Below are 72089 nucleotides of genomic sequence, written 5' to 3'. Positions count from 1 at the left end.
CGTAAATAGAGACTACGTTCTTGCCTTTTGACAAAGCAGAAAAATAGCGAGAAAAGTAACTTACGCAGAAACCATCCAGCATGAATGCCTAGTCGAGGAAATAGCTGAAGGCCCACATAAAGGCATTTGCTTTGCTAATGGAATTACTCGCTCGAAGGCTTATATTTGTTTCACTAAAGTGTTTAGGCCCCGTTTGTTGTACTATTTTGGAATTACATAAAGAACAGGGCCCGTATTCAGAAAACGTTCTTAAGATGAAAGCGTTCGTGCCAGCCAGCATTGATGTAGAACACAGTATTAGCGAGGGCGATCAGCCAATGAAAAGCAGAACTTCCGAGCGAAAAGTTTTGTGAATTCGGCCCTAGATCCGTTAACTAGCACATGTGAAAGCGTATCCAAAGTGAACAAAGCGGGCCGACAGACGGAGTATCATTATATGGTATAAAAGGTACAACGAGGAATAAGGTGCCTCATTGAAGCTCGCCTGCATTTCGATAGACGGATCTATCCACGTCAACGATGAGAGGTTGACGAAGATAGCAAGCACTTCCTCCCCCTCCCCCCCCCATGCACTACCAAAATGTAGGCCAGCCTTTCTCAGGCGCCTTATTCCCGTTTGTAAAGTTTATGCCATTTCAGTAAGTGTAATACAAGTGCATACGCCTAAGTGCATTTACGTGTAGTTCTAATGTGCGCTGTCTCCAGCGGTGTGAGCTGTCGCATAAAAGGCAGCTGCCATTTTCCTCTCCCGGCTGCGTAGGATTTTTGCCGCCACCATTTCAAGCCAAGATGACGGCGGGAGAAGCGGAGTGCCGTCGTTCAACAACACTCCGCCACACTATGCAAATCTAATGACGCGTCTCCAAAATATATGAGTTTGCATTTGGCTAAGAACGCGTCAGTAATAGCGTTGTGAGAAACCATGTGCCGTTTCGAACTGCACCATTGTAACTGGGCTGATGGTCCAACCACAGCCGGGCACAATAATCGCCGGCGAATGAGCTAACGAAAGTTAATGGCTTGAAAACTCCAGACGAAATAATGCTTCGATAAATGAGCAAGCATGTTCGTGAGACATGTTTCCAGGTGATTTCTTAAGTACTTGGCAGTCAATGTATTGATTTCACACATTCTAGAAGCAGCCTTGAAATGCCTTGATATTTTTCTGTATAAACATAAATTCTTAAAAAAATAATAAAATTCCAGCAGATCTGCCACGCCTTACTGCTACGTATAATTGACTTGTCTATGACATGACTTGACTTGACGAGCCAGTTTTTTCATCACACTTTGCAGAGAAGGTACATATCACGAACATCTTTCTTAAATTGACGCAAAGGTTTGTTCTCTTATGTACGACACTGCGGTATTCCCTGTCATACACGCGCAAGCTGGGAAATCTAACGCAGTCAGAAAATGTCATTATGGAGAGGCAATCTCTAATGTTTCGACTAGCGAGAAAAAGATAAAAATCTTGGTCACAGCACCACAGTGCAAACGTAAACATCTACTAAACTAAAAATACATCATTGCTCACTTTAGGGTGGAGCAAATTAAACGCAATAGAATTGCGCTTTTGCAGCTACGCTATCAGTGTGAAAAAAGTTTGAAGTGTTGGTGTCGTTTGTATCACTGCTGGTAATTACTGTTCTGTCTTACATCAAATTGCCTTCAACTTATTATGCCGTGTACCTACATGTACTGATTATTTCAATTATTTTCATTATTCAATGCATCGTCTATGACATGTCAATAGCTGTAATAAAATAATTTGTGCATGTGACGAACGACTTGGAGAGTCCTCCACATTTGTGCTGCAAGTTCAATCTTTTTCTGTAAAGTATACGCAATTTAAGAAAAAAAATGTAGATTTGGATACCTTAGGACTACTCATTCATAACTTTGTATCACACTCTGCGTCCCTTCATGGGCGCCTCATCAAAAGTATCTTATTGTAACTTTGAAAACTCTGCAAAACAGATGCTGCATTCATTTGACGCCGCTTTAAATGTTATTCAAGCATAAAATCTGTTATGCTAGACATTCCAGACCATACGTTGAGCACTCCTCAGTTTGTTCTTCTCTTATGCCTACTACGCAAATACAGTCATAGCCTAATGCCATACCCTTTGCAACTTGCAAAACCCATACGTGCATCCGAGAATATTCACAATAACCAAAGCATAAACGCCAATTTCGGAGAAATATTGCTTTTATTTCTTCAAAATTGCCACAACCGATCACATCATAAAATTTTTTCCAGATATATTTGTTTATGTTGATGACCAAGTGCTATTACGAGAGCATTTGGGTGCTGATTGCTGCCAGTATGACGTCAGTCCGCTACTAATAGTTACTTCTGCCTTCTTGTTCATGTTTCCTAAGTATTTTATGCTTTTGTTTCTTAGTACTCAATGTTCTGATACCTGAACCTGTATTTCTTCTAAGTAAAAGAAAGTTTGATACTAACTTCACTAGCATACAACAGAACATTTTCTTGATTCCTTCCGGCTTGACTTGCACCAAACATGTTGAGTAGGAAAATCTGAATCTCCGGCGCGTATGTATATCCTAAGCAGCAGCATTTTTTTTTTCAGAAGCTGATGTCACTCAGAATTGCAAAAGCCCTTGTCGGGATCGGGGAATTTCCTTTTTCAAATGCATTATGCTCATTTTGATATTTCGTTTTTTTCTTTCTTTGTTCTTACTCTGGCCAAGAGTTCATACGGCCCAGTTTACCTGTTATTCCAACTGTTCGTGTCACAGCAAGTGTTTGATGGACATTCCCGACTTTAATTTCATTTAATGAAGCTGGCCAAGAAATCTAACCTTTCACGGTGGGCAACACTTTTCTTTTTTTCTGAAGTGGTTTGACAAGGTTCGACGCAAACGTACAGTATACTAGCATAATACCACAAGCGATATGCGAGCATGAAGTGTGGTTTTGTTGTTGGTTTATTTATGTGCGGGTTGGTTGATATAAGTTCATTTTAGTGCACTATGCGTCGAGCGTGAGGCTAGAACTAAGATCAACGGTGCGCCAAAAAAAGAATTCTAGGTTTTTACGTGCAGGACAAAATCCCTAGATACAGGACGTGCAGTAATGGGAGACTCTCTCTTAATTTCGACCACCTAGGGTTCCTTAACGGGCCACGAAGCTGTAGGCACGAGCATTTTTGCATTACGGCTCAACAGAAGGGCAACGGCCACTGTCGGGAAACCAAAATCGCGACCTCGTATTAAGCGGCGCAATTATATTACGCTACCAGTTTTGTTCAAGCTTGGAGGTGCAGCTCTCTATTACGGCTTTTTCTTTCTCTATATATTCATGATTTCATTAAACGGCACGCATATCGCGTCGAAATTATCCTGTCGAAGCCAGTGCGATGAGGCAACTAATGTGATCCCTTACAACCAGATTTATTTATCGAATGTAAAAAAAAGGACAGACGGAAAAGCTTATTTGGACACGTCATTGCGAAAAAAAAGTTGTGTTTGCCGGGGATACAATTATTATCTCTGCTAAGATCGCCGCAGCGGCCAGAGTGGTAAGAACGTGGCTACCTCTAGGCGCATGACTTCTTGCAGGTCACGTAACTAGGCTATCGTATCCCATGATATTGATAAAAATGGCCAGTGCCAGCAGTACATTTGCCGTATTACAACTGTTAACTGGGCGTTATACTTGAAGGCAGCTTTCGACACCGTCCATTGTTAATATTTAGTGCTTTACACAACATTGCGCTGCAATATTTACATACCACGATGAATAAAGCACAAGTGCCACAAAAAAATCTAAAAAAAGGCAGTAACGTTACGATTTGAAGGCAGCATTGGAGCTACCAGTGGTGTCCTTCAGGCTGCCGTGTTTAAGTTTCCACGAAACACGTAAAATGAACATTGCTAAAGTCAAGCCTACACAACCTGTAAAGTCAGTGTTGCTGCACGTGTCACTTTACTCGCACTTAGCTGAATAGGTGAGTGAACAAGCTCAGCCTGATCATGTCCTCGTTACTTTATAAAAAAAAAACTGATTAGATAAGTGAGAAGCTAAAGGCAGGGCGATGTCGATCTCATGCAGTACAGCATTTTATGCAAACAACAAAGCCTCAAAGTTCACTTCAATATAAGGTGCACTGAAATATTCTGTTCACTCTTTGACACCCCTGTTTTTATACACACATAACCTGATGAATGTAACTAGTGTGTGTACTCTGCGCTTTCATCTCGACGTAACCCCGGGTGAATTGTTTGGAAAACAAAATATTTCATTAGCGCTCTGAAGAATGTGCCTGCACCATCGTCCTAACGCTACGTGTCCTAACATACAAGCAATGTACGGAGCGCATGGCTGGGGCAGGAATGCGGGCTGGTTACCACCGGCCTGTCCTAGAGGACGTGCGTGGAGGCGTATGTCGCTGCGTGCCAGCGGCTTCACCACGTCAACCGAGAAAGCTTCGTCGGTGAGTGCTTCGGCCCATTATCCGGAAGCTGGACGCTCGCTCGCTCCGGTTTCTGGCTGTACGTTAGCTGGACCACGTCCCACTGCAAGATTTATGAGCACGCCCTAATGGGCTACATGCTCGCCTTTGCTGACGACAGTGGCTCTTCAGCAGCACCGCTGGCCTCTTACACGCTATGTCGTGGTCTTCGTTAACCTTTGTGCGAACTTGTCTCCGAAAGTGTTGCATCACGCGGCGCTATTTATGTTTGAAAAGTGTGTTATAGACTGAATTGAAACTTGTCGCAACACAGAGAACGCGAACACCAAACGACATAGGCCAATATGAATAATCCATTTATTTTTTTTAGTTAATCGAAATGCCCTAATAAAGGAGCTTGCTTCTGCAGAACCGCTTTAAAAGGTACCCAGCCAGCGCGTTCGCAGAGGTGCACCAATCCGAGAAATGTAGGGCGCGGTAGTGCCGTGAAGTCAGATAAACACAGTCCGCAAAAGAAAATGACACTCATAGTAATATATATATATATATATATATATATATATATATATATATATATAATATGTTTTTTTTTCATGCAATTGGGAGCTGTGCATAATTCACAGAAGTACTTATTATGGTATCACAATTCCATTATTGCCTTAACTAAAAGCGAATTCGATCATTGCATGCATTGGTCTACGTAAGTGGTCTACAACTTCTTAAGCGAAATAAATCCCCTAGTGAAAATGTAACAAACCCATGGAAACGTATTTCGATGTTGCAGATAACGAACGATATTGTGAAGTACCAGGCGGTGCGATAACTGTGAGTCAGGATTGTAACTTTTTTTTCTGTGCACATCTGAACGCCCCCCCGCCCCCCGCCCTTTTCACCTTTAGGAATATAAAAAACAAAAAAAACGAAACGAAAATCTCCTTCTACCCAGAAAACCCCAATAGCAACAATCGTCGTATACAGTCCGTTGTCGCAAATCCCAGCCGCGGCAGCCGCATTTTCATGGAGGCGAAAAGCAAAAACGCCCCTGTCCCCTGCATAGGGGCCAAGTGAAAGATCCTCTGGTGGTCAAAATTAATTCCGAACCCCCCACTACGGCATGCCTCATAATCAAATCGTGGTTTTGGCACGCAAAATTCCAGAAATGGATTCATTCTTCTTCTAGCTGGGCAGTGCGCTAGGTCTCCCTGCGTCTTTCGCTGCCTTTTGTGAAGCCTTCAGGCGGTTTTCTTCTTCTAGCTGGACAGCGTCCATATTGACCAGTGTATACAGTGTGGAGTGATGCGGTGTCGTGCGCTGTGGTAAGGTGGGGTATGCCGTGGCGGACATGCACTACCCCTATTTTAATATTGTGTCTAGTACCACCTGCAACAATTATGATTTGCCTGTTGCCATTTCATGGTTACATTTACTCTGAATTACGGGAGGATCAGCAATTTTGTGTGTGTGTGTGTGTGTGTGTGTGTGTGTGTGTGTGTGTGTGTGTGTGTGTGTGTGTGTGTGTGTGAGTGTGTGTGTGTGTGTGTGTGTGTGTGTGTGTGTGTTTGTGTGTGTGTGTGTGTGTGTGTGTGTGCATTTCAAATTCTCCATCAGAGAGCAACTGGACGGAATAATTGTCAATGAATAAACATTTCCTGCATGTGATATTGTGTCCGTCTATTGTACCTGGTGCATACGCTTTGGGAAATTATCGTCCAACGCATTGATCAGAACAGTCGTGGATCCCTCTTAGGTAACATGAGGTTCCCTTGCTCACGAAAGGGAACAGTCGCGTAAATTGTTTCCTTGAAGAGAAACCGACGGCAACTAATACTGCAGCGATCATCAAATATTCTTTATTGTACAATTCTCAGTAATAATTTAGAGAAAGTATTTTATGGTGGGGGGGGGGGGGTGGAATCGTTTTTTTAAATAAATGGCATATCTACACCCCGTTCCTTCTGCATATAAGCTTTGTTGCAAAGCAAAACTTAGAGAGAAATGAAAATTTTAAAGATTCCTTGACTAAATAGTTATATGTAATAGTTACTTTCTCATTTCTAATTTTATACGCAAGTTGTATATGCGAAACTGAAGCTGAAGAAGGAAATAATGTCTCTTCAGCAGAAATACGGATAAGCAACTTTTGAAATACTCGCTTAAAATTCCGTTAAAAATCCCCGGGTGTTCCAGTTAAGATTGATCCGAATGGTTAGCGGCATGATTTTGGGAAACTGTTACTTAGGACGCCAAATTATTTTATATGACATTTTAAAGTTGCCTATCGATGAAATAGTGCAACGCTTCTTATATCTGCGACCTAGTTAACTTCCTGAGCAAGTGTATTCGCAGTAGCGGCAAAGATGCCACATTTCAAGCAATGGTCACAACAGTCGTGAAGCAAAAGAACATTCATGGTAGATATTATTCTACTACAGACGGGCAAACACTGAAGGGGGACATTTTTCACTGAAAAGATGAACACCTATCTCAATACCGCTGATGAACTATGGACTGAACTAATTCTAGCATAAAAAGCACTGTAGCTTTGCTAAAAATAAACAGTTGCTTTAGATGTACAGACAGTCTTGTAGAGAAAAAGAAATCCAGGCGGCACTCACATGCGTCCGCTTACTTGCGACCTCTTAATTTGCAAGAAAGGCTCAGGAATATGAATGAAAAAAAAAGAAAATGGCTTTATTCGATCTCGGCAGAAGCACGATAGTGGAGGCTGCCACAGATTTCTATCTTCTAAAATGAATTAATTCCGAAATGCACACTTTTATAGAACGCATTTTTTATCAGTCGTCGATGACTTAGCGTCCATTCTAGCTTACGTCCCGAGAAGCCAAATAGTAACAACCACACGACACAAATACAAACTTCTTTTTTTTTCTTGAACGATCCCAGGACTGTTTCGATCGCAGAAAACATTTCAAGCCTGTTTAATAGAAAACAAAACAGTAGGGTTTCAGAGCAACTCACCTCGTAGCGCGTATAGCTATTGAAAAGGCCTGCTAGTGCAGGTGTCGCAAAGTTCGAATAATTCATAAGGGCATACGTGCAGCTCCCGCGTTTTCACGTATATATCTTTTTCATTGTTTCTCAAGGCTATTCAGTAGTAGGAAGAAGAGCTCTTGCTTTGCAAGCATAACGGTTGAACCGTTATAAGAACGAACAAACTCAACGCAGCACCGCAGTTCATGAAAGCGCTCTTGTTTTATGCATGAGAATTCGTCTGGCACGGCAGAAGTGACACGCCTGCTTCACATCGCTAAGAGCTCTGGACGGTGCAGACGCTTTCTTTTTTTATTTTTCTTTCACGAGAAAACGTTCCATTAACGTACGTACATATTTCGGCTTTGTGGTGGGCCTTACTTTCTAGCTCGTCCAAAGGTTTAGAATTTTCTTTGAAACCGTGATCACGTATCTCCATCGTGCATTCCGTGTGCTGCAGTTGGAGGCACTGCGGTCTCCCATACTCGTTACTGCAACCCAGCGCCGGTAACCCGCCGTTTCGATCTCGATTGAAGCGACCACATTCGGGTGGGTGCGCAATGCGAAAACGCTCCTGCACCATTAGGTGCAGGATAAAGAATACAAATGCTGTTAGACTTATGCCATCAGCGCCCCACTACTCTTATCAGGTCCTCATTTCGGCCAGTAAAATTCCAGAATATTGTGAACGTATGTCTTCTACGCCAACACACTGTTCGCGCCAAGGCTATTGTTGTGGAAGTGTGCATAGATTTAAACAACAACGATAATCGCCTAACTATAAACTAATTTAGATGCCGAATATCTGTCGGCCTATTGTGCCGACATTTTCTCTTTCACCTTCATTCTCTGTCTTTGTAATAGGCCTAAACAATCTTAAAGGGTTAATATTGCACACAGACGGCGACAAAGAGTAAAAAAGAAGCTTGCGTATGCTAGAAAACTACAGACCGGCACATTCCCGCACGGCACCCTGCTACACGCCATGTATCTTACGAGCTATACTCACAAATGTGCCTTCTGCTCTACGCCCAATACCCTCTACCACATGGTATGGGAATGTCAACAAAACATATCGACACCGCCCATCACCGGACCAACCGCCGCGCAGTGGGAGGCCCAGCTGACATGCTCGAGCCCTGAAGACCAGCATCACCTGGTGAGCAGGGACAAGCTATCGGCTCAGGCCCACGGCATCCTGGACTAGGGAGGCCACCCACCTCGGACGATTTTACCGTCGGCTCATTTCTACTAATAAAGTTTATTCCTCCTCTTCCTTGCGTATGCTGCACTAATGCGCCCTAACATTGTATATGCTGCGTCGATTTCGGACCCCGATCAGGCCTACATTATTTATAACATCCAATCGTTGGAGAGCCACGCTGTTCGTTTTATTTTTTTAGACTACTCATCCTACACAAGCTTCTCAGAACTAAAAAGCGCGCCAAACTGGAAGGGCTATCGCATCGCCGTAAACTGGCTCGTTTAGCACTTTTCCATAAGTTTTATCTGCATCCGTCTCTTCACGACGATTTCTTTCAGTCACCCCAAGCCACTTTCAACGGCGTCATAATTCTTTCAAAGTTAAACGCGTAAAGTGTCATTCATACTCTCATCCAACTCATTCATTCCTCGCACGATCATTGAGTGGAACCATTTGGCATCGCACGTCGCCATAGAAATTGACACAAAAAAATTCCAAGATATACTTCGCTGTGAAGGAAATGCGCAATATTATTTTCTTCATTGCACTTTTGTTCATCTTGTCCTTTCGTAATATGTTTACGTTATCATTGCTGTTTCTTTATTTTGCTCTATGTATTGTTGTTGCTTTTTCTAATATGTGCAACGTTATTAATGATTGTATCCCCCGCGCCCCCCCCGTGAGGGCCTTCAGGGGTAACGTGAAGAAGCAACAGGTCACAATGCTTAAAGCGTGATGACCAGGGCAGACAAATGATAACAAGTCGAAAGAAATGTTGTTCGTGGTGCCTTACGAGCACCGAATCGCACACAATCGCAAAGGAAATAGGCATGCGCACTGGTGCAGATGTTATATTCTCTGCCCCAAACGAACCTTCAAAAATTTTTTCGGTGGTCAATCCTGATATCTAAAAGAAACGAGACAGAGAAAGACAGAAAAATAAACGCGATAGGAGAGGTATGGAAGAAAAACCAGTATGCTTAATAAATCACAGGGAGAAGTGGGTTCATGGTTTAGTAAAGCAATGAAGAGGACTAGTTGGTGAACGTGTTGGCAAAGTGTGTTAATTGTGAGGAAGGCTCAATTTACTCTCTCCCTTCGGACTGTGGGAAAAGGGATGTCGGCCAGTCGGGTAGGTGTGTGAACGACAGACATAGGGAGCACACGAATCTCGTTAGAAAGACTGTCATGTCGGGCCACCTTTCATTACACTGTAGTAGTAGTACTAATTAAAGCTGTATCCGGTTCTTCTTTTGTCTGTCGCCGTCTGTGGGCGCTATTAACGCTTTACGATACTTTATGAATTAGCCCACCACGCAATCCTCGCGAAGCATACAGAATTTGGTGTCAGACAAGCATCTACAAATGGCCATGTTAGAAGAAAAACGCACGATAAATGTCGCAGAGGGCAGCAAACGCACCGCGAAAGAACAGGACAGCGGCAACATTTTCATGGCACGCAGCGACTGAGTCTCGGAGCTGCACTTACGTTATGCGGCTCGCCGCCAATTGAGGAGTCATAAGGAGCAGCTGATTCTACCAAGTGGACAAACTCTGGGAGAGTATGATACCGTCCCTCAAAATCGCTGGTCACAGCCGGGGCGATTTCAGCCTAAAATAAACCTATCACGTACTTCCCGCCGCTAAGAAAGCTTATCTTGTCCAACTATTCAACATTGCTTTATGCTGATGCGGGGACATTTCTTTTAACACTCATTAGCATGCTCGTTCTTTGCGCTATAGAAAGACCTCTTTCTCAGGAGCTTCTTACGTTCTCGGCTAAGCTGATTCCCTGGCTCCCTTGAACGACAAACGTTCAGACGCCTTGAGGCACACTATGAGGCCCCTTTGGGGCTGAGCTTGGCTCGGGCTGCATGAAACAAGCAGCTGGATTCCCTGGAACGAGCCCAGGAAGCGAGATCTCTGCGTTGAAAGCAGATACACCCACTCCCTGTGGTGTTCGCATACGACAAGAGTAATTGCGCCTGAGAAATGTCGTGTCCACCACCGGCACTCAAAGAACACGAAGTGCTGCAGGTGTCAGGAAGGTGAAACCTAATTAGGGCGGACGTGAAGGACTCTGAAAGCCGAACTTTCGATTGCCACTCTCGCCGTTTCATTAAAGCAGGGCTGACGCAGAGAACGTTTTTCACCAGTCGATAACAAACCTATGAGAAGCCTCTTGAAAATAATTAACGAAAAAGATAAAAAAGGACAAGGCCGACGCGTTCGCTTTCTCTGTGATCTAGTTATTAGACTTCAGAAGAAAAAAGAACCCTTGGTTTCGTGCGCATTCTTTGCATGAAGGTTGAAACAATGTTACACGGAGAAGCGCGAACGGAGCGCACTCTTGAGCTTGGGCTATACGCATACCGATTTGCTCGAATAAACATCATTGCAGTACGGCGAATTCTTGTGCTTACCTAAGAATGAGATCACAAAAAACAGAAGCTAAAAGTAGAGTCAATGTGGCTTTTATGCATTTCACTATGATTGAAAATGCATCTGTTTTTTTAGTATTCTCTCGAATTTAGGCGTTTCTCTGTGTTGTCTAAAACTGCGGTATCGAAAATGCTGTGCCTAATATAATAGAGCTTGTTCCAACACATTCCCTATCTTAAATTTTTTAGTTAGTGTTTTTATTATGAAAGGGCCATACCTGCGTTTACCATTTACCTTTACTGTTGGCTCTTTTTTTAACTTCTTGTTTCATTTAGGGTGAAGGGCCCAGTAAAAGTGCGGTTCGAGCAGATTTTTATTGATCTCACCTAACCACGTATGGGCAAACATTCAAACTGGGCCATATGGGTAAACAAACTCAAACCTGATCTAAAACTTTATAGTGGTGAATACTATATCGACTTCGTTGGGAGTTACGCCTATTTATGGTTATAGTATAACCTAGACTCAGAAAAAAAAAACAAATGTTCAATCTGTAGGGGTGTAATGGAAATTTTACCTCTTATGCAGATTCAAGCACCGCAGATCAATGGTTCCACCTTGCGTCCACATCTGCAATGTATTGAAGTATTAAATCTTTTGGAACGCTTTGACAGCGTTTATTTATTTGGCCGCATTTTATGTTAACTCAAAAAAAAAGATGTAAGGGCGCAAAAATATTTCGAAACGACGCCTCAAACACTAAGATCACAAAAGCCAGGATATCTAAATTAACCTAGGAGAGCCGAAGTTCCTTTGAAAGAGAAATACTGGAACAAAGTGACCTATATTCTTGACCATCCCAGAACATGTCCTACGGAAGGTTTAAGACATAAAGCACACAAAAACGAAATATAACGGCTAAGCGTTGAAGCTAAAGTCAACAGAGATGTTTGCACTGAACCCCTACGTTACCTTGTGTTGTTTACACGACTGCGTAGAATATGCGAAGAATATACCGAACTTTATTGGAATGTTTGTTTCCTGAGTAAACTTAAGGCTCAGGAACTGTATGATACTTTAGTGAACACGTTTGGTTTGATCCTATATATTCCTTAGTTTCACTATATATTAGGTTTTTATATAAATGATGTGGCCGAAAGCCTTCAGTTTACCAACCTGGCTATGTCATAGTGCATGCGTACGTCATGCCTAATTCCCCTCCTCAATGTGTTTGAGATATAGTGCATTATTACTATGCAGTATTTACCTGAATCTTTCCTATGACTATCAGAGATCGGAACCGGCTGCAAGAGACGCTAGTGTTCTGTATAGATAAAGAAGTGTTTTATTTAAATCTGTAAACCCCCTGCTACGCCTTTTGGCAAAGTGGGGCTCTTACTGAACAAAGAAATAAAGTTTGGCCGTCCCACATACAGGGTAAAACTACTGAAATATTAGTTAATTCATGTCAGACGCCTGAGGATGACTCATGCAACGCATCTGGGCGGGTATATACCACACAATTTTTTGAATATCTTCAGAGTAAAGATGGATATTTCAAAGGTGATGCCGCCATACTTTAGAATTATTGCAAAACTCATTGTGGCAAGCAGAACCCAGGCGTGCGTGCTGGTCGATGTTGTGCTTCCTTTAGGCATATCAGGCACATCAGTCTGCGCAGTTGTTCGCAAAAGGTTACTAAACATTTTGCTCACACGCACCGTGAAATGACAAAAAATATTAACACGGATTTTCTTTTACACCCCAAGTACAGGCGTATAATAATTCGTTCATTATATCAACCACTTGTCCAGTACGAAATACAGTTAGGACGTAAAGAATGTACATGCAGTACTACCAATAGCTTAATGTTGATTTAAGCCCGAAAGCAGCTCTTATTCAATTTGTAGCACTTATTGGAACAGTGCCTCTTCAAGAAATAATAATAATTGAACTGCACATATAGGTAGAACCCTTACCGACCGCACCGGGCCCTTTTTGGACGCATTATTTTCCAAATAAATAGGTGGGTTTCTCCGACGAACCCGCACATGTTATGAATGATTTGCTTACTGAAATACGGCCACTGTGATGTTGAAATAAAAAAAAAAACAACAGCCTTCGATTTACTAGAAAAAGCCTCTGGTAAAGCTCGATGATTCAACGCTCTCTATAGTGATTTTGGCAATCGAACTTGAATTGGAGAAATGTGCGCGAGCAACTTTTCTGTGGGATGCGTTGGGCTGTTCGGACTAGCGCGTGTACAGTGAACACACCACCTATTGAACGGTTTGTATGTACGTCCGCATGCTATTCAGACAAAAAAAGATGTGCAAAGGTGGGTATGATATTGTTCAGAAGGAGCTCTCATAGTGAAAACACCGTAAGGAGACCTCCTATAACACGTTACATGAAATGAAAAACAACTAAACGGGAAAAGATAATAATAACAACTGTTACAATAATATAGCAGCAGTGATACAATTATTATTGCAGTAAATAAACACGTACAATCATTGAAGGGATTAAACAATTATTGTCATTAAATTAATAGTCATTATTCACCACAACAAGATAATGGATGTATTATTTCGCTGGTCAAATTGTGTTATTGGTTACGAATAAAATAGCTAAACAAAAAGTAATGGATGACACAGAAACAACGCTTTTATTATTACAAGGTAAGCAACTCCCAAATTTAATTCAAACAAAACCAACAGTTTGGGTACCCTAGTTAGTGTTGACTGTCCTAAGTAAAAAATGTTGTTTAGAGAAGTTTAGCGAATACATCTTTTTTCAACTTAATCACTGTAATCGACCTTGCTCTAATTTGTGCCAACCTTACTCCACCTTAAGCCACCTCGTTCTAATTTGTACCAACCTTAATCAACATCAATCCCCGCGATTCAACCTTAATCTGCTTTAATGCACCTTAATCCCATTCAGTTCTGCTTCATTCACTTTCGTTTACCTTAATTCACTTTACTCCACTGAAAGTAGCCTTACTCTGGCGTGTTCTAACTTTAATTCTGTATTACTGCTGAAGTCATACAAGACGCTGACGCCACTGATGATTGTGATATTTGGTACCACTCGCTGCCCGCACCACTTGATTTTCTCCTCAAGGGACATATAATGCTTTCACTTTGATAAAAACCGATGGGAATAGTCTTATGTTATAGGGCCCATCATGACTGTCGCACAAGAAACTCTGCAGCCACTAATCCCTGGTCTGCCTTCTGTTGTTTCGCCACACTCGAAACTCGAGAAAATCGACAATAGTAAAGGCGATCCAGAATCTCACATTTATCATTATTATTTTTTGTTTTGACCACATATATACAAATAATAGGAAAGGAAAAGTGAGGAGCAGGCTGGCAACTGCCACAGGAAGAGGCACAACGCCTGCTGTACTCTTCAGAAAGGAGGTGACAGCAACACAGAAATGGAAGATAGGAAGGGTGGGGTCCAGAGGAAAGGAAGACCAACAGGACAAATCTAAAGAATACAGTAGAACACAGTACAGATGACACACAGCACGGCCGGTCACTGAAGGTCAGGCTACTACAGAATGTTGAATAGAATAGGTTCGACGCTACAAACGTGAAGCTAAATTAGTTAACTCTAGAAAAGTAAGTAGAGCGCGATGACATTGATCGCGTTTAGATGCAGAACCACTGGGGTACAACCATTCGTCGAGTGTCGTACACCACAGGACAAGGAGATATTCTCTCACTAGGGACATGCGCTGCGCACTGAAAGCGGGACACTCAAATATAAGGTGCTGAAGTGTCTCGCAGAAGCCACAAGACGTACACGATGGAATGGCCACACGTCCTTGTCTGTATAAACGTTCGTGCATGTTCACGCAGCCAACCCTCCGCTTGAGTTGTTGTGCTCTAGCGCGACGAGGCAAGCCTCGACCTCGAACACGTGGCGGGAACATTCCGTTTGCGACGTGCTGGTCTGGATGCTGCTTGACTAGGTGGCGACGAATCAGCAGACGGGCGCCATCAAGCTTGCACTAAATTTCTGGGCAGTCACAGTTGTTATGAGCGCAAGTTGGAGCGAGCCGATCTGCCTCTTCATTTCCGATGATCCCTACGTGTGAGGGTATCCGTTGAGCAACGAGAGATACGTGGTAAAAACCGTCAACTGAGGCATCTTCCTCAGAAGCAGTATTCATCAGAGTCCAAGAGCAGGGGAACAGACTGTTACCGAAGCTTTAGCAGATTGCGGCGCAGCTGAGCGAAGTCCACCAGCTTACAGCCAAGCATATCCGCCAGTTCCAGCGCAGCAAATGCGAGAAGGGCCCAGTTCACTTTAAACAATACGTGCTACAAAAGAAGCATCAAGCCTACTGCGCGATGCCACTGCTTGAGAAGCGACTTAAATCGGATAAACGCCATCTAAAATTTTGCTAACGTGTGATAACTTTCGGGTCGGCAGATGTAAAGAACACATTTGCTAACTAGAAAGCCAGTTGTCATGTATAAGGAGGGCGTGTCAGACATGCGCATCGGTTCCGCTTCCCTTGCCATCAAATCCACGTCTTTCAACTTTACCGAAAGGTGACGCCCTTTGTGTAACGCGTCTTGTATCTTTATATACATTCTGATAAACTCAGTTTCATTTCTCCTTTCGACTCAGCTGGTCCCCTACAAAATTCTTCCTAGCAACAATACAACATGAGAATTTTGACTTTCAGTTGAAGCACTAGCCGTTCTGCGCGGTACTTCAAATAAAGTATATCGAGATTTCGCGATCTTGTATTATAATACGAAAGTGCGTTTCTTGATGAAGGAAATAAAATAAAGGTCACTTATCTTTACCCACCTTTGACATGCCTACATCATTTGTGAGTCCAATCGAGAAGAAAACATTTCCGAGTAAAGACAGAAAAAATAATCCTACATAAAAACACTTCTGCACGAAATAGTTCTGCCGTTTGATTTCTTGCAGCTTTCGAAATGCGGGTACTTCTGAAATATTTAGTAAAGATAAAAAAACGCGAACCATAACGTAACAATAGCGGCTGCTATTGAAGATCTGTCTGTCTGTGTGGATTGCGTCCAACCGTCCTTCGCAAACAGGAGAATGTCAGAAAACATAGGCGCCAGATGGGGCTGAAAAAAGTGGAAAAAAAGCAACTTAAAAGCTTCACAAGACTATTTTGTTCACGTCTTTGCGTGTTTGTGGGCTACGTAAACACAGCCTAATCGAAATACATACGGATTAGCGGTTTTCTGTAGAAAGTTATCAAGGTTAATGAAACCACCCAAGTTACAATATTCTGATATCGGTGTAGACATTGCACAGCAGCCTTCATACACGGAAGCATACATAGGCGCAAAATGTAAGTGAATCAACATGAGGAATATGACTGACAACAATGGGATACTTCTTAAACGTTGCTACTGTGTTAGTGAGAAGAGTTGGTGTTTATTTTACAATTGCAGTTTAGAAATAGTGATTAATTCGTCTCGAATACCGATCAAACGTAAATGCCATGCATTTTTGTAATGTTACAAGACGGCAGAAAATGAGCAAAACGATAATTAGTTTAAAGGATTTCGAAAGATTGGATGCGCTTTGTAGCCAATCACAAGGAAGAAGACAGGACAGGCGCATCTTTGCGCCTGTCCTGTCTTCTTTCTTGTGATCGTCTACAAAGCGCATCCAATCTTTCGAAATACAATGAACCAACTTGCCCAACAACACATTCTGCTAGTTGAAAGGAGGAGCCAACGTTTCCGGAAGTAGTCTTGCCTTTTCCAAGGCGTCAGAAACCTGAAGGCAGAAACTATCATAGGCACCCATTAATGTCGCTATGCTTCAAACTGTCAGTTTTTGGCGAGCTTTACCTTACACACTTTGTCCTCATGATTATGTCAAAGCTAAAATGAGATTATAACGTTTTCAGGTATAGATACAGTGCTTAGTGTTTAACCATTCGCAGAGCGCGCGCAATAATTACTTTGATTCTCCATCGGTGGAAATGCCTTTGAGGAGTTTTCGTGTAATCCGCTTTAGTGCGTGTGAAGTTTCCTGTCTCTAGTATAATTTGCATTTAAGATTAAACTAATCGGTTAAACTTCGCATCGAAGATGACGCCTTTTGTCGGCTTATTAGTGGGTTTACTGATGTATATAATTTGCGAAGTTACATAAAGAGGCTCTCCGTCTTGCTGCGAAAAAATTTGATGAGCCCTAGCATTTCAAACCGAAAAACAATGAGAGTGTCCTGCGGTTATAACTCAAGCCAGCTTCCCACTTAAATCTCCACAACACGCCCTTGGAAGCAATTTCTTATTTTAGATTGCTCTAAACACACATTACACGCGACTAGTTTTTCAATATGCATGTTCAGTTATAATGCCAGTCGCATGCTTCTTTATTGCACCTGAAATTTTGCGTCGCCCATATCTTGTAAAGCCAGTACTTTATCCTTCCCTTTTGAAATCAAAGGTTCAGTGTGCCATTCCTGTATAGGATGCCGCCACTACTGCTTTATCGTCTGCTCTCGAAAGTGTCCAACGCCGTGTAGCCCATTTGACTGTTTATCATCACTCTAGTGAAGATAGTGGGAAATCTTTACAAGTAACGCGTACCCCCGTCTTTAGAAATGCGTCTTAGCCTGAAGCCCATGGTTTACTTGATTTAAATGACGCCTTTAGTGAATGCTTCAAAGGAAACGCAATGAGTGCCTTGGGCAGGTTCACTTGAGGCGTCATTTATATCAAGTCAAGCATGAGCTTCAAGTTAAGATGCGTTTATGAATAAGCGGGTTAGTCTAGATGCTCTTGAAACGTGCCATAGATGTTTTCCCTTGTGTTTTTTTCATAAGACTTATTTTTCTAATACGCTATATAAAACACTGTTACTTCGGCATTCCATTTATTGTTTAACTCGCCACCTTAATGTGGTGTTCCGATATGTCCTAGAATTATATTTTCCTTTTCCAGCTTTATCATGCACAACCAATGAATTCAATCATTTTCTTCATTCTGTTAGTGCAATTACTGATTTTTTCACCTTCAAGCAGACAACGTCTCAAACTTTTCTGACTGAGAAAAAGCACTACTCTATGTAGAGCCTGCGTGAATTTAAATTCTAAAATAAATAACAGAAAAAAAGGTCTTGTTTGCTTTTCCTATACAGTTCACTAGCACCCCTGATACGTTCTTATCGTATTTTTTTTTGGTCAGAACGAAATAAAACCGTTGAAATAATTTAGTTCTTAATAGCCATCCAGTACAGTTCGAGGGAAACGGTAGGAAATACGTTGGTGAGGTATTTTGTATTGTGCATTCTACTGTCCTAATATGCATAGACGTTGAGGTCCGCAAAACGTAGCACAGTGCACATCCCTACCAAAGAGGCCAACTTCACATAGATTGTATAAAAGTGCAAGTTTAATAATTGCTATCGCACATTTTCCTGTGTGTGGTGCAGACGTGGAAGTGAAGCGGTAGAGTGTAAAATAAATGCAATTGCCTTGAATTCAGAGCTGGAGCGCCTGTCTACGTATAACAGAAAACAGAGAACTACATCTAGGTTACTAACATTAATACATATTTATGTACTGCTTCTTCTAGTTTACCAGTTGCAGCTCATATAATGCTTGCGCACACGGCCTTACCTTAAAACACATTAAAAATAAAAAATAAACGACGTGAATGAAGCATGCCATATCCTCACACTTACGAACAATGTTTAAAAAGGCGCAGGGAAAATGGTTGCATTTACCCAGAGTAAAGTGTGCGGTTGATAATTGTAACTTTTTATTACCAGGAAAATACCTATCATGAATAGCACTATAAGTAAAATAAAAGCAGCTGAGTTCCTTATTATGTACCATTTTATATATAGAGTATGAGACTTCTCATTGAAAACGACTTATCTCAAGCTCAAACTAAAACACTAAAACTGTAAAAAGTGGCAGATGAATGCAAACTGCTGTACTTAAATAGAAGCTTAAATAAAGGGAATAATTATGCGAGTCTGAAACACGCAGACGTTTTGCAAACAGCTATATTAGTGTACCCCTATCAACAAAGCAGCAGTATTGTGTAAATAAAAAAAAGTAACTGTTGCGTTTCTCCCCTTTAAAGATCACTGAGATACGGTTCACCGAATTGTTACTTTGTTCCTTAATTTTTGATGGTTTGAAACTTGTTTCAATTTCTTATATACTTCTTCTTGCTATTTCGTACGCAGAATTTCATACCCACGTTTTTCTTTCTGTATGGAGGTAAACTATTCTTTTCTCCAAAAGGCATCAAGTGTTTTTGAAATTTGTCCTGCAGTTTGCTTATTGAGCCCATTCCTGCGTTTCTCACGTAAGAAAATAGATAAATTCGCTTAACTGCAGTCTTTCTGGTGACAATTGCTTTATTATCAGGGATGGCTTTCCAGCGTGCTTACAATAAACAAACAATACTTTTTTTCGGTTGGAGCTGTAGAGTTCGAGGACGACGTTTTTTGTAGTTATTTATTTTTTCATGTCATAAGAACGCAGTTTGCGAAGCACTGCAGAGTTTAGAGCCTCGTTCCTGTCGCGTCGCGAATAGTTTTGGGGCCCTCAGGAGACCCGGACACCAAGCACTTTATTTTCGCTCTTATTTGCTTTGTGAATGTCTATTTCTTTTTTTTTGGGGGGGGGGGGCGCCTTGCAAGCAACCGCTTTTCTTCTTTTACAATGCATCGTCCTATAAAAAAAAAGGACACTTCGTCTCCTGAAAAAGAAAAAAAAAACACGTACAGCCAATTTTCATAACAACCAGGAGATACACAGTGCCAATGACGAATGCGTACATATCACTGACTCATATTGTGGGACCCAATCTGAGCAAGAATTGTAGAATAAGAATTGTTGCAGGTCGATGGCTTTATTGTTACGTGCATTACCGTGTGACGGTTTGCAGAAATATCGAGTGCAGCAGTTTCTCGTGGCAAGAAAAAATAAAGGGTTAGCGCCCAGTGCTTTGTCACATCGCAACTAAATTCAACGGCGAAGGGCTATTTATGCTGGCTGCTCAGAGCTGATCCATCTGTGAACACTTCTACGGCTCTTCCACGGAGGAAAAACTCACCTCCATCTTATTCCATTCAGTTATAGTCGTCCATCATCAACAAAGTACTTCAGGCACCACTAGAATAATGTTAGGCGGGATTAAGTACTGCACTTTTATTTTTGCTCCACCTAGAAATGGGATGTTTTGCATCTGAGCTGCGCTGGTTCAGAAATTTGGTACACTACTAACAATCGCACGCCCAAATGGATGCTGTACTCTTTAGTCGTAGGTTCTGTAGCAAAGATGCAAACTTTGAGCTTGTTTGTAGTGTTTCTAAAGTAAAATTACCTCAGTTGTACTTCGACTTTTCTCACGCGCTTTACTGCTAAAGTACAGATTAACATTTCAAGTGCACACACCCTTTCTCTCTAAGTTGCAGTGGCAGTACTCTTCCTTATTTGGTGGCCATATCATATCCTGCCCTAACGTGTGCCGCAGTAATTCCGCCAAAATAACAAGGGACATAGAACTAGATGAGGCAAGAAAGTCATTTTTTTTTCAACACCATGATACAGTTTGTCGGTTTCTTCAGGTTTTGTTTTGTTTTCTTTTATTCACTTTCGCACATACGGGTTCTCAATGGGGACGGTAGCACGCAGGTAATGAATAGCAAAGTCGTCCGCAAGTGGGAGCTTACACGCCATTTTTTTCTCCACTTCTCGTTCTATGTTCCGCATCCTGAAATTAATTAAAAAGGCATAACACTATTCACAATTTATTTCTCTAGTAGCCGGTTCATGCACAGTTCTATGCAATGAAGAGGACTTCCGGTTGTCTACACCAAGGTTTTAGTCACAAGCCTGATCACAGATGTTTACATTTCTCTTGGGTCGCGTGCGGTATTGTATACCCGTTTTTTTTTCGATTCTGCTGATCAGTGTGTAATTTTTTTAACACAACTCGAACTGTATTGTTGAAAAGACGATGGCAATCAGAAAGTGAATTCTTGGTGAATTGTGGCCCATGTATGAATAAGTTTTGTGCAACGCATCGCTTTCTTTACTGCTTGCAATTTTTCGGCTACTCTAGGTCTTGTAGTTCGGCGGGATAGAGCCGCAGCATTTGCAGGCGTTGCATACGGGACAGCGATAGGGCGACGGCGACTGCGGGGAACTGGACGCGGGGCTCTGATGGATGGACGATGAGGTGTGACCAGTGCTGGCTAAGGAGACGCCGTCAGTGGCTCCACCTGCGGGCGCGTTTCGAGAGCCTGGACGCTTGCACTCGGCAGTCTCTGTAGTGGACAAGCGACTGCTGACGGTCATCGCGTTCAAAACCTGCAAGGAAGAAATATTGCTATAGGAAAGACGCCGTGTTCACGCACTTGTTAGAATCTGCGCTAAGCGAAGCATTATAGAAACGTTTCAAATAAACCTTATAATGCAAACATTATACATACAACTTTATTTCCTACTTCTTGTAAAAATGGTTAGAGTTTTTCTGTATTCGCAGAATATTTATTGCGCAGTGTTGTTTCTCTCCTAGCGACGCCGTTTTCAATATAGATAAAACCATGTTTCACTTCGTTTTGACCGTTTTCGAGCACAAGTAAAAAATTTAAGATCCGATGAGTAATATTACATGTCTTCCGGGAAAAATTACCCTTACCATTGCAAAATACTAGACTGCACATGGAAAGGAAGTCCTGATTATATTAGCTCAGGAAGGCTACGTGACTATTCGGCGCTACCCGGTATTTAAGTGGACGACATTAAAAATTGCAAAGTCGCAGGTTCGCCTTCTTCGGTGAATGCACTTCTTGATGTCGCACCGAGTTCAACAAAACACAAGGGATGAACCGCACGAACATACGTGCACAAATTCACGACGAACAATGCTCGTGCAAACAAGTGAGCAATCAAGTCGGCTTGAAATATTGCACTCGTCTGCACTCTTGACGCCTGTCGGTTAGTCCACTTGAGCACCACACCAAGTCCCACAAATCAGCTTCCTCATAATGTCGAGGTAAAAGTGCGCGTCAGGCCCTAAATTCCCGTCCTACCTCCTTCCTCTCGGAGGAAGCCAGGGGCGACGAGGCGCGCTGGAACTGCACCGCTTTCCCCTTCGATTCGTACAGCCGCTCCACAGAAGTGATCCCAGCTTCGCCTTTCTCGACTCTCCTGCGGCGCACAAACTCCTCCAGGCAGTCCAGGCAGGGTTCGATTTCGTTGCCGTTGGCTTCCAGGTGAATACCGGCGGCCGACGCGGCTGCGGCCACGATGGCGGCTGTCGCCGACGATCCGGCCCGGGACGCCGGAGACGCGGAAGCCACAAAGTCGGTGACCTCCCCACGTCTCTACACGAAAGGCACACATGTATTTAAATCTCTGTCGCGCACTGCTGAACCAGTGATCCGCTTAAAGGACGCAGATTTAGAAAAGTCCACAATAAAATAAGCCGCAGCAGTGGCTTACTGGCTTAGGCATGTGCTGCTGAGCATGGGCTGGTGTGCCTATAGTTATGCGTGGACTAAAAAGAAAAACAATCTCTCGCAATGAACCATACCATCCCTATTCCACTGTGTAACTTTGTTACAGCGTTTTTTTTTTCAAGCCAGGTAGTAAAAATATGCAGGATGTCGGGCCCATATTTTATTATCTCCGAAAATCCTTAGCACGGAAGTAGTCGTAATAATTGCTCGCATTTGCTTCCCGTATTTATTGATTAGACAACTAGCGTTTTATTTGCGAAGTTGGTATCCTATTGTTGCGTTCGATGTAGCCCAATGCCGAAAAAAATTTGCGTACGTATAATTTTATTCGAATGGCAGCATCCTCCCTGGTTTACAATCAAAACGTTGCCGTTAATATCAAGACTGAGTTAGAGAGCTGCCGATATATGAGTTGAAAATGCAAAGCTTGAAAGCGGGCTAGCATGGCATTACTGCTATAATTGAAGCGCGAAGACGAAAATGCGGACCACAGGAGGATTAGGCATAAAAGCTAAATACGGAGCTTGATGCGTCCATGCTGTCACCCCTAGCGTTCTTGCGATGACAATTATATAGACACTACAGTACGATAACATCGCGGTAGCGTACCCTATGCCATGGCTGCGATTGAAAGTGTGCAAGGTTGAGCCCAGGAGCATGATGGTCACTCTCAGACACGCAAGGGAGGGAGGTGTGGAGGAGGTGCGCCGACCTTCACCGCACGCAATGCAGCAGAGAGGGAGGGGGAGGTCCTACTCTGGTGCCTGCTGTGTATTGTGCTGCTGAACGCGGTTGAGCGGGCCCTCTTTTGAACGTGACCTGTGGTGGGTTCAGAGTCTATGTGGGACGAGGAGTGATGGCTTCGGGTCTGCTGTTCTCGCAGCTCACTGCTGCAGCTGCCGCTCTTACTCACGACAGTATTTTGACAGCCAGTGTCCGCGGTCACCGAGTCAGATGCGTTTATGTTTGCCTGCGTGTGCATGATAGCACGCTAATTTAGGTTTCAGTTTATTTAACGACATGATACACAAGCTAGGTGCACTTAAGGTAGAGTATTACGGGAAAAAAGATGCTTAAAAGCAGCTTGACGAATCTCGTCAAGGTTGAAACCAAGCAATTGACGAATGTTGACAAGCTCATACGCCTGATAAAGTTAATATCCTGGCTTCGTATGGATATGTAAATGTTTGCTATCGCATCGATGCTTCGCATTCCGGGCGAACCTGCGACATTTTCGTTTTCATGTTTCAAGGTTGCTATAGCTACCAAAGAAGCATCTGCCGCACTCGAGCTTAAGAAGTAGTCATTTTTTTTTTCAATAACATTTTCTAAGCTCTTTTTTCCCAGCAGGTCGCGTTATACTGCGTCTGACTACCGCGCATTGATTTTTTGTAAGTTTTTTTTTTGCGTCCCAGTAAGTATTTCAGAGACTGTGATGTTTTAAATTTCACCTGTTTCAAGAACTTGTCTGTGTCAACTTATTCGAAACAGGTGCCTTTCTTGCATCATTTCGGCACAGGAAAACTTCTAACAGTAAAAAATATTTCTCGCACAACACCTTTTGCTTTCTCACCACACGTGCCAAGGTTTTCTAGATGAGCCTTTTCAACAGACGCTTCGCTCTCGTATTTAGCTCCTCGCGTTTCACCGAAACTAGTTTCAAATTCTTCCACTGAACATCCATTGGCTTTTTCGGTGAAAGTATACTAAATTTAATGGTTAGAAAGAAACGTTATTTATTAGAAGTCAGAACTCTGAGCTTGTTTTCGGAACAAAAATATAGCGAAGGGCCAATACTTTATTTACTCTTAGTGCGACGAGTAGTATTGCGAGAAGATATTATCCTCACCGAAAAAGCAATGGAACTTCTGAGAATGAGTTTTAAGCCAGTTTCGGTGAAAATCAAGGAAGTAAAAACGAGAGCGAACCGTCTGTTGAAAAGGCTTAATAAAAAAAATTGCCTTAAGCGCTGTGAAAGCGAATGGTGGGGAGCTAGAAATATTTTTTCTGAATTGAAACGCACAAAACTGTAATGTCGTTTAGAACAATTGTGTCGGAAAAGGACACGGGGCAGCTAGCCGTGTCTAATACCTTCAGAAGCACCTTTCTGCCTTAACCATAACCGTATATAGGTACGGAAACCGACTAGCGAAATTTTTGGGAGCCGAATTTTCATAAAACTCACTCTAACATTTTATATAACATATTTACGACAGGTATGCCTATTGCAGGCGGTTAGTGCCTTAAAAATATCAAATTCAATTGTTTTGCGGCTATATATGTCTTTCGTAGCACCATTTTTATGGCGTGTAAGAGCATTTATTGTAAATAAATATACCCTGTGACTACGCGCCCCCCTCTCCCCCTGTAACCACAACAATGCCCTCAATCGAGTCCAGTGTGAAGGTAATTGCCGTGCCTTTAGCGCTCCGCATGGCACAGCGCGTCGCATGTGAGGTGGTTCGTAAGCAGGTGGCGTGCCCCAATGAGGCATGGTGGGAAAATCGCAGGCATACCATAATTTGGCCACGGGAAAGAGAAAACGTTCCTCGAGAAGCGAACAAACAAATTGGGTAGCTTACTGCGCCGGCACAGACGGAGTTTGTGTGCAGGAAAGCTGGAACGAAACTGCCGACCAGTTATATTCAGTACAAGCGCATACGCAACGCAATGGGCAGAGTGGTCGTTGCGCAAGAGACCGAGTGATTGCGTTCCCTCTGAGCAGGTCTGAGAGCCCTGCTGGCGGTGTCCTCAGGCGCGTTTTAATATTTAATATGATATTTAAAATATTGTCACGTACTAGTGATGTTAAAGAACAGAGTAGCAATACCGTGAAAGACAAAACTAACTTTTATTGGGCTAACCTGTGCCCACAAAAACAGGCAACACTTAAAGCACAACGATGGCGGCGAACACAGTCGGCGATCGTCGAAATTCTGATCAGCGGGTCAAGCGCGTCGGCTTTTATACATCAGTCGTCGAATGTTCCAGAGCAATTGCTTGGACCCGCGTGCGTTCCACAAAGTTCTACGCCATTCGCGTCACGCACACATGCAATCAGATTACACAAGGTTCGGCGACAACAGACAGCGGATAGAAGCATTGATAACATTCCAAAAACTTCCGGTACATGCAGGCGCGTCCAGCGCTGTGCGATGACATTTGCTAGGTGGTGAAAGAAGTACACGTGTAAATATATATATTTGTGAGGCTTTCCTTTCAATACGCAAATAAAAGAGACACCTGTATAATAGAGGCAATCCCTGAATTTTCGTGTTTTCGAAGGCGCTATAGCCCCTAGTGGCCAGACCTTTACCATAAATATATAAACTATAATGGTAAGCAAATAATCAGTATATGATATTTAATTAACAAGAATAAATAAAACACGTGACGCTTCGTTAGGGTGATGTTAACAACACACAGCGGCACACGAGATCAACCTGATCCATGAATTTTCGCTAATATCCATTTTGGGACCTCAGTTGAGCGTTCGTTTCATCGGCATAGAAGACATGGTTCTGTTGTTGTTTTTCTGAGCATAGGGCAGGCATTAAGAAATAAAGACGGACGGCTTACCGCTATTCTTGAAAGCATGCATAAAATCATTCCATTTCACTTTCTACTAATATACGGGGCAGAAATTTTAATAACATGCAAGGCGTACGACTAAAAGGTGGGTAGACAGCGGTTGGATTACACAGCAAACAGAGGTAGCGGATATTGACACGTGTACTTGTTTGGCTTTATCGGGCGACACGTTTCACCGCCTAACAAATGTTATCGCGCAGCGCAGGACGCGCCTGCATGTATCGGAAGTTTCCGGAATGTTATCGATGCTTCCATCCGCTGTCTGTGACCGAACCTTGTGTAATCGGATTGCATGTGTGCGCGACGCGAATGATGTAGAACTTCGAGGAAGGCACGCGGGTCCCAGCGATTACTCTGGAACATTCGACGACTGATGTATAAAAGCCGCCGCGCTTGACCCGCTGATAAGATTTGTTACGATCGCCGAGTGTATTCGGCGCTATCGTTCTTTGAGTGTAGCCTGCTTTTGAGGGCACAAGTTCGCCCAATAAACCACTAGTTTCGTTAATCAGTTTTGCTGCCTTCTTCACCGTCACTACCACGTGACAATATGCTAGTTGACTATAGGGAAAAAAAAATTGCTGAACAAGCCTTGCAATGCGTAGTGCTGGTAACCAGTGGTCTCTTAGAGTGACAGAATGAGTGCCAAGGGAAGGAAAGCGCAGGACGGCAGACAGTCAGGCGATGTGATGAAATTTACAAATTTGCAGGCGTATCTTGGAACGAGCTATCGAAAGACTGGTACATTGGAGATCTCAGCGAGACGCCTTCATTCTGCAGTGGACATAAAGCAGGCTGATGTGAAGGACGGCTGAGTCCTGCAAAAAGGTTCTACATTTACTTGGTGGAACTTACGTTAAATAAATATATTCCGGAGGTCGGCTCTTCCTGCCACGGTACTTATCTCTGCTGCTCATATATACATATTCCTCCATTCTCGTTAGCTCCACTAAAATGTTAAAGCATACTTGTCAAAAAATGTTCCGCTTACTTTCTGAAGCTTACAGAACGAGATTAAGACTGCGCCATATGCGAACACTGGCCGCCCATGACGAGTGACATACCTGCAGGTCGTTGGGACTCGCGGCAAGAGCTGCGCGCTGTTCGTCGAGCATCTTGCTCTTCTTGGCACATAGCATGCAGTCCTCGACGATCTTGAGCAGCGCTGTGCCCGATTGGGGCCTTGACGACGACGCCGACCTCGGGAAGGGCCACGAACCCGAACGGCTCCGCTTGTGGCCGGTGTACCGGACGTCCAGCGCAGGCTGCGGGAACCGCGGTGACATCGGACTTCCAACGTTGCTGTAACGAAATGTTGAAATGCGTTTGTTATACCGGCAGTGTTTCCCAAGGATGGGGCCTATCCCCCGTAAAAAACCCGCTGCATTGTTTCGAATTATGGCTCAGCATTAACTTAAGTTCTCATATTCGTAAAATGATGCCTACTTACGCTTATCTACGTTAATTACTGACAATCGACCCCCTTCACAAGAACAAAATTTACGAACGAGAAAAAAATGGGTTGGAGTGCATTCGCCGGCAAACATTACAAACATTACATGCTCTACGAGAAAGCAAGAAACAGACAAGGAAAGAAGAAAACGGAAAGAACAAGAAAGAAATGAGAAAGAAAGACTTCTATATAGGCACGTATAGGTACTTCATAGGCATCAGTGATGCAATTGTTATGTGTAGGTTCCAGCAGAGTGGATTTCTTCGCTTGGTTGTGATTCTTGGTTGGATCCTTGGTCAGCAGTGCGGAAACATTACTTCAAGGAATATACAGCATAAACAGCATTCCGTGTTCCTGATGACTTCTTATTATTACCTGTATTCCGCGCGCCCTCCATTGTCAACATGTGTACTTCTCAAGGTCGACTAAATAAGCGCTACTTCGACACCCATAGTATTTTGTAGCCGCATGACATAAACTTGTTAATGCTATCGAACAGTGTAGGCAATAATATTTACAGCTTTTATTCCCAGCCAAACTCCCCAGGGTTGGGCGCTCTTTGGCCACATCTGGCCCTTGCGCCATTAAACATCAAATATTCATTCCCCAGGGTTGATGTGCCTCTTAGAGTAAACATATCAGTAAATGAAGCGTGGCCGACGCCTATGGCGCTGCCACTACAAGCTAAGGTTAATGCTTCACATCTGTTACGCACTTTTCGTGGGAAAAAAATTGGAAAGAGGTAATCACTGATTTAGTTCAATCAAATGATCACATGACCGTCTAGCCTGTGCAGTAGTACGCTTATCTACGTTTATTACTAACAATGGGCCCCCTTCATAAGAAGGAAACGTACAAACGAGAAAAAAATGGGTTGGAGTGCACACGGTGGCAAACATTACATAATCCCGAGTTTTCAATGAGCGCTGTCCTTGAAAAAAAAAAGTGTAGATATGGGACAGAAAATTAGAGGTTCAAAGGAAGATCAAAGTCAAATTTAGGCAATGCACTCAGAGCGTAGAAACGAAAAATGCTAGGCATAACGTTAAGACAAAGAAACAGACTGGTGTAGGCCAGCAAACAATGAGGACAGCCCACCTTTTAGTTAAGAAAACAGAAAAATGGAGCTGGGTGGGCCAAGTAATCAGAAGGGCAGATGACCGGTGGACCATTACTGTTACAGACTTGCTGCCAAGGGAAGGGTCGCGCAATCGAGGACGCCAGAAAAGAAGTGGGGCCATTAAATTAGTAAATTTGCTGGTGTAAGTTAAAACGAGCTAGCACAACACCGGAGTAATTAATTGGAGATCACTGGAGGGGTCTTTCTCTACAATGCAGGAAAAAATAGGTGGCGTGTGCAGTTGCTGATGCTGCTGATGAGGATGATTGCAAATGCCGTGACGTTTTCCGTTGATATTCAATTTTTAATATTATTTGCATCATGCCGTGTTGCTCTCCTATATTGAATAGATTGTTGAGAAACTTCCTGGCATCGATTTCTAGAATGATTCTGACTGTATATGTGGTAATCTCTTGGAACTTTTAGAGTTTTATCTAACATCCAATTTCATTTCTTTGGAAGAGTGCCCTCATTTTCAGGAAAACAATAATAATTCTTATATTATTAGATCGCTTAGCGATATGTATTTAGCTCGTCCTGGTGGTGCGCTGTCCGAAAAATGACAAGAAACAGTGGTTGTCAACACTTTGACATATCAATGATTTTTTTGTTTATCAGTTGCTCTTAGGCACAGTTAGAGGCTTAGGTCGACACTCTGTTGCCACAAATTCGAGTGTGTCCTTCAAAGCGAAAAGTGACCTCTCAGATTTCGCAGCACGGTGCCATGTGTTTTATTTGGGGGGGGGCGGCAGAGTGGGGGCTTCACTAGTTGCTTTAGCATGATAACGTTTCTTCTTGTTACGAAATACGCGCAAACAAACCTCTGCTGTTAAAACCGCTCACCACGTTCTAAATTTTCAGAAAAGGCTGTTGTATATGTGTGTTTAAACAATGCTTTGAAGAAGGCATGCCGACATGCACTTGACACCACATTGTATCCAAGAGAAAGGAGCTGGTTGACGCAGGCTATCCCAACGGGTTCCTGGTCTACGCAACTGAATATATCTATTGAGACGCCATGACGTCATTCTGTGAGTGGAGCCAGGGAGTGGAGTGTAGTGGCTCCACTCAGTGAGTGGAGCCAGGGCACATTGAAGTCCCATAAGTGTGCTGCTATGCATACACTCTGTCCACCATACTTTGAACAAAATTTATCATTGTGAATTGACGCACATTGTGTTTTCAGCTCCAAAGAAGCTGATTAAGCAATGCAAGATTACAAATTAAAACGCTCTAAATTTCTCTGCCGCGAGAATACCAGCCAGGACAAGTTTATATACTGTGCTAAGGGCAGGGTTTATTGCACAACCCCATCATTTGACCGCAGTTGTGTTTGTCCAATTTGCCGATGCGTAAATGATCGGTTGACTGCGCAGTTTTCCAACGCGAAAAAAACCTTGCTGTTGGCTTTCGTACAATGCTGTGCAAAATGTGTGGCTGTCAACCATTGTTTGAGAGCTGGGGAGAACTGGACGACACAAGAAACAGCTTAAAAGAGTCATTATTGGAAAGGAAGTGGCAGGGAAACTTGGTGCCACATCTGTAAGCATGCCTCCTATTGACTTGGAAACAAAATATGCTGCTTTTATTGCAGTGCACCCATGCGGTACGTAGGTCTGACTGGTTGCCGCTTCTTCCTGGTGTTCTTGTATCTGCGGCACTGATACTCTCAGATTGCGCTGTCTGTGGGGTACAATATAGTAACAACGTCGCAAGAATAAGTTGCTGAAAGTATTTTTGTCTTTGTCCAGATTACACCTTGTTAGTCATCCTTATGGAATGCCAAACTTCCGACCTTGTGAACTTCTCAAGGTGCATACGTAGTAGCGAATTTTAATCATCACTGTGGGATTTGCATGTAAGCTAGTAGTTCGTAAGCTGACTGATTATTGTGGTATTTCTTACAGTATAGACAAAGAAACCAAGAGTAGTTGTAATACTGTAGAAGATGTACTTTAGCTCACGCCGTACAGAGGTTGTATTTGTAGAACATGAGTTCCGGCGGGCTTCCAGATTACCCACCGTATATACTATTTAGAACTTAGCCGACGGGTTTTAAGGAGCTCATGAATAAAACAGTCCTTTCATGAAATACGATCTTTTCCAGATTGCGCGAATGCCTTCGCCAGTTCTCTGGAAAATGAACTTTGAGTGCAACCTTAAAAGAACAGATCCGTGGCGAATCTGCACTCCTACGCCTATATCTTGTAGTTTTTTTTTCGTACGCAAAGTATAGCGACATTTAGGTAGGCTTCGTTTTCCTTCAAAGGTATTCCGCCATCGTAAGACGCTGTAAGACTGCTATAATTGAGGCTTGACTATTCAACCTACTGAGACAAACAATTGCACTGAGTCGATGTTGTGACCTGGAAAACGAGTACAGTACTGAAACACGCTCCGGCGTCTCTTCTTTTTCAAGCTCTTTTGCGCATCCCTGACAAGCGCCTGTGCTCAATGTAGTGCTTATACATATTTCGAGTCTACAACTTCTGGTAATGTATAGCGCTTTCCTAAAGCCTTCATCGCTCTTTTGTAGCGCTCTGTAGTTCTTGAACCGCTCTGATTGGCACTCGTGAATTTTAGCATATTATAGATAATAATGAAGTGGAAGTGCGTTCTGAGGTGTCTCTTCTCACCTAGAATCTCTCGAAGTAACGCAAGAGTCACGTAGGCGTCATTAAGTTTTTAGCGAAGCAGTGGCCCAGCCCTTCATTAGCGGGTTTCTTGGTTGAGTAATTGAGCAGTCTAAAATTAGGGAGCGTGTATTGGTAGATATTTTCCTGTTTATTAAACAGACAGACGTTGCAGTCTCACTGATAAATTTCAGAAAGGTTGTGAAGGACTTCATGCAGCAAAAAAAAAAAAAGACAATAAACAAACGAAAAGAAGGGGAAACTTCGGAAGCAAGTCTATTCGCGCAAGGAAATGTAGCTGACATTTGTGTAAGTGTGACGCCGGGATTGGGTCCATAGATTGTAGAGGTATCGAACGCAGCTATTTCTTTCAAAGCAGTAATAGTGTGATTAATTTATGATTTAACCAGTTCTCCAAGAGAAAACGTTTACGTGTCCGTATTGCAATGTCTGCTGATTAGCTGGCAATATATTTAGTCGAGATATAGCGTTTCTGTAATTAATTGGAAGTAGTAGCTTTTTCTTAACGCCAGAATAACTGACATTCGGCCATATATATTGTACAATGCGCCTCAGTTGTAGGGCTCCCTTGTCCATTCCGATTAAGAGGCCCATAGTATCACCGTGAACCTCTGTTACTATTCTTTTCCATATTCATTTAGATTTTGGCACGCGGTAGTTTTATATTATGATGCGAGTTGTGGATGATGCCTACTGCTATCTTCGCTATCTTCCGTGCTTAATTTAAGAAAGTTATTTTTCGTATAGTGGCTGGCGTCTCCTAACATGAGAAAAATTAGAGTGTCATACGCAGAGGCTCGTGCATGACATGTAGTTAACTTCAACAACCGGCTTACACAGCAAACTAAATATCGAATCCCGTCACCGTAACACCAACTTTTTTTATATTGTTACGTGGAAAGACGCAGATGCGTCGCCATATTCAAGTATATTAGCAGATCAATAGACTGCAAGTGGCGAAAAAGCAACATCCCGCACTAGCCGCTACACGTCAGCGTCGGCTTCGCACCCCTGCCTTCTTCGTCATTGTACCTTCGGAATACTGGTCCCTAACGATATGACAAAATTAGTGCTTCATCCATGTAAGAGAAACTTAAAAAGAGTGCCTTCTTACCCGGCAGCAGCCGCCCTGTACGAGGACAGCCTGGCCACCTGCATTGGTGACATGGCTCTGAATTTCGGAGACGAAGGGCGAGCAATGGGCGTCGGGGGACGACTGAACGGAGAAGACGTCCGGCTTAGTGGTGACGGCGAACGGCTCACCACCATAGGCGTCGGCGGCGACGTCGAGTGCCTGTTGGAATGGGCCTCGCGGTCGATCATTTCCACGTACGCCCTCGGCCCATGGTGAACAAGGCGAACGATCGGCATCCGGCTTTCTTCCTCGAAGGAAACGTCGGCGTTACACGCGAAGTCCTGCCCGTTGGTCTCTTCAGTCACCACAGCGTTCTTTGAGAGGGGAATGAACAACACGTACGAATCAGGTTATTGATTTTGACACGCGTCACGTATTTAATAGGACGCGTCGGATAAGAATTGAATCACAAATCTCTACCTTGTGCCAATGCTTTTAAACGTGCGCATGTGTTTTTATAAAGCCTTTCACAAACGCCGGTTTTGCGAAGCAACGTGGAAGCGTTGCCGGAACAAAACAAACCGTGTAGGAAAGCTGAGCCGTGTTTACTGATCACTACGAAAATGTCGTATGTCAACCGAGTTCACACGACAGCTGTAGTTGCTAGCATCATCAAATTGACAATAAGAGCTGCTCTTACAGTTTAATATATCAATAAAACGGGAACACCCCTAATTTCAGTAGGCATGTCGAAACGTGCTTTCTGGAATATTTGATTTGTTATGCTGCCGTATTTCCGTCATATCCTTTGTAGAACGAAGGGCGGAAAACCGGTACGAAAAAGACGAAAAATCGGCGAGCGGGATCTGGCCAAAGCAAGCGGTGCCGGGCGCCCGTCATCCATTCCAGCGCATTCTGTATCAAAGAATACAAAACCATTGAAGGAAAGCACCGGAACCCACCGCAACGATGCGAGAACAAGCCTCATCGGCTGGAAGCAACCATGCAGGTGGGCGTACCGGTTATCACTAAAGCGCGCGACGAACGCCCAAGCCTCTGCTTGAGGCCGGCATGCAAGGCGAGGCGATCACGAGCGATCGCATCCGGTGATGAATGACGCGTGTCGGCAAAGCCACCATGATAGCACAAGGCCTGTGCACTCTGCTTTCTGACGCCCTGCTACAAGTGCTAACGGCCACATAATGGGAATGATGCCGAGTAAACCGTGGTGATTTGGGGTCACTGCTTTCGTCGCGTCGGCCTTGGAAGTGGAAATTTTGGCCCTAGTAGCATGACGTCATAAAGCAGATTGCAGAGGCCTCGAAATATCTAGGTCGCGTTCATGTAGGGGGCGCTTCGCTCTCCATTATTTCTCTCCCCTGGTGCCGCGGGACAACTACCGCACCGGCGCGCAATGCTTCTTAGCACTCCCTCCCCCCCGCTTTATCCAGCTGCACCTGGCGCACGCTCCTACCTCCTTTTCACTCTCTCGGGAGGCGCGGAAAGGTTTTCAGCGACAGAATAACGTTACTGCGCTTCATTCCCACTCTGGAAAAAGTTGGTGCCCTGAAATTATTTACTGAGGTTCGTGAAGAGCTTCGTCATGTTCACTGAAGGTACGACCACACTATAGGAGTTACTGACGCATGGAAATCCGCTCGTGACAGCAGGCGCTATTGTGGACTGGTTGGAGTCTCTGTCGCTGCAGTAATCGAGGATGGAAGGAATAGGTTGCATCAGGCAATAAAATTCATCGAAAATGGCGGGTCAACACGTGGTCCTGTCACGGTATGCTTTAGTTTATTCAACCAACGCGCTCTTACGCAAAGCCATATTGTGCAGCAGAAAGAGACAGCTGCCGCGTTTGCAGATTGCAAAGAAGACAATAAATATATACGTTGTAATAAAAGACTGAAGTTGAACACGCAAGCCGGGATAGAATATCCAAAAAGTGGTCTCTGCAAAGGGCCGGGAAAACTACGCGTCGATTAAAGCTAATCCGGAACTGAGTGCATTGTACCCACTTCGCCGAGTGCAAAGTCTCCGGTTGGGCTGACTTTCCGAGCAGAGAAAGTGATGATGATGGCTTCACGGACAGTTGGTGTGCAAATGCTGGCTCTTAGTGCCTTATGATAATGCCTCCAACTTGGTGTAAAGATAACGTTTTTTTGTGAATTCCTTCGCGCCCTCCTCGGGCGCCGCAACCAACGCAGCAGTCACGTGATGCATGCGATAGAAGCACTACGACTGCGATGAGCGACGATTCCTGGAGCAACCAAGAGAGGGCCACTTTAACCGCTATGCCTGTCCACGTGGACTAATCTACCGCTTGTCAATGAGTTCCGCGACTGGTGGCACACCGCGCACCATAAGAGATAGGTTTGGAATCCAGTTTATCAAAGACGCCAAGATTTTCTTATCCGTCTATTTAGTGGTGCGCGTTATTCCGCTATTGTGGACATACCGTTACGTTTTCATGGACTTTCACAATCTGTGAAGTCATTTGCGTGAATGCCCTAACTCAGAGAATACAATATCGTAAGCACATAATCACATCACAGCTTTCAGCAGCAGATAGTATTGTAAAATTTTGTAAAGACGGAAATTGAGCAAGTTGGTACGGGCGCTTATATCGAATACTCATGCAGCAGCGCATAGTCAGAGTACAACGAAGAAGAATACGACATAACCGTTGCACTCGCAGCTAATAACTTCGAAAAGCATAGTTCTTAATCGGTACAACAGCGCAGAACCATTTGAGAACACAGCACTTTAGATCACTGTGAAAAAAAAAGCTAACCGACAAAATCATACTCGTGTCTTTTTTTTCTTTTCACGCGTCGACGTTTACTGTCTTCCAGAGAGCATTCGTGTATATTTTTCTATCACATTCCGGTTATTTCAAGACTAAATGGACGTCACGCGAGCATATCACGGAGGTTGGAGCGACAAAAGCACTTGCGGTCAAATAAAGCACTCACCAGAGAACATTTTGTTGGGCTAGTTGGTGCATATTACTGAAGTACTATAGCACCAAACAGACGACACAACGTGTCGTCTGTTTGGCGCTAGACGTCCGTGTCTCTTCTTCTTGTGTCGTCTGTTTGGCGCTATAGCACTTCAGTAAAGCACTCACCTGCGGTTGCTGTGCCATGACGTACGACGGCCTCCGACGTGACGAAGATGCCGCTTCGATGGCTGCCGCGCTCGCTCGTCGCTCGTGTTCAACGGCAGCCGCCGGGCCGCACATCCTAGTGTGGGACGCGCTTACCAGTACCACCACGTCGGATCCACGTCGCGGTGCCGGGCCGGGCCTGACTTGGCTCATGGTTGCTGGCGCTGCGGACTCCTACGTCTTCTAGGGGGGTCCACGAAGACAGCGTCGGGCTTGGGCCCTCGCAATTGGGGACCGGAGCCGCCGCGGAGCCGAGCAAGCAAATTTTGTGTCGGATGTCTAATGGGCCGCCTCTCTGCCTACGGATGATGATGATCCAGCTCTGTCATGGCTCGTACCCACTAAGTCCGGGCAGTCCTTCGCCACCTGGGCCCGGTTTAAGTTCCGTTCCTGAGTTTCGAGATCTCTCCCGTTGGAGCAGATGCGGCGATATCGGTGGACTTGTGAATAATGGATGGCTTGATGACTTCTAAATTTTAATTGAGAAGACAATGTAAAGAATAGAAAAAGTTAATTACGCTCCAGAAGATCGTTTGTAGTTATCCTAAGTTCTTTCTCTTTTTTTCTGGTGCACGATAGCACTGAGTTCCATTGTTGAGGGCGATAATCGCGATAATTCACGCAGACGAGAGGTAGTAAATTGTCAACGATAATATGGAGGCCTAGATACGACTCCAAGTAGGCCACACTGCGTTCGAGAAGCAGACGCAGAGATGCTGTGATGCACTGTGCATAGACATTATAAGGCGCAACCGATGGTCATGCTTAGGCGGCTATATTTGCATTTGTTTCTATAGAGATAATTCATACCATTTTTACATTGACAGATATTTAACGCGCACGCACATTGTATGGGCTTAAAGTATATAATATGCAAGCAACGAACTAAATGCAGTAGGCGTGACATATGAATAGTTATGAGCAGGAAAAAAATCAATTGAAGGAATGGTCTACAGTTCATAAAGAAGACACGACCAAGTTTGTGTCATGCACAGCCATCTCATATCGTCAGTACAATTACGTCTGACCTCCATGTAAGCAACCATAAGTGAGGCTTCACACACCACGTCTTTTTTTTTTCAGCGCGGCTTCTTTCTCTGTATGAAGCTATGATTTCCGAAAACCTCGTGGTGGGCATCTGAAAGTGGCTTTCAAAAGCTTTAATGCGTCTTGGTACGAGTCTGTAGACTGCGCGTTGCTGTGCTTTCGATTTTCGCCGCATTCTTGCAGCGTCGAGTTTATGGCCAAGCCGTCAATCCCCAAAGTGAGTGTGAAGAGAAAGAGGCGCTCTTTTCTACAACCCTTTAGGCTGGTTTCTTGGCCAATGGGTACGCGCCATGACATAGAAAAGAGCAAGCAAGCAAGGGTGCACGACTTCAGTAGCACGTCCTTTTTCAGTGTGTTATGGAATGTCTTTATTTTAAGGCTTTATCGATTGTCTATCGGTAAATGCGAGAGAAGTGTGACAGCATGACATCGCAGCTCTTTGAGGTCCCTGATACATGATTTAAACCGCTTTGGCCACATTACAAAGTGGTGTTCAGGAGCTGCCTCGACACGCGTGCTGGCTCTTCGAGGAGCGAAGTTCAACGTATGGTGGCCCGGAACAGACCACCGTTAGTTGCACGGAATATATATATATATATATATATATATATATATATATATATATACATATATATATATATATATATATATATATATATATATATATATATATATATATATATATAATAGTGGGAAATATGGGGGAATAATGGGACGCCCGCCCACACCCTGAGTTTCTTTTGCAGGCGTGGTGTTGCGAAACTCCAACGTTGTCGCAGTTACAGCAGCAACGCGCTCAAGCGTCCATCTAAGACCACAATGTTCGAGGCTTAAGTGCAAACGAGCGCCCGGATTGCGTCTCAGTTCCAGATAGCGTACGCAGAAGGAACGCGAGGTGGCGCTCAGCGAGGTCATGGCAGTAGTTAAAGGGTGTGACGTAGCGTCTGTAGTTGTTCTAGCCGAGGCGCCATAGATGTAGTTTGCAGTGCATGCGAACGGCCTTATGACAAAGTGCCGGGTGCCTTCGAGATCATTCGTTATAAAGGCCATCCCGTTGTAAATGTTGCCCACCGCACACCTTCCAGTTGAACCAGCACAGTAATATTCCTTCGCTCTACGCGCCATTTCGTCGTACGTGATTTTGGTGTGTAGGCGCTCTACTGTAGTAGCAGAGGTAGGCTACTTTGAAGTCGCAGTCGTGATAGAGTAGTGTTCAGGTAGGGTCGCTCGAGCAGTGTCCAATATCCGAAGATAAAGTAGCCGAATTAGAGACGTGAGGTCGTCGCACTCATTCGCAGCTGAGTGGCAGTAATGCATAGCAGCAGTAGCAACAGCAGTTTGTGATCCTTTGCAGTTGTACTCCTGTCACCTCGTGTTCAAAATGCAATGTCGTCGTCCTTGGTCTGGGAGGCTGACACGCCGCAATAAAACATGGGGAGGGTGCCTCCTGCTTTAGCGGTCGACGACTTGGAAGGAATAGCAACACCAGGGAAAAACTCTATCAGAACTCACCTTTAATTATCTTTGTACGAATAAACGCTGAAAGGGCACCCGGTGGTGCCACTTCCCTCTTACATTGCCACTCAGGGGATTCGAAGTAGCCTTCTAAAAAAAAAATATTTTTCAAAATTCTTTAGTTCTATTTTTGTTGCTAGATTTCTAACCTTACCCCGCTTGTCTTTGCATTTGTATTTCAGTACCTTGGTCCTTTTACCAGTCGGCTTAGACGGCTTTTTGGACAATCCCCTGCAGTGGGCAAGCGCCATGGAAGAAGGAGCAGGCACAAGGACGTGGCCACCGCCGAGGGCCACGCTGTGCCCTCCAAACGCCGGCGCCGAGCCTGCGGTCGAGGCTCGGGACGGGCAGGGTTGGGGCCACCGATTTATGAAGACGCGTCTCGGACGACACCCGTCATGAGCCTCGCCGCCGCCTTGTGCACCATCGTCGCAGTGACGACGCCCGGTGCCCTGGCTTTCGCCGACGTCCGGATGAAGGCCCTGCTGGTGCCATGTGACAACAAGGCGTACCAACCAACCGAAGTTCGCAATGGCCTCACCAAATGCAAGAACAAGATAGAAGTGACGCTGCTCGTGAACAACACGCCTGGGGTAAGCACTCGGTGTTGTCGTGCCGTTTCGAAAGCGCGTCTTCCCACTGCCGAAAGCATCAACCTTTCAGTATGCAACGCATTGTCGTATGTATGGTTATGGTGAACCACGCACTGCTTAATGTAAGCGTTAGGAAAATATTGTTAACGCTTTATCTAACAAACTGTTCTCTAGAAAGGCTTCCGATCTCAAAGTTACAACGATAGCGGCAAGCAAAGGCAAACACTGTGAAATCGTACCTTTCGGGTAGTCTGGTATTTATACATATGCGGCCGGTAATTCGAAATCATTCGCTGGTACTTTTACCATTCTTTAGAACGCGCACCCCTATTTTCAGCAAACGCACCATGCGATGACGCGTCCTGCGCTACATTATGGAATTGGCGACTTCAAATAAATCGAAGATGCTGTTGACTCATTTTTCTTTTTTGCGAAAGTAATCCAGCGCTACTTTTTTAAGGCGAGGACACAGAAAGACTTGACAGGACGGCTGCTGTGTCTTGTTAAGTCTTTCTGTGTCCTCGTCTTAAGGAGTAGCGCTGGATTACTTTCACAAGAAAGAAAATATTGTATCACCAACTAGCCACGCAACGTCTTTTGTTATGCTGTCGACTTGCCTAGCACCGCGAGAGAACTTGATAAATTCGATAACAACGCAACAAAAAAGAAACATTGGCTGAAAGTAAGCCAACGACGCGGGCAATTTTGTCCGACTAGCATTCTCAGGATACCTCAAGCTTTTTCCGATATCTTTATGCCTATCAATTTCTTTAAGAGTTTTCCCGTCACTGAAAGCCCTGGGTGGTCGTTCAGTTAAGGGGTGGTGCATCAGGCCGATGTGTCGAGGGAACTGTGCTCAAAACCAATCATTTCACCAATTTTGGTCACTAAGCATGTTCCACTGTGTATGATCACCTATTCAAATGAAGCTGTGTCACACCAACATATATAAGTGAGTGTGTGTCTCTGAATACGTGCCGCTATCCAATCAACTTGAGGATGACTTCTTGGGCGAGTTGGTGCTTACTACATTGGGCTACAGTGGGCAGACTGGGCGCTGCGTCAACGATCGAATGAGAGAGCACGCGAATATTTTAAAGAAGGACGCAACTGCGTACTTGTCTGAGCATTGCAGTTCTTGTCCCGACTGTGAACCACTGCTCTTTAATGTCGGGATCCTAGGCAGAAGCAAGAACAAAACCACACGTGAACTGTTAGAGGCTTACCATATCCAAACCACTGGTTCAGCCAGCATGAGTCAAACAACTGTTACGCTTTATGATTCGGAACAGGGACTGTTAAGCATTTTAAATAAATAAAAAAGTGATAACAATGCCTTGGGCTGACTGGCGTTCTTTGCGTGTTTTATGCGTTTGCGCATGTGTATGTTTGTGTATATAAAGGATTCTCTTTTCGGAATAAACAGTTGTAAGTGTAGCGCTCGTCTACCCTTTCCTTTTGCCTCTCTCCGTTTTCTTTTTTCCAAGTTTTTGCGCTACAAAGGTTTAGTCAAGTTCTTCTGTGGCAGCTCGGGTTGCACGTTATGTGTGACAGGGAATTTGGCACTGGGGATGTACCTATATTCAATAAATTCTATTCACGTCAACTTGGGTCACTGGATAGAGGTCACTAAGTATTTGCTGCGCTTTGATGAGAAAAAGCTTCTTTATAATTTTTCTGATGCTGGGCGAAATCGAACGTGCGTCAGGTTATTCATACGACCTACTCTGAATTTATATTCGCACCCGTTTCAAACGCGCACTTCGAAGAAATGGTGCAGCTAGGCGGTGCAACGTGTCGTCTGGAATGCGCGAGATAGGAGCCCGTCTGCATACTTGTCTCATACATGTCTCACACAGGACAAGCTTGGGCGGTGGCAACACAGTGTGTCGCTACATTCTTTCAAAGCTAATCACCATAACGTTGACATCCATCGTGCGATGGGTTCAGCCGAGATTTTAAGTATTTGCTTAGATATAATTCAAGCAGAAAGTGCTCCCCAAGCAGAAGAGGGTATATAGATGTGTATGCTGCTTTTGATATTACCTTATTAGAAACGACCAGCCTATTATTCCACAATGATTATTTAGGGCGGCTTGTACCGATACAGTTTGTGCGCAGCCAGGCATCCGACAATTTAACAGGAGGAGGAGAGATGGTAAATACATGCTTGCGACAAGGATTATACCGGCAGCTGGAGTACGAGCTGAGACGAGACCATAGGTAGAATTCGTAATACTTCAGCTTCGACACTGCCAATGCCACACACAACACGCACAACAATCCCACATGAACATGGTGATAACCTTTTTTATCAGCACTGAATTGAGAGGCACGTATTTATTCAACTATATTGTGCAATAAGGTGGTTTTAGTGCCAATGCGCTTCTCGCCTTGGCACTTCCTTTGGACATAAGCACTTTTGTTCTGCTTTTGCAGTCGCGTCTGTGAGCTCGATCACTAGCCTGAGAAACAGTAAAGTGCGCCCTGAAGCTATTGCGTTCATACCCTGGGATTGATTAAAAAACGGAATGGAAGGCCACCATGAAGGAGTTGCCACTATGACGAGCTAAAAGCCAAATCGCATGAACTGATGTACACTGTGCTATAATCGTTTACCCTGTGTTCGGCTTACCGCATTACCCTTGTGGAATGCCATGTCGCAAGAAACAAGGTAAACTAGGTTTGTAAAATTAATTATGGTTCTTTGGAATGATACTTAAATATAAAAATATAATTGTAACGACATTGTTTAAGGCAATGAGCTATTCACTTTCAAGCAGTACCCAACATTCCAACACGTGTCAAAATTTGTTCTGGGTCTTGCTTGGTTCTTAAGCTAACTGCCTTTAGTGCGCCTCCCCCGCCCTCGTTTTCCCTAGCTGTACTTGGACTGGCTAAATTTATTCCTTTCAGGACATCACAAAAAATTCTCTATATCCCCATCCACTTGTCCCTATGCCGTTATTAATTTTAACTTCCTTATGGAATTTACCACAGGCAATTAAGTTTTATCATATCTATACGCACAGTTCTCCTTAACATAATAAATAAATTGTGCTTTTTGTGTGTTATCTTTTCCCGAAGGGCAACAAAGGCAAAAGCTACATTCACCTAACGGAAGTGTACGAACCAGAACTGGAGAGGACATCGCGGCTTTTCAACACCATTGTGATTCAGCACCGACAAGAGGAACTGCTGCTTGCGTATCCAATGAGATACGTCGCGGTGAGTTGTGAGCTTGCAACGATTGCCTGTCATTCGATTTTGGTGACCGTGGATGTGGTTTATTGCGTGCTTCTAAAAGAATGTTTCAAAATAGAAATTACATAGGCGCCTTGTTACAGTGGCCACCATAAAGCACTTCACGCAAACCTTGTGAAGCTCATGGTTGTTCAGTGTTCTACATATGGCAGATAATATTACCTGTGTTGATGGCGCCCCAATACTCTAGGATTCGCCATATACTTAAGAGGTCGTCTACCATCTACGGTCGCGAATGATGTCACAGCCATCGTCACCATCTCTCTACGAACAGGCCATTATCTGAATGCAACAATAACAAAATATGTGGCAGGTATTGGTGCGCGATCACAAAAGTCGCAGTTTCACACGAAATGCTTGCCCTTCATAGTGATAGCAAAGTTTTAGACAAGAAATTAAGTGAGATTCGCTTTATTTGCTGTATTAGATCATTAGGTGTTTTCATAATTATTTCATCAACAAGCATGGTGTGACGTGCAACGGGCAAGCACAACAGATCTCACTCAATGACTACGGGCACTTGCTGTCACAGCGGTGCCGTTAGAGGAGATACGCAAATTATGACGTGTTGAGACCAGAGGACCAACGCACCGTGTGTTTCATTAGGCTTTCAGGATTCCCGCATATACTACACACCCAAACATTGAAGACAAGCGCAGAACCACAAGACAGCAGAAAAATATAGAAAGAAAACACATGAAGTCAAACACATTTTCCAGGATGTACTTGGAAACTAAAAAAAATAAACGTCTTCGTGATGCCAGTAACTTCTTTGTAAAAGCCACACAGCGTGCCTCTCACGATATGGCAGGCTAAGCGCATTCAGCGAACGAAAGCTGTATTTAACATGAATTCATGAAAGACATAGTGAAATACGCTGGTAATATTTGTGTGCGCACTTCGCCTGTTAGAATGCCCGAGTGCGGCCAACCATATTGAACAAAAGTTCACAACATGCTCTGTGGAAAAAAGAAGGTGCCACGCAAGATAAAGCTGCAGATCACCGAATGCTACGATCGCCTTGTTTACCATCGAAATTATTGATTTCTTAGGAGGATCTTCATGGCGATTTTCATTTTTCTTTAAATTCGCGTCATTTTCACCCTAGATGGTTTTGAAGGTTTCATCGATCGTCAGTTACCACAACACTATCAGGTGGTAATCAAGCGCAACTTTTTCGTCAGACGTCGCGCCTGTCGATGTGTTGCAACAAGCGGTCTGCCAGTTGAGCCATTTTTGGAGCAGTCCTGCAGTACTACCCCTGGCATCGGCGCACACGTCGCGTAAGCCACTGGGGCTGCCATTAGAGTTAGCGCGGAACCAACCTCGGTGGCGTATGTGAAGGGCAGTGATGAGGCGAGTACCTGGCGCTTGTTATCAGTCGTCGATATCAGGCTGTCAAGTATGCACTAATCCCTTCGTTGTACGCGCAAGTACATTGTAGTAGTCTTCATTGCAGAGGCGTCTACTACACAAACGAAACATCAGAATTCCGCCGGTACCTAATCAATCCCTCGTTATGCAGGTCAGTTCTTTGTAGATACGTTCGTTGTAAGCGTTGTTGAATGGTAATAGTTTCCTGGTTTCATCTAACATGTTCCAGCAAGGCCCTTTCGGAATGATACGAGCTACATACGCGTCATCAAAACCTCTATCTTCATTTACCTTTAAAACTTCTAAATGTTCCCTTGAAACCTTCTGCAAATATAGTAGGCAGGTTAATTTTGAAGACTAAACATATCAGTGGATAGTGGTGAGCATCCTGTCTATTTTGTGTATGCCTTAACGTTGGCCACTCGTCGAATAGCTATGTGTCACCAACCACCTTGACAAGAAGTACTTCTACCAGTCGTAACGAAAGCGTTATGAAGAGGTCTTATGGCAGCAAGCAATCATCGCTTCGTGCAGCCTGTTCCCTCACTGCGTCTCCGAAACTTCGAAGTGTGACCAACGATAGACACGCGGGAACACAGCGCGGCATGAAGCCACCACTCATCTCAACTTTCCTCTCGCATTTTCACCCGCCGCAATTTACCTCCATGATAGGGCGTGCGCGATGGGTGCGCACTAAGCTGCGCGGACAGCCGTGTGCAGCCACGGCCGGGCTGGAGCAGGAGCCTCACGCTCTCCTCCCTTAGCACCCGCTTGATCACAGCCTCCAACATCGGTTGCGCTGGAGAGAATAAACATTTATTTCGTAAAGCAAGTAGAAAATTTCCTCCATGAGTGGGGCCCTCAGCCTAGGGCTCCATTGCCATGCGCGACTTCGCGAGCCCGCTGGATCAGCCGTTGCTGTTCCTGCTGGCTTGTGCTGAGCAGCGCAGACTCCCAAGAGGAAAAGGTAGGGTTGGGTATAGGGGGAACACCTGGAGGGTTAGGGCATTCCCATATGGAGTGATACGCCGTGGGTTTGGCCCCACAGTGGGGACAATAGGAAGGATACAGGGTGGGATGAAAGATATGTAGCATGTGGATACAAGGAAATGAATTGGTCTGCAGTTGCCGCCAGACAGCGGCATTTGCCCTATTAAGCGAAGGATGAGGAGGGGGATAGTAATGGCGACTTTGTCGGTAGTACTCGAGCGTCTCGGTGTACTGTAGGTGCTCTGGCGGTGCGTCGTCTGGGTTGGACAGCTCTTCCGATGGTGCCCGGCCAGTCAGACCTCGGGCTGCCGCATTAACGCGTTCATTACTACGGAGAGAGGCGTGTCCAGAAGTCCAGACGATACGCACCCTGTGTAACGTGGGAGGGGGGACAGAGGAGAGAATTCGATGTGTGTGTGCAGTCATGAGTCCTTGCGCGAAGGCCTGGCAGGTAGCCTGCGAGTCTGTCACAGGAGAGGGTACGAATCAAGCCACCGTTCTTCTCGACGCACCATCGTGCACGCTCCCTCGCACCTAAAGCATAAGGCGCGCTGGGCCAACGCCCCCTAGGTTGGAGGCCGGTGCACTGTACCTTATGACGTGATGTTACTTGGACCAAAATTCCCAATGCCAAGCTCGGTTTGACAAAAGCATCCCCATTAGATGCTATAGCACTCGGGCAAGGTAGCATGGCGTCAAGGATTAAAGCTGCACTGGCCTTCTGCTATCTAGGGCGCGTAAGCTGGGCGCGACCGTATCGCAGGTGCACTTTATGCCGAACAATACAGCGATGATGATGGCGAAAAATATCTTAGATTGTCTAGATAACTGATATTGCAATAATATTATAATTGAACGTAATGTTTAAGGAAAACTAGTCGAGGGAAGTAGTGGCTGAAAAAATAAACATCAGTAATTTGACTTACGAACAGCCGTTACAGACAAGTACCCGGCGTGGTTGCTCAGTGGCTATGGTGTTGGGCTGCTGAGCACGAGGTTGCGGGATCGAATCCCGGCCACGGCGGCCGCATTTCGGTGGGGGCGAAAACACCCGTGTACTTAGATTTAGGTGCACGTTAAAGAATCCCAGGTGGTCCAAATTTCCGGAGTCCCCTACTACGGCATGCCTCATAATCAGAAAGTGGTTTTGGCACGTAAAACCCCATAATTTTTTTAAAGTCTATAGACATGTATAATCAGTTTAAAAGTCTTTTCTGGTTAAGTCTTTCCTATTTGTGCCAAGCTGTGGTGTCTACACATCAGTGTGCCACGCTCTGTACTTATTCTTTACATTTTGTTAATGTTAATTATTTAGAGTTTCTGTTGCTACTATAATAGGAGCATTTCCTAGCTTTCCCCCTCCACTGCTATACGTCGTGCCTGTGGGTTTGACGATAAGCGCAGAATATCACCAAACGGGGTGATATGACCAATCTAAAAGTCCTGTGGAACATTCCAAAATAAAAACGGGTGAATCATGCTAGAAGAGATACTGACTGCTTTAGTAATGGCACAGAAGTATGACTTTATACACTATATCGTTCAAAGCGAACCTTCCTTTCAATATACATATAGGTTCAATGCGCAAATAACACTATATTCAGTAAAGAGACACGCCCGTTTCTGACTCACTCATTTTATACCTTTATTCTTTCGCAGACCGTGAACGGAAAGGTTACGGAGAAAGTCGTGGCCCAAGATGTATGTGACTTGACCGTATGCGCGGGCTACACGCAAAAAAAGAAGGTTCTCAAGGCAAGTGAAGTTGAGAATATGCTCACGATCCAGCGTACAATTTATTTTCGATAGTGAACTTTTCTGTTTCAGGGTTACTGCTGTAACTGCGAGCACGGCAAAAATTGTACTGTACACTGCTTGAAGGATAGCCCTCTTTGGTAAGTGTGGGTTTTTATGAACGGTGATCGAAAACAGCGCTCACTATGACTGTCACGAATCTTTGATTGTTAAAAACAACTTTACCTAGTGGGCTCATTTTAGATTAAATAGAGAAACGCGCATCTTCGGATTAACCGAAGACATGATGAACAATGTCTTAGTTTAAGCTACTTAGCGGGTGAGAAAATTTTACAAAGTGCGGCATGCAAGATTGCAAATATTGAGAATTACGCATGTTTGTTTGAGCTTTGCACCTTACCAAAAAAAAAGAAACGATGCCGCTGCGATTCAACCTCGTTGTTGGCATTTGGAACTATCGCAACCAAGATGCCCTAAAATAGATTTTGTTATTTTTCTCTCTTGCTGCATTTGCTGCCGCTGCCATCATTCTGTCTTTACTAAATCATCTTGAAAATTGTTTGCTCTCTTCTACATTTCCTAAATACGGAAGTGTTTTCTCTATACCGACGACAGACAACGGGACAAAGACAACTGTAATAGACTTCAGCCCCCTGCATGTCCATTGCCGGAGGTGTAAGAAACTAAGCCAGCAGGACTGTGCTATTCGAATATTTCAAGCTTGCGTTAAATGAGTTCTCAAACCCAGCAGTGCATTCCAAAGTTAATTGAACGCTAAGTAAGGACAAGTTTGAAGATTAAGCCTTTTAACATAAGATGCATGCTTTGAGATAAGTACAGTCCCATGTAGGTATTCGAAACGTGTACCTGCTTTCCACTAATTGCCTGGCAAAAGTGATCATCTTGGTATGTCATAGTCGTATGACATGAATGCGTACTGAGGCGCTTCCGAACCCATCACATTACGCAGGTGTTTACTGTGATATGGAAATGGGAGCCTTCTAATCATTATTTTCTTTAATTTTGCATGCAGCGTTTATTTCAAAAACATCGTGCAAAGCCAAGTCAGGGCAGCAACTTAATTGGTTTACGCAAAAACTATAATGCTGTGGCGTTCTTGCTTTCATAAGTTATATAACCTTGCTACAGCGGCATTTATGCTTCTATTGGCTCACCTTAGTGACACACTCTTTGCATAAACAATTTTAATGTACCTTTATCTTGTGATATTGACACGTGTACTTTTTGATCTTTTTCTGGTGACCACTTTTCACCGTCTAACAAATGTTATCGCTCAGTGCGGGACGCACCCGCATGTATCGGAAGTTTCTTGAATTTTATCCATGGTTCTATCCGCTGTTTGTTGTCACCGAACCTTGTGTAGTCCGATTGCATGCGCGACGCAAATTCTGTAGAATTTTATGTAAAATATGCGGGCGCGAGCAATTGCTCTGGAACCTTCGTTGACCCATGTATAAAAGCCAGCGAGCTTTGACCCGCAGATCAGACATAGAGTAACATAGTAAACGACAAGAGCGGACACTCGTGCTGTTTCGCGGCTGAGCTATGGAGCTTCGCCGATTCCGCTAGATGACAGAGCACATAAAAAAAATTCGGCTGTGGCTGCGGCTAGCAGCTTGACAGGCGGCACGACCACTGGGCACGACGAAACATGTGCGAAGCTTAGTCAGCCTCTTTCTGTAAAATGCACCTAAGCATCGCAGTTTGGTTCTTCTGCCAGCGCCTGCTTCGTCGCCGTTTCATGGTAAGGCCACAACAAGTTCTTTTGCGCGTTGTTAAGAGCTTATTCTTTTCGCATTTCGTTATGTCAATGTTAGCCGCATAAACGATAATAATAATATATGGGGTTTTACGTGCCAAAACCATTTTCTGATTATGAGGCACGCCGTAGTGGAGGACTCCGGGAATTTAGACCACCTGGGGTTCTTTAACGTGCACCTAAATCTAAGTACACGGGTGTTTTCGCATTTCGCCCCCATCGAAATGTGGCCGCCGTGGCCGGGATTCGATCCCGCGACCTCGTGCTCAGCAGCCTAACACCATAGCCACTGAGCAACCACGGCGGGTAGCCGCATAAACGAGTGACGGAGGCCTTGCAGGCATGAACAGCTGCTGCCTATTTGCTACGCTGACTTTCATTTCGTATTCACTTTTTTTAATGTGCAGCAATGAGCGGTTATGCTAGCGATAACAGCGATGCTGCAGCGTCCGAGCTGCGAGGCACGTTCGATACAATGACGAAGTTAGAAAATAAATTAAAAGGATTCGTTAAGAAATGTGGCCTATGAACACATGCCTTTCGGGGCAGAGAGCTTTATGTTACGCGCAACGACTGCTGAAAAAGTATTGTGCTCTACTTTTGCAAAAGGAATTCAGCTATTTCTAAAGCGGTACATGTGCAATATTTGCAATAATGCAATAATGCGCTCCCTCTCAACCTCTGTAGCAGGCTATGCGCGCTCGAGCGTTGTTAGCTGTTCTGCTTTGGGCTGAAGATACGTGTTTTCATGTTTTAATTGTGTATGGAGTCGTTACAGTAGAAAGTTCCTTATTTCTTACCATTTATAACAGTGTTTCCTTAAACAAACAAATACGCAGAACATGAAGGAACGCAGCATCTCCATTATAAAGCTTGGCCGGCAACAGTGTTGCTTATACGACGGAACGTAGCGTCTACATACAATAGCTTTGAAGCCGCCAGTATTGCTTACCTTCTGTCTGTCATTCTACGTCTTGCGCGCATCTCCACCACTTCCTTAAAATACACTGTACAGCCAAAGGACATCATGAATACTCAAGGGCGAAATTCCAAGTATCAGGAGACGATTGCAAGGCTTCGAAGACAGCAGGTGACGATCCCCAACACAAAGTGCTTAATTGCAGCTGTTTAATGACGGACACACCGGCTTAAACATTCGAGATGAGGATGTTGGTGCGTGCTCAATTATTTTTGCAGCCATATTATTTCGGCGCGCCACCATTCAAAACTTTGCTGCCCTAATTCACCCTCCTTCGCAGAAGTACAACTAAAAACGTCATATTTTTTTCCTTCTAAAACAATGCCATTTTGAGAAAATTGATTGCTGTCGTGTATGTGAAGATTTTTTTAATTATCTCGATAGTTGCAACACGTTTTCTATGTGTTTTGCTTGTGCAAATTTATTGCCGTCACGCCAATAATTTCCGACTATTCTCCATTATACCGGTGTCACACGACCGTTTTCGATCGTGATCAATTCCGATCTGGATTGAAATTCTTGACTGCTATTGGCTTCATCACGCAGCCGGCACAAAACAGCCAATCGCGACCGAGAAACTCAAATTGGATTGGGCTTGATCGCTTTTAAAATTGCGCCGTGTGACACCCGTATTACTTGCATTTCGCTGTTCCTTCCAGTTTTCATGTATCTGCCTCTTTGAATCTTGTTGCATTAAATTGTTGTCTGCTAGTTTCGTGTTCTTGACTGCGCAGCAAGCTGATTTATATTTAAGGAACACGGCACGTTTATTACGATACACCTTTTGTCGTGAGTTACCAGACGTACGATATCATAAGCGATAAAGTTCTACTTCCTCAACAGTAGACATGATTGTTGCGCTAAGTGACAGCTCAACACAGCAAATATGAATTTAAATGAAACTAACATGAGTGAAACACCTTTGCGCGCTCGTCGTCGCATCAAATCATTCGATGTAGTCAACGGTATGGGTCACAAAAAAAAAAATACAGGAAACGAAACTGAAATTAAGGCCTCCGAGATTCGGCAGCGTGCGCGACCATCTTGGAGGCTGGTGCGTCTCGCCGATTCCGCTAGGTGCGCATAGGCAAAGTCGGCTGCAGGCGCCTATGGGAATGTCCACCCTTTGTGTTTACTATGTTACTCTATGGATCAGATTTCGAAGATCGCCGACTCTGCTCGCCGCTATCGTTGTGCGTTGAGTGTAATTTCGTTGCGAGGGCACAGGCCCGCCCAATAAAAAGTTACTGTCTTCATTCGCAGTTTGCCGACTATTTTGTTCGTCGGCACTACAACGCGACAATATGATATGTTCCATAGTACTGTAAGGTGCAATCTATCTGCTATTGGAAGCGTATATAGGTGTTTCCTATATTTCAACAACTATTTTCACACTAAAACGCAAGGTCGCCTGGAGATTTCCTACTTTGGGACCACACCTTTTACTGCCGAAAATTCATACTGGTGTTCTTGTACGTTATACAGGTATACGACAAACTTCCAACATTGAGTTGGATGAAAGACTTAATTCAGCTGGTGGGGAGGAGGACTTGGAAAAATGAGAGCCATAATATGAATGGTAGCAATCTGATAAACCTAGATATAATTGAGATAACACTGTTGGCCATTTTAAAGTTAATCAAGTACAATCCATTAGTAAAAGAGTATGACTGAAGCTATAAGACGATGGTAAATATTTTTTTTCTCACGGTTGGGCACACAGAGACGCGAGTTGGCAATATCACCCTACAAGCCAATTTTGTTAGCAGCGCTGACTTTCTATTGCAGTCATACTCATTTTCTGAAGAATTGCATAGGATGTTATTTGTTTCCTGCTTTGAACATGCGCTCATTTTAGTGCGTCATGTGCTTCAAATCCTAATAAGGTACACCATGTCACTACTCGGGGCCCCTGTTATCAAACAAGAGACGTATGTGCAACTCTTTGTTCAAAAGGATGGCGCCACTCTACCCTATCGCTGGCACACTTTCCCTGAATACCCCGAGGATCTAGTGTTGAGCGCCGATCATCCAGAAGATGCAAACAGGGAGAACACGGTAAGCAGTCAGCCTAGACTGGCAGATATGCACGCCCCCATTGGAAACCTATTGCATTACTCAAAACATATTAATTCATGGTGCACACTGCTCTTTAAAAATAATAAGGAAAGAAAAAGTTTAGGTGCATCTGAAGATGTCCAGTTAAACAGTCAGCAAAACTAGAGCTTGCAGAGTAGACAGTCACTTCATTGATATCCTGGCTTGCGTGATGTAATATATTATGTCAATAGGTCACATCACCATTATCTTTAGTTATGGAAGGCACTATTCTAGAATGAGCTTAGCATTCATAGCTAACCAGTGAAGCTATGAAGGATGGGTGCGTAAATTATATTTCTAATATAATCCTATTCTAAAATCGTAAATCCTTTAAACTTGTATATTAAATGAGCACGTGTAGGACCCATTCCACATGATACCGCAGACCTCCATGTTATGGTTCCTCGGTGATCTCGGGAAGACCTACGTGGTGCTTATTCATGTTGGTGACATGATCATTACACTATAGCTAATGGTTTTGAAGTACGTTAGCGTTTTTAATTTATCGAGTCCCACAATTCCTATGAGTGCCTTGCGAATTGCCAAAAATTGGGTACAGTGCAGGAAACACGTTCCAAACCAAGCTAGTGAAGCTTCTTAAGCTTCTCGTATCGTGAATCTATTGTCAGGTGTAAACTTTTGCTCATAAGTATTAGCGTATAGCATTCTACAATCATGGGTGAAAAAAGAACGAACTCTTCTCTTTCTCGTAGAGAGTCAATATTGTTTCTTATGCCCTGAAACAACTAAGTAGTTTATGTATCTTGAAGGCAGCCACCCACCTTTCAAAGAAATCTTATTAACAAGACACTCCTCCCAAGTCTCTGTTGTTATTAGCCCTGTAATTGCAATTACAGGTCTCTCGTAACAACAGACAATCGTGTACCACGCAGGTCACCGCCAGCTTCCTTTCTGAGAAGGCTGCTGAAACGGCGTTGGTGCTCAAGAATTACAAGAAATTACGCGTTCTCGTTCCTTTCCCGTCACAGAGGATCCGTGTTGCGAATTTGCCGCCTGTTTACGCTGTGAGCATTTATGTTCCTTAGAGCATGTGTTTACAATATTACACATTGAACTCGCTCTTTCTCAAAGTGACGTATCTAAAGATTACGCAATAAGTTCACCGCGGGTACGATGTTCGATACATGTGAAACTGCATGAAGTTGGTTATATAATGTTCCTTCCAGCAGGTTCTGGGAACGTTCGCTGTTATTGGATATGATCCCTTGAATCACCAGGGAGAAAGAACGATAACGAACGTTATTCAAAACTTGTAAAACGTATAAAAATCAAGGATGCAGCGTCCACTTTACAACCCACCAGACGACTTTGCATGTTCTGCTCTCTGCAGAAAAAGAAAGAAAGCTAGTTCTCGCAATATTCTTTATGAGGGGGGGGGGGGCACACTTTGTCCCTGAGCATGTACACGCTGCTTCTGGCGTGTTACAGTGAACTGCCAACAAAAAAAATGTTTTTATGTTAGTAGCACAGAACTCAGTGATAATAACTAATTTAATTAGCCAACATGTCTTTCCTCTTTAGTCTGGTCTCGCAAGGCTACGTGCTCTCGTTTTACGGAACTAACGTCTCGTTGCGAGCATATTCTTGGGCACTTGTTCTAAAGAAACACCTACAGGGGTGTGCGAATAATAATAAATACTTTAGAATAACAAATTAAACAGTGTCCTATTCCGGCTTCGAATGAAATAGTCATTATTCTTATACATATTGCTAAAGAAATATATTTCGATTATTTCCGATAGTCAGGTGCACGCACTTGAAGATAATATTGGAGCGACAGCACGGCAAATTTTCCTCACCACGGGCATAGTATGGAATAAGGCTTGAGTACTTGCATAATGGAGCAAGCTATGTCGCCTAGGTAGCCATACTTTACAGACGGTAGGCAGATCATTCTTACTCCCTGAAGAGTCCTGTGCATACGAAGGAACCACCTGTTTACTTCTAAGGTTCTGTTATTCTAAAAAACAAACAATTGTTTACAACGTGCTTTGCATTGACAGAAACTTGCTAACTTTGGGAATACTGGAAAGTGAACATCGTTTTATTATTATTGAAATAACGGCTATTCTTTAGACCGAAGCTATTCAAAAAGTATTCGATATTCGATTGGATTCGAGTTGTTTTTGCCACTACTCGATTCGGTCTAAGAAGTTATTCCTCGAACACCATTAAATATCCGTGTACGCGAAAAACCACGGAGTATCATAAGCTCGCTTCAAAGGTGAGTCATGTATGATTTTCAGGCGGCAACGACAGGCTATGAGAGGCGTTGATGAGGTTTTGATAATCAGGTATCATTTTAAGAATGTGTACATCTCGGCATAATGTTGCTTTGTTTTGATGTTTGTTACGCCTATCAATATTCTGCTACTATTTGAAATGCAAACATTTTATAATTAGTCCGTTTAGGTTTTAGGATGGAAATGAGCTTGCATAATGAAATTTCTGTTTCACCTTGTGGCCGCTATATGGGTGGGTGTGGGTAAGTAAATAAACCAAGTTTATTTTTACGTACGCGGGGTAAAACTAAACGTGCATGCAAATGTACCTTCGGGCGTATTCTGAAACGATCCACTCAGGTTATGCTATCGCCTCGGCCACGCATTCGCCATCTTTGCGCACTGATTGGCCGTTTTAGCGAAATCGTATGAGTTACGTCCTCCTATTTTGCCCAACCAGCCAATCAGCGCTTTCCTGATGGCGAAACTGTCACCGCGGCGATAGTATCGCCGAAGTGGATCCTTTCAGAACACGGCCCCTGGAGACTTTCATATAGTTGCATTGCTGTAGCTTTAAGCAAAGCCTTCCTGGTCGTCCATGCAATGTATTGATGTTTGTACCGTGCAAGTTTTGATTTAAAGTTTACATGCGAAGGCCATCTAACGAGAGCTGTGCGCCGCAACGTTCCGAATTTCAACCGAAACAAAGGATTTGCCCATAGTTATCGATGAAGTGATCTATAGTAGGCCCTCAAGGAAAGACAAGTGAGTGCCAGCACTAGTCAATGTCAACAGTAGTGGACACGTGTAATCATCAGATCCCTGATGCAGGGAGAGAGTTAACCATATTCAAGACGTTGCCTTCAGACTGAAGCGCCCTTTTATTGCCCACTTTTTACCACTGCCAAATTTTTATTTCTCGGTCTAAGAGAGGCGACGACATTTTTAGAATATGGAGATATTGACCTAAGAATGCGCAATTGCCTCTCGGCGGGATTATTTTTGAAGGCTGTTAGACCGCACCACCGCACGCCAGGGTAACGTGATCGTACAATTTGCAGAAAGGGTCTGACAGTATTTTGCTGCTTCCAAGCAACTTGACGAAGCCTGCTGATGTCATGGAATGCATAAACAAGTCGTTGGCGGCTACTTCAGAACACTGCCATCCGACCCACAAGCGGTAAGACTGAAGCACGAAAAGAGCTGCTAAGATTCTTTAAAGAAAGTGGATAATGCGTTTAGCCGCGGGACATACTGCAATTTTGAGAGTTTAACGAGCATCAAGACCAAGGAATTCGGAGCATAGAAGTACTTTTTAGGCCCTTCCCACTTGGATGCAAGCATTTTTCTTGCCGCTTGTAATCTGCATTGGACGCTTTATTTTTTGCCTCATTCTGGATATTGCGAGAGTTTCGATTACAAAGGGGGAAATTTATTTTACGGGTAGCGAAGTGAGCGTAGCTAGATCGCAGTTTTCTAACAACTAGATGGTCTGCTTTGTTGGCACGTTAGAACATAAACATTGCCCAACAATACCATTTTTTCAAAAAAAAAAAGAAACTAATGGCTGAAATTTTCGAGGCTTGAAGCTTGTAAAATGTTCTTTGTTTCGTATTTCTCCTTTCACAGAACATCCGTTGGTCTTGATAGCCCTCAGGCGGCACATAACTCTCACACTTTGTGCAAATCGTTATGGCCAGAAGTGAAGCGATAATATCTGATAAATACACATGGCAATCTTAATGACTCTCATTAAAATTTCCTGTTTTTCAAATTTCACAGCGTATACATATTCTCAGCGTATTTCTCTCCTACCATATACCATCCTAAGTGTACAGTGCTCACATGGTAACGCGGCTACGTTGAACAGATCGTCCTTAGCTACGAGTATACAGAAGTGAACGAGCTGTGAAATTATTACGTAATAAGTGCCATGCAAAAATATTTGGCAGTTGCTGACGGCCTTTTTCCAGAACTAATTGTTTTACTCAGACATCTACCTTGCTTTTAAGTTCGCTGTGCCTTTATTGCTCATACTGCTCGCGCCCTTAGGTATTTATATGTCACTTCTTTTTTTCTGCCTTGTTTTAATCTCTGTTGTGATTACTCATGTACATTAATCCCCTTCATGTAATGCGTCACAAGAGGCCTTTAAATGACATTAACTCTTGATTATATTGATTATGATAATGATGATGATGTATGCGAGCCGCTGATGTGCTTCCATATTGGCTAAACTGCGCAAGACATATGTATGCTTAGTTTTCTATACAAGTGTGCATACTAATTCGGGAGAAGCTGATAGAGGGAGATTGCGGTGAAGTCTCACATAAAGGGCAATTTCGGAGCGTGGTTGGAGAATATATGCTAATATGCTACGCAGTTAATGCCTGCACCCATGTAGAGGTGTAGAAGGTAGCCATGTCCATCTTCTAGCAAATTCACACGTACTTTCATTTACTTTGTGTGCATTCGTAAATTTCTGCCTTTTAAGTATATAGAGGCGAATACGTTACTCAATCCTGATGTTAAACGGCGGCAGTTTCCTGGATGCTGAAGTACTTAACAGAAAGCACTCTCTTATGTATGCATACTATACTTGCTTTGTTTTTCAGGTGCCTCGAGGGCGAGCCATACGATATTTTCCTCGATGAAGAGGTGAGGCAGGCGAGTTCTCTTTCCAAATTAGGGGACACAGACTTCTGTATGAAATAATTGTTACGTGCACTTGAACTAATGAACGAGAAGAAAGGAAACCGAGGGCCTTTTTTTTATTAGTTATGTCATTTGAAGCCAACAAACAAAGACACCAAAGACAGCATAGGGGAGATTACTTGAACTTAATACTTGAATGAAATAAATTATAAATTTATGAAAATGAAAGCGGATGAAAAGCCGACTGGCTGCAGGTGGGACACGAGCCCACGTATTCGCATTATGGGCGTGATGCTCTTGCCTAGTGATCTACCATGGCGCTGTCTTTTTTATTCAATTTCTGGCGTATTTATGTTTATCTATCGAAACTAAACCTGCGAGTGTTAGCCAGCACCGCCACTCATGGCATTCAGATTCAAATTGAAATTGTTTATTAATCCTTGAAAACACAATAGGAATGTGTCAAATACTGTTTGGACCCGTAGCCATAGGCTAGTCATGAATCTAAATGACTAGCGGCCGGTATCCCTATTGCAAAAACCAGCGTCTTCCAGTGTGAAACCGGCGCGTTTTTTGGCACTGTGTCGCACTGGGTACGCTGACGGAGCAGTATTATCCTGTTTGGAGCAGCTTTATTGTTACATTTTATTCCTTTTTTTATTGGATTAAAACGCTGTTTGTTGCTGTTTGTATTCAAAAATATATATACGGTGTCCCGACACCGCATATTTAACGCGCCAGAGCTGTTTTTCGCACGAGTAGCCAGCGCCTCACAGTACGCTGCGTGTGCCCAGCGCCCAAGTATCCAGCACGCTGCGCTGGGCCCATAATCCGGCGCACTGAGTCCCAGTGGCACTGGGTTTTGCAATAGGGATGGCGGCAGATATGGCGGATTAACGGCGGATATGGAACACCCCTTTGGCCGCAGGCGTCACGTGTACGTTATCTTTTTGGATGAAGGCAACTAGTTAATAAGCCCACACATAGAACCGTAATGTATAATTGCTACCGGATTTGAGGCCTCGCTATGTAATGAACACGAAGGGAGGAATCAAGGCCCAATTTTTAGTGGTCATATCATGCGGAGATGAGGAAGGAGACCGTGAAGACGGTCGATCACATATGCCACCGCTAATTTCTAACCAATTAGGGCAAATAAAGTTTTTCCTCCTCCTCCTCTTCCTTGAAGACAACAAAGACACTAAGTGCAGCATGGGGGAACTTACCTGTGCATAATACTTGAGTTCAGGAAATGTTAAATTAATGGAAATAAAATTTGATGAAGATACGACAGGCCGCAGATGGGGCACAAACCCACGTCGTCGAATTACGCGTGCGATACTCCTAACGACGCGTACAATATATTTTCTTTGCAAGGAGAGACAAGCCTCTGGGGAGATGCCTTCTCCAATCTTGTTGAGCTATTTCAAGGATAAGCTGCCGGAATCTCCGATTCTGTTTGACGAGACAAGTGGAGAGCGGTTCCTCACGTTCGTGTACGAGCACCCGCACCTTAGCGTCATCCACCTCGAGCTTAATGCCGATGACATTGTTCTCCTCAGGCAAGGGTAGTCATTCTTATGTCTCTCCACGCTGTTCTTATTTTGCTTTGACATCTATTATTGCCACGACCGCATACATACAGCAACTGTGGCTATTTGTACATGCGTCCCAGCGTTTTCTGAAGGAATTGCTTGGTTTCATGACAGCTGTATCGGTAATATTCAGTAGTTATCATTTCATTTGTCTTCCAGTTTTTTTATTTTAATCTGGAAGCGAATGATAAGGTCTTGGCAGAAACTGCTACGTTCTCCATAATGTCACAGTAAAGCAGCACATAAGTTTACCGCCATTTTCGCCGTCTAGAACGCTATCGTAATTGTTGAAAGGTATAGTTGAAGATCAATGCGATATGTCTTTATCGTCCAATAGACGTAAGATAGGTAGATATAAACATGATAAAGGCGCAACCTGTGCATGACTACTGCTATGCAGTACCACTATCCGTAGTTCTTCGAACCGTGCCGCTTTAACGCGAAAGCAGTATGTCCCATTACGCGAAAATCCAGCAGCGTTGCCGCCGGCGCCGTGACGGAGGGATGTTAACAAAGCTGGCCGACAGCGTAAAGAGTAAAAAAAAAAAACATCAGAAATGCTCGGATAGACGTCAAATTTAGCAGGGAGCCAGTTGTGGAGCAAGCGGATCCACATCCTAAGTCCAAAAAAGCAGTGCGCCTCATTCCGCACGTCGCTTGCTCTTTGGATCTCATCGGTGCTTTGTCTACTTTGACGGACTCTCAACGGCACGCCATGAGTGCATCAGATGAGCCGGTCTGTGGCCAAGGTATATGGAAACACGAACACCGCATCAACAGAGAGAAATTTAATGCACGTCGAAAACATCAATCGAAAACATTTCACCAAAGGGATAGGGATTATATTGCTTTCTCAATTCCACAGGTCTTAAGTGTGTCTGCCGACTTTTCTTTCCTTTCAATATTGTTATATCTGGTCTATTTTGGTTCCTGTCTTAGTATTCATATAGTAATGCATTATCTAACCGCGCAAACTACAACGGACGAAGAAGGAAACGCACAAGACCGCGCTTGTCCTGTGTGTTTCCTTCTTCGTCCGTTGTCATTTGCGTGGCTACATAATGCATTCCAATATCGACCACCAACTAGCCCGCCGTTCCCTGTTAAATATTTATATAGCAGAAAGCGCTGAGGATCCCACCAACGAAGGGGAAGCAGAACTGTTATAAACTGTCTTGCGTGCTTTTTTTTCTCTTTTTGTATGCTCTGTTTGCATTAGGACCAAAGGTCGAATCAACGTGGTTTCAGCTCAAAGTAGTGACTCCGGTTCCTTGGTGCGCATCGAGGTTACCAATCTGGGTGAACTGGCAACCATCTTCACCGCGCAGGTTACGCAGTGTAGTCACGGTGTTGCCAACAGCGACACTGACTCGGCCCTGGTAACACCACGGCGGTCTCTGCTACTGCTGACGTCAGTGCACTTCGGTGCCCTTGATATACGTGATGACCTCAAGTGCACCGGTACTTATGCTTTCGCCGCTCCTTAGGAACATTTAAAAAGAAATTCGCGCCATCGCTCGTGCTTTAGAAAGCGAAAATTAGGCATCGTTATAAGTTATGAGGTGTTATTTTATTTCTGAAAGAATGCACAAGAGGGCCGACAAATCAAAACAGAACCTTTATTAGGAATGTGGAACACGCAAAAGATAGCGCAAAATAAATTTATTTTACCCTACAGTAGAAATAAAACGCCCTCCACAAATACAGATTCATGTATCGGACACAATAAATTCCCCCAATGTTTCGTTAAATACTAACATATCACGTTTGATGGCACAATTAGGTATTTTTCCCGCATATTCCCATGTGCCCCCCACATTCCTATCTAGTTCCGTATATTTCTGAATTTGTGCTACACAGTTTGTTTTGGGTCAACTGGCACTGTGCTGAAGTTCAGCCGTCCCGATAAAACCAGTTATGGGACCGATGATTTACTAATTTTCGCGAAGTAGGCAAACTCTCCTGCTCAAATCTATTCTATTTATTCTACCTCCGCATGGCATTTTACCAGCTGAAAATTTCGTCTTCCGCAATGAGTGGAATGCACGAACATATAAAATTACGGCTGTTTTATTCTCGTAATATATATATATATATATATATATATATATATATATATATATATATATATATATATATATATTTATTCACCTATTATCTTATTTCTCCATTACCAGATCAGTCGCTCCAATGTTTGGTGCACGAAAGTCGGTGCAAGCAAATGCAAATGTGATACGACGACTAACACTTGCAGTTATTAATGGAAACGCTGAGGTTGACGTCATGCATAATTTATACCGCCGTACACCGTGACGTAATTTACACCTTTGCACAGCTTTCCTAACGATGTCTTTAAGTGTCAGCGGTTCGATGACTCTCTCCAGAAAAGAAAAACGTCAAGAAATGTTACTGCAGGAAGTCTCACCCACACCGGATTATTCATTTCCGCTCCCTATATGAGTCAACAGGAAAGAGACCAACGCTGGCTCATTTTTATTGTTTATCATATTTTAGGCTTTATGAAAATATTGCATTGTACTAATTGCTAGTGAACTATCAGGAGCTTTCCTCCCTGGTATTTCCGAGACAAGTATTTGAGTTAAAACACATTTTTGTGCAAATACGGCCTGTTCTCCCAGCGACGTCTGCAGGAGTGACAGAGGCAACAAACTGTACATTGAAAACCCTTCTTCTGTGCCGCTGCGCTAATACATGTAATTAGAAGTCTCATTCCCTAAGTCCTTCGTGTCTCTTATTGCAGTACTATTTGTACAACCTTCTTTAGAGGCTGGTGATAAATAAGGAGGTGCTCCCTTAGGATTCCTACGAAGCAAGATAAACACTATATGCTGGAACAGAGCCAGTCAGTCGTGCTGCTTCAACCTTTAATCCGAGGTCTGGAATTTTACCTTTTCTCTTATATTCTGTATAGTGGCAGTGCCGGTCTCTGGGTGACTTGATGCCCGAGATGCAAATATGTGCAGAGTGTCGGTGGAATTTCCCAAATTTTTCTTGCTATGGCTGCAGATGTCAGTTTGAAACAAGAGTATCAAAACATTCCACGCCGCATGCACATAAAGTCCCATCAGGGAGGCAGCCACAGGAGCGCTGAAGCCTTAGAAATGAGAACAAACATGGTGCGCTCCGCGTATTTTCCTCAACAGCCACGAAAGAGTAAAACTTTAACAGCTACGTTATAGAGATGAAAATGTTATTTGGTTTCAAAAATCAATGAAAAGTTAGTCGGAATTTTTATTGAGCCCTAGTTAGATGATAGGCGGCTAGGGTATTTGCCTCACCAGGCACAGAACAAAGCGTCCGCAATTAGCGAAACGGCTAACGATCTGAAAGGTCACTGGAGGGGATGGTGCAATTGCATAAACAATGCCATAGGCATACGTTAACCAAGAAAAACGATCTGTTTGCTTTCTATGCACTATGCGCAAATGCGTTCAGTAAAAGATTTGCTCTAAATAATTGATATGCAATTATCTTTTTCACAGTGGAACTCCACGATTCTGAATACGGCATGATTGCTTCGCGGTCTGTGACACTGAGGCCCGGCAAGCAGTGCATCTGCTACCTCTCGTGCCATTGCAGCGTGAGTGCTGGTCATTTCTTGTTTTATGAACTTCTGCTCAAACATAACTGACTGTACTCTTTGTAGCTTTGGGACTTTCTTGAGCAAGTGTAATTTAATTTTTTCTACTTTATTTCTTCTGTTATACCCTTTTGAGTTATAGCTCGCCACGCATCGTTAGCTAAACTTAATATAACTGGCATTGTTGCTGCGTTATACATGAATTGTCCTTACTTTTAAAGTGCCGAAGCCCATGTTGCCAAAGCATTAAATGAGGATACGGAAATACTTTTTACCATTCGTAACCTGTCACAGCGTATCACCGCTCTACAAAGCAACGTCTGTGTTTTCGTTATCCTCATAACGAAGCCTTCGTGGTTGAAGATCAAACTGGCTATAAATTGATCATTTGCCGTAGCTACTTGAGGCGCCGAGCCGCCTTTTCTCTGCTATACTGACAAGATTGAATTATAAACTAGATTGCTTTGCATAGCAGTGCACAATTCCTCTTTCGTGTTCCTATTCCTTCGTATTTTGTTATTTATCATTTCTGTAATTGGTGCCGATTCAGCTGCTGTTTCTTACGAATGTAACTTTTATGTTAACATGAACGGGAGGTCGCAATTAGGTTTTTACTATGGCACCTCCTTCTGTACACCTCTATCTGTGAAGTATTTTCATGTAGTGATAAATATTAGTGATTAATTAAATAATTAAATAATAATTATTATTTATTTATTTATTGGTTGAGTGATTTGTTACGATATCTAGCAACTTGTACGTGTTTTGAGATTAAAAAGTGAAAAGTTAAAAAGTGAGAAGTTTGCGTTTGCAATGTTCTGTTCGCTTGCCTGCTGTCCAAAACAATATTGCGTTGTGACGTGCTAGTTGTTGTGCATCCTAATGGTTCAAATAATTTGTACAAGTAGCTTGGCGATTATCTTCTTAATAAGGATAATTTTTCTTAGTTCCTGGCTACATGTCTTTATATCAGTTCATGCGAATATATTCAGTTACGTAAATATTTCACACCAATCGCCAAACTACGTCGGCTTAGTTTTGGTCGCAAGCCGTTCCCTAGCTTCTTTTTCCTAAGTTCTATATAACTGATCCGAACAATCACTGTATGCTTTACCTGTCTATTAAGTGTGGAAATGAGAGCCTCTCTTGCCACCTCATCACCGAACTGGACGCCCTCAAGGCGGGCATCTACAAGAGCCGCGCCGCGAGATCCAGCACCGAGAGGCGCCCTTACAACGGCGTCAAACAATTCCTCATTTGTTGCCTCGGGGTGAAACTTGCTGCCGGTAAGCATGGCGCTCGTGTTTGCTTCCATGCTGCCGCCAGCACTAATTGCCTCCATCGTAGTGTCCAAGCGCCGCTCACACTGAAGCCTTAAAAGCGACACTAAAAAGGTGCATCTGTTGCAATTACTTAGAATAAGGAATTACCCTTTTCCTTTACTATATATAAATATATCTGAACTTTAGCGGAGCAGATGGAGACGAAATCGTCCTGCGTACGTTTCATGTCCCACCACAACGCTGAAGATGTCATGGCCAAGTAAACAATCTCGCTTTTTTTAGACTACCTGGTGGGCAGAAGATGTTGAACAGCTTTCCAGGTTGCGTTCATTATTGTCTGTAACCTAATCTTATGCGTAACGTTGGGCACTCGTAGTTTCTGATGTATACGAGGGTTGATGCACAAGGTTTTCAATGACGTCAATACTTCAGCTTTTTGTTCTCTATGTTGCTAGGTGACTCCGATCCCGTCAAAGGTAATCGAACATCATATGCGCAGTTTACAAGTTCATGTCTAAATCATACGGCGTGATTGTCTTTCTAAAGCAATGAAACTACGGTTAAAATGCCGCGCCTTCATAAACTTAGTATATCTACGATATACAAGTAGCGTGTTGTGCGTCCTCAAATAGAGCTGCGCTATGCCCTTCGTAGAACAGTAACCAAAATGTTCACAATACATCTCACGTTACATTCCGTATTGACTATTTGCAAAGAAAGAAAAATGAGCTCGTTTGCAAAAGGCGGTCTGAGTATCACTGAATGATGTGAACCATGCCAAAGTGCTTCTTTCATTCTGATGTTCCTTTTTTAACCGTAGGGTTTCTAAAGGCCTGTCTCGGGTGCCTTGGCTGTGAACGCGTTGGCCAGTGTGGCTTACACTCCTTGATATACGGCAAAGGCCACCTCAAGCACTACTACGAACCCGAAATTAGGAAGTACACTGTGCAGCACGACAGAGAAGGCCACCCCATTCACCCAAAAACGTGAGTGTAACGTCGTTCGGTTTGCTGCGGTAACTGAAAGGAACTTAGCATGAACGTAAAATGCAGATTGGTGAAAACAGTAGAACCAGTAAAATAAAGTTTTGCAGAATCTAAAAGCGTCTGCGAAAGTCCAGTTTTAGCAACGCAAATGTAGTCGGTTCATTGGACTAGCAATATTTAGGTCGCAATAATGGCGTCAATTTAGCGGAGACTCATTTTATAACCATCAATCAAGCAAATAAATTTGGGGTGAAGTTGAAAATAAATTGTGGGATTTTGTTGGCTCGACTGTACTAAGGATACGAAAAACGGAACAGAGGACATAGTGACAGAAATAAATTAAAAGGAGACCCAAAGAAAACATAATATCTATGTTAACTGACAAAGTATTCTTTGACTGCTGTAAGTTTGTTGGTTTTGCTGACATATATTGGCTGCTAAAAGAGAAATGGAAAGTCAATATTTAGTGTCGGGCCGAAGCTACAGTGCTGATATTTGGTATGACTTGACAAATTACAATCTACTTTTTGTACAGGGGCAATTGAGGCTCAGTAAAAGTTATTGAAACTTCTGAAATCTTATTTGATGTAAAAAATTGCGAGTAATCTTTACCTGCAATATATAGCTCAAGCAAAAGCAGATGCCTTTAAACATGAAGAACTCAATTGGTGAGCAGGTGCGCGAATTTTAAGGCGGTGCCATAACAATTTGCCGTTCAAAGCGCCTTTTCTGGGTATACCAAGCGCCCTAATTTTTTCCCCACTAGTAGCTTTTCTGGTATGGTATCAAGCTAACTTACCAGTACAGCTCGAAAATACTTTCTTCTATGTGTTCCTTGAAGTATTTCAATGTATCCAGCATACTTCTGCGATGGAAATTTGGTCTCTTTCGGATCACCTTCAGTGCTTCAACCTTTAACACCAAAACAACAATGAAGTAATATGTCTGCGTATTTTCCCAATCATCTACGCTGGTATTTTTTCTACAAAGTGAAGATCTGAAGATTGGAGATCAATCGAACATTTTCCGTAGCATTACGGCGAAGAAATAACACTGTTAACGTCACAAAGTCCTAGGAGTTATTGTTCACTGGGTTATCAGTTTGTCACGTTTTCCTCGAAACACATCGTCAAAATGTAGCATTGCCTTCCCCAAAGTTCGTCATTTGGAGCCTCGTTGTCTCACATTAGTTTATCTGGCGACGTTGTTCGGTAGTGATACCTTGCTTTCGGGATTTTGGCATGCTAACTTTCACCGCGGTATTTTGCGGGGCTTTAATCACAAACTGTTGCTACCGCAGGAAGCTACGTATGAGAGTGATCAGCTACAAGACCGAGTTCCTGCTCAACGTGTTCTTCTTCATAATCTGGCCTGTGCTGATGTGCAGGAAAAGCGTCGATAGGGGGTCGCCTTCCACGTACCAGTACCATGTTCTAGACAGCAGCAGCACTAGCCTTGATGTGAGTGCATGATTCGGAGCAATCAGGGTCTCTATCAAAACTGCTACGAAACAAGGCTGCCAGAAGACAGGGACATAGGCAGAGACATCAAACTTATGCTTTTATTAACAAATGGAGACGGACATTATCATTTATGCAAGTCATTCCTAATGAAACTACGTATTTTAAAGTCGCAAAACAAAACATAACCAAAAACATAATAATAATTTCTTTAAAATAACAATGATTTAATAAGGAAAGCGCATCAGTTCTTGTGCATCAAATGAATGCCAATTTCTTCTGAGATGATGTAAACGTAACCTTGCAAAGCTTGCATGAAACCTTTATCAACCTTACGACCACTCTTTTTGTTCTATTCATTCATTCATTCAACTGCAGCAACCCAGTACCCACAACAACAGAAGAGAAAAAAGATACATTACGTTGGATGAGAAACAGAACAGCCTGAAAAATATAGGGAAATAAAGATTCAAATGCCAGTGCGATAAATGTGATACATATACGGCATTTAGATCGATCAAGACGCTGCTAAATTTCGTCGAAGCACAAGCATTGCACGGTAGTTTATTCGCCGTAATAATTGCATGAAGGATTGAGTAGTCTTGTTTCATGTTGCTGCGGTTTTGCAACTTGGCTGTGCGGCGCCTGTTCAATTGCAAGTGCGCATATACTATATATATATATATATATATATATATATATATATATATATATATATATATATATATATTGTAAATGGGTGCACTTACCAGTTCAGAAGGTTACGTGAAGTGTCATTGAGCAATGAAGCCACGCAAAGCGGCTCCCACTCGCGCCAAGCTATGGCGGCCACACTACATGCATCGAATATATATATATATATATATATATATATATATATATATATATATATATTGAGCAATAGAGTCTTAATTGCAAGTAAAACTGTTGCTTGGGCTAGTTGGTTCATGCTTGAATTAGTAAAGGTAAGGCGCAGAAGACCAGGGCTCAAGAAGAACAGAAACGCCGGTAATGTCGTTTGTGTTCTTATTGAGTCCTGGTCATCTGCGCCTTGCCTTTACTAATCCTTAATTAGCAAGTAGGTATTTTAACCTTATTTGATCCCTGATGCGCTGTATTTAGAATGAATTAAGGGTTACCCAGGCGACGTAGAATGCTTTGAGATTCTATCATATATTGAGTAACTCAGACAGTACCACTGCGTTCACAGTGTGTGAAAGGCACATCGATTGGCTAGAACTGAAAAGGCATTGATGCTGAGGTAGCCCTAAACAGGAGCTTGCAAATTTAAATTCTTCGAAAGGCTAAATATTTACCAAACACGTACTTCTTCTAAAAATAAGACCTGTACGTGCGTATTGACATTTCCAGATCTTCTACTGTAAGACCACAAAGACAGAAGGCCAGAGACATACAGGACAGTGTTGTCATGTGTGTTTCCGGCCTTCTGTCTGTCTTGCACTGCCCCTTCATAATGTTCAACCAGTACCAACTTGCCCAAATGTAGAAACTTTAACTGCCTTATGCGTGCGCCAGCGATAAGCCTTAGGCTGGAATTCAGCTCCGGATATCTTATTGATACTGATGCGCATGTTTATTATGATGTGTCATGTAAAAAACATTTGATCTCGTAGATGGCTACGCAATCGCAAAAGAACAACAACTGCTCGCCTACAGTGTAAAAGTTGGTAAAAGTTGGTAAAACTCTAAACTTCGGGGAATCAGAAATTTTTTCCAGAGCAATTTGCCAGATGGTAGCGGATGTTCTAGCTGAAATTAAGTAAGTAGTAACAAATTCCTGCTGTTTGACTGCAGAACGAGCGGACACTGATATTTGTTGTTGCAAAACCTCAGTGACTGGCCTACGTGTTGGCTTTAACCCTTCGTGAACGAGCATTGCGTACGGCCAAGAAACAAAGAAATATGTTTTTTTGCAAAGGTTCAATGTTCAGGTGGAAGCTTTAGGCACAAATTATTTGGGCAGCGTTGAAATATATGCAGCACGCGGCTGGTTTTTTCTATAGGAGCACAAATGCACGAAGTGCGACCAGAAATTTGAGGCGAAAAAGCAATGCAAATTCCACGGCTGCAGTGGTATTACTCTGGAAGTGTCGAGGAAATGCAATGCACACTTTTGCTTCATATTACACCAGAACTCTCTCTACATGTTATTCCCGATGTCAGAGGTGACATGTGGCGAAGCTCGGTTTTGGTGTCCTGCGAGATGTACCCCACAAAACTATTGTTGAAAAGGCTTCCACAAATTGATTTTTATATACGTGTTGTAAATGTGTTTTCGATATCTAAATAGAAAAAAAAATCATACAGTTCGCAAATTTTTTGTTTGGTCTTTAAAGCGTCACTGATTCTGTTTGTGATATCTGAAGTTGTCCCCACTCAGAACTGGTGTCATTTACCTTGGGTACTTTTCTTCCTTGATGTCATGCAGAAGAAGAAGTCGTTACAGGAGTTTGTAGCTGGTCTGAAGCGATATTCATTTAGAATATTAAAACACTGTAATCGGTTTATTTGTGGCTGTGTTTAAACATTTTTATATGTCAGTTTTCTTTTGTCCATTTCAGGATCAGTCGGATCGCATCACGCGACCCACAAGCGAATTCATCGAGCCCACAAAATTAATCTGCGAGAGAAGAACGCGTTCGCATACTTAGGAAAAGAAACCGCAGCATTCCCGTTAGTTTTTTTTTGTCGTGCACTAACCTTCTTAACATCATCTTCAAGATCAGGGCCCTTGCGCTTCAATACAAAGAATTGTAAATAGTATTCGTTTCTTCAGTTATAGGTGGCGCCCGTATTGAAATGAGCAAACATTTGCATTAATTAAGGTATTCCAGAAGCTTGGAGCACATCATTCGATGTCGATGATTCAACATTCATATAAATTTCCGTGTGACAAGACTGTATCTTTGGTTGTCGGTGAACAAAGACTATGCCTTTTCAGAACAAAGATCAAACAGCAGCTGGGCATGTGGCTACAAGGCAGCCGGAAGTGCAGCCACACCATTAGCCTGCTGAGCAAGGCGGTGGAACAGGTGGGCCGCATGATCGATAGGTTTTCCCAAAAGAGATACGGAATGAAAGAAGACACTCTCAAGCTAGTCCACAGCCTAATTGTCAGCCGAGTCACGTACTCCCTGCCGTACCACGTGACGACCAAGGCAGAAAGTGAGAAAGCAGACACCATCCTCAGGAAGGCGTACAAGACGGCTCTGCATCTACCCAGAAACACGTCGAATGAGAAGTTGCTCCAGCTGGGCATCAGCAACACCTTCAGCGAGCTCGCCGAGGCTCTGCTGGGTACGCAAACCACGAAACCCCGAGGCACCCCTACGGGACGAGCGCCCCTGATGTGGTTGGGTCGGGATACGAGCGGACTGACAGACAGATACGCGGATGTACCAGACCACCTCAGGAAAACCAATTATGTAGGACCACTGCCAAAAAATATGGATCCCAACCTACACGAAAACAGGCGAAAAGCTAGGGCCGAATACGTTGAGAGAACGCTAGCCCAGCTAGACAATACAGTATACACGGACGCCGCCGTATAACCACACGGAAGAGAACGCGTGGCCGCGACGGTAGTGGTTAACAAGGAAGGAAACCCGATCACGTATGCCACGGCAAAGGTCGCTGGCACAACGGAGGCCGAAGAGATTGCCGCAGCGCTGGCGGCAGCGGAAGGTTATAGAACAGGCTGATCTCTCAACATACTGACGGACTCAAAAGTGGTGTGCAGGAACTACACGAGGGGCAGAATCAGCAAAACTGCCCTCAGAATACTCAGCGGAGCCACCTCCGCCTCGGTGGAAAAGCCCAGGCACAACCTAATCTGGATCCCGGGTCACGTAGGCATAGTGGGGGGGGACGAAAGGGCAGACAGCCTAGCTCGAGGCGAAGCGTTCCAAGCAGGGTGGTCGAATGCCCCGGTGACCCACCTACAGGCTTGCTAGGGGGGATACGCTGAGACCCTGAACTTACATAGAGGAACTAGATTTAGAGATCCGCCACCACACAAAGCCCTCACAAAGGAGGAAGCGACCAGCTGGCGCAGACTACAAACAAACTCCTTCCCCAACTTACACGTGCTCAATAAGATGTTTCCGACACAATACAGGGCCACCTGCCCTTGGTGCAGTGCCACACCAACACTACCACATCACCTGGGAGTGCGAACGCAACAAAGCATTCCACAAACACGAACACCCGAGTGCGGAGCAATGGGAGAGTCGGCTCACCAGCAGCGAGCTCACGGCCCAAAGGGCTCTAGTGCAGCACGCGAGCGATGCAGCACGACTCAGCGGAGCCTTGGAATAGGGGCCCACCCTTGCTGAATAGAAGTCTCAAGTCGCCAGCGCCAAGAAGATGAAGACGACGGAGATCTCGTAACCGCGAAACTATTGAAAGACTCAATAAAAATTTTCACTCACTCACTCTCCGATTCACGGGGGCTGTGTGCACATCGCTATTCGAGGATTATTTTGATAAAACACTGGAAGCCAAGCTTCCAAAAAGTACATGCTTTGTGTATGATCTTCGGAGAAAATCACGACACGAATCTGTTCACAAATATCTAATGACAGTCGTTCACTTTGCACAATGGTATTTCTGCTACAGTCAGCAGAGGACTGCGGTTTGAAGCTCGAAAATTACAAGCAAGGAGCTGCAAGGTGATTTAAACAGATAATATCTTTACATTTACGGAATTGACACCCTCAAAAAAGAAGTAGGAGTAACGGAATGAGTCATTAGGCAAACTGAATCCTTTAGACACAAATGCTTGGTTTGTGTTTTTTGTCAGGCGGTTTAGGAAAGTGACCAAACAAGGAATTTTTTTTTCTGTATCATCAGCCCATTTACAAACACTGCAGTGTAATTATTGTACTATGGTATTTCACGAGTAATTTTTTGGCAGCTATTCGTGGAAGGCTAACAGGATCTTCAAACAAAGACTTCTTTAATCTTTCGCGAGTCTCCAGACGTTAGCAGAATTCCAAAAAAAATATTTCTGAGGCTGTGCTTATGCACACGTTACAATCACATTTTGAATATCTTTGCCTGATTTGCATTTGAAAAGAAACAACTCAAACTGTGTTTTGTGTCCATACGCCAGTGAAATCGACCATAATTTTTGGTCATATCGACTGTTTGCAATGTTTGTGCATGAATGGCGAGAAGCAGCTCCTAACTAACACCAAACTGGAGCTACTCTTTTTGTTGAATTTTTCAATATTATAACCGTTATGCAATTCTATTTGCGTTCACCTTCGTCTCAATTCATACCCTATATCTTTGTGTTTATATAACAATTTTTGTTGGAGACTCACTACGGTTAGGGGCTTGTCATAATAGTATATATGCGCACTATTATGACGCGCCCCCTGAACGCATAGTTGCTGAATTGAGAGGCCCTCTTGTTATTGCATCGTATTTTATGTGCACAGATTTCACCACTCAATCGTTAACCTGTCACTAGGGCGCACGCTAACAACGTAACAACGCGTCACTATTCATTCGACGGAGGCCGTAAGGCTATCCCCCTGCTCCTGGGCTTCAAAACGGATCGCTTAGCTTCCTTCGGCAGGATCCCTCCGTGTGAGGCGTTCTTGTAGAGCATAAAACAAAAAGAAAGTGTGGTTGAAGTAAAAAAAATAGCAATGTATATAAGCGGTACCTTAGACGCTATTCGAACCCAAGATCTCACAAAGAGGAGCCCAATTCTCTTCTGCGACGCCATAGAACAAGGTTTAATGTTGGCTATTACAAAAATTCTGCATCTACTTTTGTCAGCACGTCACTAGGCTATAGTGACGAGCCCTCTCACTATAGTCGGTTCGTTTTAAGAAATTTCAAAATCAGCAATTCTTTAGAAGAAAAGGCGTCTACTAAGGCGTCCGCGATACGCGGGGCCAACGCCTTAGTTGACATCGCGGTTGTCACCACTCTGTACAGAGCGCCGGTCGAGCAGGACATTGAGGCACCCTAGCAACCACCGGAGAACAACGCCCCCTCCTCCCTCGCCTGACCCCCCTGTGCCACGCACGACCCGAGAGGGCGTGCATCCGGGCTGCTTTCCTCGCTCGCACACGCAAGACTGAAACACCTTCGCCGGCTCGCCTTCACACGTTTTCTCACACGGAACCTCACGGCGACGGCGCCGCCGACTGCATAACTGCGCCTGGAGTGTCCATATAATTGGTAACGCAATAAAAAAGCGGGAGAGGCAGATGGGTCGCACTCATTTAAATGGGCTCAGGGCGGCCCTCATGCAGCGATCGCTGAGACAAGCCAATTTTCGAATACGTTTTTAGTAATAATTGTAGTGTAATTAACTTGTTCTAATATAATTTTAGTAACCTGCACCACACGGTTTCGTCAGCATATCAGCCGCACGGTTTATCTAGTGGCTAGTTGTAGAGCAGCGCCCCGAATGCCATGGGCATCTGCCGCTTTTCAATGACCCTCTTTCAAACCAATTTGGGCATCTGGGTCTGTGCTGCCGTTCATCGCAGGTAAAAAGATTCGCTTCACGGCGAATCCATCCTGTGAAGGTAATTGGCGAAATTGATGCGATTGGCAACATGTCTAATAATTTGCGTGCATTTGGTGATAATTATTATACAAAAGTTATAAAAAGGTAGGCATTCCGATTTGCCAGTTTTCCCCAGTGTGCCCCTTAAAGGGACACTAAAGCGAAACAATAAATCAGTTTAGACTAATGAAACATTGTTTGAGAACCCTGCAGGCAGTCATTTAAAAAAAATAGTTTGATTATTAGGTGAGAAAATGAAGGTCCAAGTATCAGTATTTGAATTTCGCGCCGAAACCCCAGCGCCGGTGCGTCATCGTGACGTCAGGGATTCCAAAGTATGTTTTCGCATTTGGGCCGCGTTGGCTGAATAATGGTTCCCGAAACTTGCCATGTTTAATATTTGGTGTCTCTTTAACACAATGTAGTCAGTCTGTGCCGCTATATATAATTGGTAGGCCCTAGAAGATGTCATCAAAACGCAAGACGTCACAGCCCCAAATAGGTGTCGCCATCCGTATTTCGTTCTTGCGATTTTTCTGGCTTGCCAAACATCTTATCGTTGCAAGAGTGGTGTTTTTGGTGTTGTAGAACGGTAATTTACTGATGCAGAAGAAATAATTTTTCACTTTAGTGTCCCTTTAACAGTTTTCGCACTCAACAAGGAACATGATAGCGCGCTTTGAGGTATCGACACAGATGCCTCAAAAGTATTGTTGGTCAAA

General features: G+C 43.7%; 3 protein-coding genes across 3 annotated transcripts; 2 read left to right on the top strand and 1 right to left on the bottom strand.

Moving 5' to 3' along the window:
- Positions 1-22073: 22073 nt before the first annotated feature.
- On the bottom strand, positions 22074-35669 carry LOC142588825 (uncharacterized). Its single transcript, XM_075700642.1, has 4 exons — positions 35556-35669; positions 32459-32793; positions 27182-27419; positions 22074-22391 (listed from the first exon to the last, which is right to left on the bottom strand). The coding sequence occupies exons 1-4, from the start codon at positions 35667-35669 to the stop codon at positions 22074-22076; spliced, it is 1005 nt and encodes a 334-aa protein (XP_075556757.1).
- Positions 35670-36834: 1165 nt separating this feature from the next.
- On the top strand, positions 36835-57461 carry LOC142588824 (hapless 2-like). Its single transcript, XM_075700641.1, has 8 exons — positions 36835-36858; positions 38339-38749; positions 41837-41977; positions 46037-46132; positions 46205-46272; positions 50778-50949; positions 51885-52016; positions 57267-57461. The coding sequence occupies exons 1-8, from the start codon at positions 36835-36837 to the stop codon at positions 57459-57461; spliced, it is 1239 nt and encodes a 412-aa protein (XP_075556756.1).
- Positions 57355-69234, top strand: LOC142588823 (hapless 2-like). The gene is made up of 7 exons (XM_075700639.1): positions 57355-57457; positions 58813-58945; positions 60988-61085; positions 62212-62371; positions 63189-63354; positions 64655-64814; positions 67397-69234. The coding sequence occupies exons 3-7, from the start codon at positions 61014-61016 to the stop codon at positions 67484-67486; spliced, it is 648 nt and encodes a 215-aa protein (XP_075556754.1). The 5' UTR covers positions 57355-57457; positions 58813-58945; positions 60988-61013; the 3' UTR covers positions 67487-69234.
- Positions 69235-72089: the final 2855 nt, after the last annotated feature.

This window comes from Dermacentor variabilis, chromosome 7 (genome assembly GCF_050947875.1).
Source record: "Dermacentor variabilis isolate Ectoservices chromosome 7, ASM5094787v1, whole genome shotgun sequence".
Lineage (NCBI taxonomy): Eukaryota > Metazoa > Arthropoda > Arachnida > Ixodida > Ixodidae > Dermacentor > Dermacentor variabilis.
This window is presented reverse-complemented; position numbering and strand designations above follow the sequence as displayed.

Bases quoted from the DNA above. Each gene is read 5' to 3' on its own strand.
- LOC142588825 (XM_075700642.1), bottom strand. From the start codon at position 35,669: ATGTGCGGCCCGGCGGCTGCCGTTGAACACGAGCGACGAGCGAGCGCG. The intron at 27,420-32,458 runs GTAAGAAGGCAC...ATTTCGTTACAG, and splicing joins TACAGGGCGGCTGCTGCCGG to CAACGTTGGAAGTCCGATGT. The intron at 22,392-27,181 runs GTATGTCACTCG...CCTTTCGTGTAG, and splicing joins CGAGTCCCAACGACCTGCAG to AGACGTGGGGAGGTCACCGA.
- LOC142588824 (XM_075700641.1), top strand. From the start codon at position 36,835: ATGGCCAAGCCGTCAATCCCCAAA. The intron at 38,750-41,836 runs GTAAGCACTCGG...CTTTTCCCGAAG, and splicing joins TCGTGAACAACACGCCTGGG to GGCAACAAAGGCAAAAGCTA. The intron at 52,017-57,266 runs GTGAGCATTTAT...TTTCTTTGCAAG, and splicing joins ATTTGCCGCCTGTTTACGCT to GAGAGACAAGCCTCTGGGGA.
- LOC142588823 (XM_075700639.1), top strand. From the start codon at position 61,014: ATGATTGCTTCGCGGTCTGTGACACTGAGGCCCGGCAAGCAGTGCATC. The intron at 63,355-64,654 runs GTGAGTGTAACG...TTGCTACCGCAG, and splicing joins CACCCCATTCACCCAAAAAC to GAAGCTACGTATGAGAGTGA. The intron at 64,815-67,396 runs GTGAGTGCATGA...TGTCCATTTCAG, and splicing joins GCAGCAGCACTAGCCTTGAT to GATCAGTCGGATCGCATCAC.